The following is a 69,957-nucleotide window of genomic DNA, read 5'->3' on the forward strand; positions in this document are numbered from 1 at the left end:
ATACCACTGAACTGCACACTTGAAAATGTTTACAATGGCAAATATTATGTTATATATATTTTATCACAATAAAAATAATTGAAAAAACCCCGATAGGTGCTTAATCTGATTTTGGTGGGAGTGGAGGTGGGGGACAGCCGCATCTGCCTGACCTCTCAGTAGGGTGACCAACTCATCCCTATGTTAGCACTGAAAGTCCCACATCCCAGGAATACCTCTCGTCCCAGGCAAACCGGGATGGTTAGCCACCCTATCTCCCAGTCCCAGACAAACCACTGTGGTGTCCCTGTGCAGGGACCCTGCAGCACAAACTCAAGGGTGATGAGATACCATTGTATTCTATGGGATACGTCACCCTTGCCCCCAGCTCCCCCAGCTTGACCCAGGAGGAACTCATCCCTCAGCCTCAGTCCTGGAGGCAGCCCTGGCCGAGCAGAGAGCCCTGTACACCTTTCTTGGTTGCTAAGAATCCACTCAAGCTCCCTGTACTGGACAGAGGACAGGGCCTCCAACTCACCCTAGGTGAGGGGTTCCAGTCTAATCCTGGTGGTGAGGCCCAGACACCCCAGGATCCCCTCCAAAACCAGCTCCCCACTCCCAGGCCCCATCAGGCTTAAGTCCAGGCCTGGTGCTGGAGCACAGCACAGGACCCCCACATCCTCATCCTGGCGGGTCCTGGAATCCCTGAGCCTGAGACTGTCACCTGGGCCTTTGAACTCATGGTCCACATGGGTTTACCACCAAAGAGGCTTCACCAGGCTCCCTAGGGAGGAGCAGAAAAAGAGGGCAGTTTCTATCCCACAGCCCTTCCCCTCTGCGCTTCCCCTACCACCACCTCAAGATGCAAGCCAAATGTGAATTCTGGAATCATGCTCTGCCTTCTACTTCTCTTTGAATAAATTGACTCAGTTCTTATATTTTAGATATGTCACCAGTCACAATTCCAAAGAAACAAAACCCCATGCAATCTTGGATTTTTCTATCTCGTGACTTCCTCACCAGCAACCTCTTATAAAGGAGGGTCAGAGCCCAGATTTCAGAGCGTCAGAGAACCCAGGAGTCTTCAGCCCCATCCTGCTCCTGCAGCTGGTCAGCCACCAGAAGGATGAAGGTCATCCTGGCTCTCCTGGTCTTCCTCCTCATTCTTGTTGCCCTTCACTCTGAGGCCAATGAAGGTGAGGCCTGTTACTCTTATTCCTCTGAATAGTGATAGTACAGTGGCTGGAGGCAGGGGGCTGTGGGGAAATGGGGGTGGCCCAGAATAGGCTGTCTCCAGGTCCCTGCAAAACAGACAGCATATTTCCCAAGGGTCTCTCCCCATTCCTGGTTGGGACCCATTTCTGCCTCCTTTGGGGAGAGGAAATCCTGCCTCTGACCAGCCTCCCTGACCCTGGGGTACACAGCAGAGAGCAGCTCATCCAGCACCCTCCAGGCTATCTGCTTAGTGCCCTTTTGCAGATACACAGCCATGCATAAGCATAGGCTGGGACAGAGGAACCTGCAAAGGATCAAACTGTCTTCATGGATTAGATGGGGTTTTACATGTTGATTGGTGGCCAATATTTAAAAATGGGAAACATTTAAAAATCTGTATTTCTTATTTCTTTTGCAACTATGGAAGACCAAGCAGATAGGAGCCCAAGTTCCCACAAGCTTTCACTGGGACTGAGGTGGTGGGTGCTATCCCTTTAGACAGGGGGGTGTGCTCCCAGGTCTTAGGGCCCCCACCACCAGGGCCATGTGCACCTGCTGTCTGCCCAGCCTGTGGGGGTATTGAGCCTGAGACCCCCATATCAGCCTTCCCCCTCTCCCTTTAAGATTTGTCTGGTGTGTCTATGGCATAGGTCTCCTCTTGGCATGTAGTAAGCTCTTAGTAAATATCTGTGGGATACTCTGAGGAGCAGCAGGTGACTGAAAAAGGCAGGGCTCGACCCCAGGAGTCCTGACCCCAGCTCACTGCCCTTTCCACCCTAAATAGGCCTGGTTGCCTCTCTGCAGGGGGCTGGAGCCAGGGGAGAAGATGGCACAGTCAGGGCGGGGGGAGATTTCCCAGGAAACTGTTCTCCAGAGCTGAATTTCAACCAGGACTCTGATTTGGCATCCCTGCTAGTCCAAGGAATGGTGGCCGGTTTTCCAGGAACTGTGACTGCAACTAGCTATATGGTTCCATAATGCTCTCCCGTACCCCCGTTATCATCGTGGGGCTTCTCATCTGCAGATAGGATAAGGGACACTTTCTCCAAAGGTTGTTGTGAGGAATGGCGATAAGACACGCCAGAAACTAAGCCATACACCAGGCCTATGGTAGAGATTCAGTCCACGGAGCCTTCTTTTTTTCTTCTTCAGAGAACAGCAACCCAGAATGAGTTCATTTATTCATTCAACAAGTATATATTAAAACCCTACTCCTGCCATCCTTTCAGTAAACACGCTGGGCTGCAGTGGGGGATGCAGGCAGACACCGTCTCTGCTCCCAGGGAGCCTCAGTCTAGAAGCTCTGCACTAGTCGGCTTGTGGACCTTCCTTGTCTCTCTCAGGCCTCCCGAGCCTCAGTTTCTACATCTGTTACCCAAGGGTAATGAGGCTCTCATTTGAATAGTCATCAGTATATAAATCAATACACAGTACTTGCCCCATCAATATTTTCTGTTTTAAGGAGACAGGATCAGAAAGGGTGGGTGTCCTGTCTGGAGTCACATAGCCTTCAGGAACAGAGACAAGGACGAGTGTAGCTTTCCTGCTTTGTAGCCAAGTTTCTGCTCCTTATAACATCCAAACCTCCCCCGTCTACCATCCTCCCAAGACCTGTGAAGGAGAACCCTCTCATATGGAGGAGACCAGTCCTGCCCTGCTGTCGCCCACCCTGGGCATCTCCTAGCAATTCCATATGGCAAATCCTTCTCAGCTGTCTCAGAAAATTATGTTTTTCCCAAATCCCAAGTCCTAAGAAAATTCAGTTGAGAACCTGGGAAAATGTAGAAAAGTAGAACTCTCTTGCAAGAATTAAAGCTTAACAATCAATAGGGAGGTGTTGCTGATTTAAAGGAATCCACTGACATGTGGAGCAAAAGCAGGAACCATAGGACATGTGGAATTTAATGTTAAGATCAGCATTTCAGGAAACTGGGGCAGGAGCATGCACGGGAGAAGTGACCAGGACCTGACAGGTTGGAGCTAGAGCCATGTCACATGTGTGTGTCCATGTCCTGTCTGCTGCTGAGCGAACGCTAATGTGTTTACCTAACACATTAAGTACAAATCATATAGTGGTGTTTCGAGAAACAAGTTTTAAAAGCAAAATACGTCCTTCCTGGGCCATTTCAACTGTGATTCCTGCTAGGAGATGTGAATATTCTGTTATTTGAACAATAATGTCCATTGACATTGTCCAGTGTTTGAATAATTGCTACAGGTTCTGGTTCTTTCTAGATGCTTTCGCGGAAGAAATGCAAAGGGAAAATGTGTAAATGTCATAGACTAGTGGGACGTGACACCAGAAACGTTTGCTAATTCGTACATAAAATCTAAATTAGCAAAAGCAATATCGACTTGAACCCCAAAGTCAGTACAAGCAGACAAGATATTGCCCATTGTTAAAAAAGGAAATGAGCTTGTATGAAAGATTATAGACTCTAACATCCAACTTGAAGATGCACTTGGACACATTTTGAACAATTTGGCCAACAGCAACGAAAAACAGAAAAAATGGTTCTACGTTTGCAATATTTGTTACAACACAAAGATAAAAAACTACAAATAGGGCAATTAATGCTTTCTGTGTTTTAAAAATTCATTTTTGAATGATAACTTTTAAATGTTTTAGATATTAAACACCTGTAGTATTTTTTCCACTTTTTAAATAATTTTTCTTGGCCATTTATCTTGTGTCAATGTTCTCTTTTTTCCATATTTTCTGTTATCGACTGTATCTGCCAGGAAACATGCCACATGTTATTGAGTATATAACCTTGTCATAACACTTAGAGATACCATTTATTACCTTACTTTTTTTTTTACAGAAAACCTCTGAAACTTTCAATACAATCCTATCACAGAAAAGTGATTCATTGTTTAGTACATGATCATGCATTATTATTTAGAAACATGAAAATAAAGTGTTATAGAAAATATACAGTACACCTAAAATGAATACGATGTTATATTGTCAATTATATCTCAATTTTTAAAATAAAACAGAATAATTTAGGAGTTAAGAATTCTCAGGAATTCTGATTTCTTATTCCTAAATCCTGAAGACTGTCAGAAATTTGAAACACTTCAACCAGAGTCACATCCCAGCCCAAGGGAAGGGTCAGAGAGAAGTCAAGAGAGGCCGGCAGTGGGGAGGGAAGAGAGGTTTTAGAGAAGCATAATTTTTTCTAAGTGATCTCTACACCCAATGTGGGACTCAAACTCATGACCCTGAGATCAAGAGTCACATGCCCTACTGACCAAGGAAGCCAGGGGCCCCTAGACAAGATTAATTTAAGAGGGGGAAGAGGAAGAGTTGCCAAGGAGAGGATAGGTCTTCCTCCCTCCCCGGTGCTCTGGTCTGCTTTTCTACTCTGATACTCTGGGTGATAGAGATACTAGTCTACACGTCCTTGTGGAGAAGCTTTCAGCATCACATGGCCCTCTACCTTGCAGAATCAGTTAAATTAAACCCCGTTGTGTGCTGTTTTGCCTACACCACACGGAAAGTCCCACTCCGGTTTGTGAAAGGTTATGATAGAACCAGTGACCAGTGCTCCACCCCAGGGGTCATGTAAGTTCGGCCACACTGGGGGTGGAAGAGGGTGCAAATGTGAGAATGGGTAGGGCCTGGGAGAGGGAAGCAGAGGGGTGGGACTAGCTAGGAAGTGGGGGGAGCCTGGGGACTTCCTGAGCTTGGCCTCCAGGGAGGTAATGGGAGCTGGTGGTGGGGTCTTCGTGGACTCCTTGGGGAGCAACAGAGAGTGGGGGTGTCCTTCCCTGTGTGAGGGGCCCACATCCAGCAGAGAGAGAGGTGGGGAAGCTCAAGCTGGGTAGAGAAGGAGCTGGGCTCCTCTCCGCCTGCTGACTCAATTTCTCTTCTTTCTCCTTCTTGTTCCACAGCTTCCTTACCCGACATAACCGACAGATCTGTGCCAACCCCGATGTTCCCTGGGTGCAGGAGTACATCAGACACTTAGACAACATGTCTAACTGATCTGGGAGCACTGGGGTCCGCATGGCCGAGGGAGCTTGAGGAGAGGCCACAGAGCCCACTCCCTCCCCAACTCTCTCAGCCCCAGAAGGTCCCTGGGAGTTGTCCTGCCCCAAATTGAAGTTCTTTCTGGCTTTTCTGTGCTCCCATTCTCTGATGAATCCTGCTCTTTCCTGAAGCTTCGCTTTGACACTGCCCTCTGGGATCTGAGGACACTGTGGGCCCCCAGACATCATCTGTCTCCCCTTTGCAGGCAGCCAGTTGTTGAAATAAAGCCGTGCCACAGAAAGGAAACTGGGTGATTTGAACAGCTTCTCTCACAGACAGCTGCTTCTTTCTTTTATAGAAATTTCTATGGTATTGACTATGTATCAGGTTCTGTTCTAGACTCTTCCGTATGAACTAATTTAAATAGTGGGATGATGGGGGCAGAGTTAGAATCAGGAGTACTGAACACAAGCAACCCCTAGCTTGGGGCCTTATATTCATGGGAACAGCATGATAATCCAGACAAACGGTTCGTTTGCATGGAAAATAGCTAGTTGAGAGGCACACCTAACACATCTCATCACTCCCATCATCCCTCCTGGGGGCTGCAACTCACCCTTCCTTGGAAGCTCTTCCCCACACATCTGCCATTTAAACATTTACTTCTCTGACCACTCCTCAAGACTTACTGTAAGTAACACCTCATTCTCTGTGCCCAAAGCCCCGTACCCCAAACCCTGAGATCCTGCGGTCTCTTCAGTTGCTCCCTTGGCCCTCATCCCTGATACCTGGTGTGGAAGTGACTTTGGACATTTGACCATACCCCCACCACCACCCCAGTTAAAGACACAGCCAGGTACAAGGCAGTCCTCCGTGGGGTACAAGGAGGAAAAGGGAGGTAGGTGGGAGGTACTCAGCTCTCCTCTGGGGGATGCTGAGGCTGATGCCAGCCTGGCCATGCTTCACCAGACACAGACCAGAGAAGGGGCTCAGGGACGCTGGTGTCGTTCAACCCATGCCCCCAAACTCAGGTCTTGGGGAAGACATACTACAGCTTTCTGCCTCAGTCCTAAACTCCTGTGGAAGAAGGCTACTGTTTGACACCACAGGTCAGAGATCTCTGTATATCCGTGAGTTTAGTGGTGGGGAGTAGGGGGCCATCTACTGTTAGGGGCAAAGTTAAGAAATTAACAGTCTATCTTAGGTGTCCTCGCATTCCCCCATCAAGGCCCATTTCCTCACTTTCCTGCTCCTCACTCTTCCAAATTCCAACCTTTAGAGCCTTAAGGCACCTGGGCTTACTCTCACTCAAATCTCAACTGAAAACCAGTTCTCCACACCTCCACTCATACTAAAATGTGGTTGAAGCTTTGAGGGAGCTCAAATCCCAAAGCCAAAGGGACAAGAATCAGTGAGGAGGTGGGGAGGGCCCGGGGTCTCTGGGAAGGATGGGAAGGAGTGCAGGGGTAAATACAATTTCCACTCTCCAAGCTACTCATAGTCTTACAGGTAAGCACCGCCATCTGGCCCCCAGGAGAGTGAAACTGTCTGCCTACAGGAAGGAAGGAATGAGCTCAGGGAAGCACCTACCACGTGTCAAGAATTGTGCAAAGTGCTCTACGTCCACAACATCATTTAACCACCCTAACTTCCCTGTGGTGTCAAGCTCATTACTGTTTACTCATTACTGTTTTACTATGTAGTCCATTTAGGGCACAGTCCTCCTAACCCTTCTTGATCCATCCCTCTCTCTAGGTGATCTCAGCCAGACTCATAGCTTCCATATTCCCCTATATGTTGACAAATTCCAAATTTATCCTTCTCCAGCCCAGGCATCTCCACTTACGTGTCTAATATCTTCTCAAAATTAGCTGGTCCAAAATGAACTTCTGAACGACCCCAAACCTGCTCCTCTTTTGTCTTTCCACCTCAGTAAACGGTAGCAACACCCTTCCAAAGGTTCTGAACAAAATTCTGTAGTCATCCATGATTCTGTTCCTTCTTCCCCCCGCCATGTGTCTTGTACTTCCTACATCCAAAACCTGAGCACGCCCTGCTGTTACTCCACCACCCACCGTCTTTCCCCAAGATGACCAAAGTAGCCCCTTAAGAGTCTCCATGCTTGTAATCTCAACAGAACAGCCAATGATCGTTTCAAACATAAGTCAGATCATTCCATCCTCCTCCTCAAACCACTCCCCTCAACAATGATTTCCTATCTCAGAGTCAAATTCCTTACAATACCTACAAGATCCTGCATGATTTGCCCACCAGCCCCACACCACCTGACCTCATCTCCTACTTTCTTCCTAGCTTCCTCCACTTCACTTCAACACCTTCTGTGTGGTTCCCCAAACACAACAGGCAGGATCTAGGCCCAGGGTTTTGTGCCTGTTCCTCTGCTGGAATCTTCCTCCTCCCATCTGGTCAGCTTCTTTCAGGCCATGCTTAAATGCCACCTTATCGGGAAAGCCTTCCTTGAACATCCTATAATATGTAGTATTTCTACACACACACACACACACACACACACACACACACACACACATACACACACACACAAATTCCTTAACCTCCTTCCCCACTTGTTGCCATTACCTCCATAGTATTTGCCAGCTTGTATTATACTATATATTTACTTAATTATGTTTATCTGTCTCCTTGTAATTAGAATGTAAACTTCATGACGGCAGAGATTTTTTTCATATTTATTCACTGCTCTACCCTCAGTGCCTAGAGAGGACCTGGTACAGAGTAGGCACTGTTGGGTGGGTGGATGGATGGATGGATGGAGTCACTTAGGCTCAGAAACAAGCCTACAGAGCAGAGGGCTTCCAGGGGAGAATTTTTGGAACAACTCCATCTTGAAGAGCACTTCTTCCCACCTGGGGGATAACCACTAATGACCTTCAGAGAAGCGGTTCTAGAAAGTAGAGCACAATGGCACTTCATTCTTGCTGCCATTCGCGTGCCATTCTCCTTAGTTATCTGGGATGCTTGGCCCTGTGGGGAGCTGAGATGGATACTGAGTGTCCTGTGAATGTGGAACTGTAATTGCCATGAGCTGTGCTCCTTCCTCAAGTTTCCCTCCTCAGGACATAGAATCTCCACTCTCCAAGCTACTCAAGTTGAAAACAGGAAGTCAGCCTTAAAACCCCTCACCCTCATCACACACACACACACACACACACACACACACACACACACACACACATCCAATCCATCAACAAATCCCTTCACTATGCCAAAATCACTCTCAAATCCACCTACATTGGCTGCTCCACCACCACCCCAACCCAAGCCCTCATCCACATGACGTCATAATGTGTCTCAGAAGCAGATGAGGGTTTGGCAGGTATACAGAATCCAATATCAGGCATCTGAGAATGGTGCCCAGTCAGGAAGATCATGAAAATTCAGAATTCAATTATACAGAAAGAAGTGGCTGACGAAAGTCAGCCATAACCTCAGCAGGGGGTACAAAATTCCATCCACACAGATCAGACAAAAGAATTACAGAAAGATCTAAAGAATTGATGGACAGGCATTGAAGCATCTTCAGTGCCAGAGAGGATGGTAATAGATGTTCTAAAGAACAAAAGAAATGACAAAATCCAGCCTAGCCATGAGGAACGTTTACTATACCCTCAGTAAAGGTGCTGGCTTCTGTCTACACAAGTAACACAGAAGAATCATTTGAGGGTATAATCAGAACCTAGAAGCCACTACTCCATTTTGAAGGAAGTGAACTCCAAGCCTCCTGCTGTCATCTCGACTGTGAAAATAGAGCTCCACGTACCCAGTCATGGCAGAGTGGACTCACCCCTGAGATGTGCAGGCCCAGGTCTCAAGTGCCTTTTGGCCAATAAGCAACCCCTTACTGCTGGGATGGTGACTGGGTAAAGACCATAAATAACTGGCCTAGTAATCTCAATGTGTTTAAGATAATAACACTGTACCCTAGTGGGTACACCACAGAATGGTTATAATTAAACATAGATAGGAAGCTGTAGATCAAGCATGGAATATTAATCCTCAATACTGCAAAGATTAGGAATATGTTTGTAACCACTGGAATCATCCATATTATTTGGAAGTTCAAGTGTTTATATTTTTAATAGGGCTTATTAGAGCCTACAACAGACTACCCTTATGGCTGCAATATAAAGCGTGTAATTAAATAATTTATTTCATACTTGTGATTTTGAGTTGAGAGATGAAAGAGAATTTGGCTAAGTTAGCAGAGAATATTGGGATGTTTAACACATCTTGATTTTCCTGTATTTGTTAGCTTAATTTGTTATACTTACAGCTGTGAAGTACTTTGGAAGGTTCTGAGTGTTAGACTAGGCATGTAGAGCACTTCTAAAAATTCGATATATGAAATTAATAAAAGCAACTTAAATTGTCTACAAAAATTTAATCAACAAAGTTGGGAAATGCGACTGATTATTTAAGGGCAGTCTATTCCACCTCATTAAGCATTAAGCAAGGACCTCTTAAATTTTGCTAACTTAGAAGTAGGATGAGTGAAGCAAAAGGCTGATAGGAAACCAATTTTTTAATTTGTTGCTCTACTGAACTAACATTCTTTAAAAATCAAAGGAGGGGCTCCTGGGTGGCTCAGTCGGTTAGCCCAACTGGCTCAGTCGGTTAGTCCAACTCTTGATTTCGGCTCAGGTCATGATCTCAGGATCGTGGGTTCAAATCCCGTGTTGGGCTCTGTGCTCAGCATGGAGTCTGCTGGAGATTCTCTCCTTCTCCCTCTCCCCTTGCCCCTCCCCCCACTCACGCATGTGTGTACTCTCTAAAATAAATAATCTTAAAAATAAATTAATTAATAAAAATCAAAGGAACTTCAAATGGCTTCCTACACAGAACTTCTGCTGCAGATGTGAACAAACTCACACCAACAGAAGTCATCCTCATCTCTCACCCTGATGACCACAATATGCTCCCCTTGGGCTCTCCACTTCCATTCTTTCCCCATCCTCTCCATTCTTCCACTGCAGCCACCTGAAAACTTTCCAAGAGCTTCCCATGATAACTGGAATAAAATCCAAAATCCTTACATGTCCTGACAGATGTCCCCGTGATGGGGCCCCTGCCTTTCTCCTGAGGTCCATCCTGCGCCACTTGTGACCTTGTCTCTGTGCTCCAGCCACACTGACTCTCTTTTGTTACCTCAAATGTTCTATCCTCATTTTTGCCTCAGGGCTTTTGCATATGATATTACCTCTCCTAGGGTTTCCATTCCACCCACCCTTAACTGGCCAACTCCCACCCATCCTTTAGGTCTCAGTTAACCTGTCCTTCCTTAGGGTAGACTTGCATTAACCCAGAGTGTAAGTTTGGTCTCCAGTCATACTGTTTCATAAAATCCTATAATTAATCCTTCATAGCTCTTATCATACTTTTTAATTACATACTTATTATACACGATTATTTAATGCTTTTCTCTCACACAAGATGGTATGTTCCATGAGGCCAAGTAGTACTGGATGGGTGAATTAGCAGTGGCAAACCCTTTGCTGATGGCCTAGGAAGCATCTCTCCACCCCCTCCCACCTTTACTCTAAAACATGAGCTGGATTCTACCAGGATTCCAGGTTAAGGGTCAGGGGTCAAATCCAGCCTGCTGCCTGTTTTTGCAAATAAAGTTTTACTGCAACACAGCCATGCCCATATATTTTCATATGCTCATGGCTACTTTTGCTGTACCAGTACAGCTGGACAAATGAGATGGAGGTTTGTGTGGCCCACAATACTTAAAATATTTACTTTTGAGGATAAGATGTTACCTATGTCAGTATGCAAATGTCCCTGGAGAACTGGCATATAAGCTCCAGATGTTTTTCTCCCCAGCAAGACCAGTCCAGACAGCTCCCATTATGCAGGCCCAATTGGTTCTCCCTGCCCCCTCCTCACTTCCCTATAAATTGGTGAAGCAACTCAGCAGAATATTTCTGAACAGAGAATATTCTCTTCCAGAAGACATTGGTGAAGCACCCCCCACGGTGCACCCAGGGGTGACTGGTCCAATAATGCTTCTCCATGGGACAAGGACGGTTGGGGGGGGTGAGCTGCTATAAGTTTTTCCTCCATAAGCCTATTGCTATCCAATATGTCTTCCCACCCTCTTAACTCGACGACTACTAAGGAAGGAAGAAATGAGTAAGTGGGGAAATGACCTGCAGGTGGCTCTGGTACTTCACCAGTGACTCATCAAATGAGGCCCTACTGGGATCGCATTGAGGGTTTGGACTACTTTTTGCTTTATGGAAGATAATACATTGGCATTTTTTGAGAAAAGCAGTGCAAACTGAATTTCCCATTGTTATTTTCTTTTGCTATGAGTTTATTTCATTACTTGTAGAGGTAGGTGTTTGCTTTCTCTGATATTTTTGATAGGCTCTTATTCACTGGGCAGGCATTTGGGCTCAAAGATCTCTTTACAAAGAGAAAGAACACTTGGAGCCAAGTTGGAAATTAATGGCATGTTCAGCTTAAGGTGGCAGACAGAACCCCTAACTTTAGAACTCCTCCTGTCCAAACCTCACTGAAATAATAATTTTGAAGAAACCAAAGAGAAGGAGTTCATGGCAGGAAGATCGACAGCCTAGAGTTTTCATTGAATTTCTGGAAGATGGAAAATGAACAGAGTGCTGTGAACAAATCAAACATGGCAGAGGTGGCCAGGACCCAGGACGCCCCACGGAGGAAGCAGCAGAGGAGGCTCTGGGCTCTGGGTGGCAGGTGGGGAGAGCAGGAGTGAGATATGGGTGGGAATTCTGAAGATGCGTCAGCAAGCAGCTGTAGGCAGACGTCTTTGTCTTACCCGTTCCCAGCAGTGTGAAGGTAAAAACTTGCCCCAGACAAAGCAGAACAAGCAAGCCAGACTTTACTTAAGACTGTTGCAATAGGGAAGAGAGAATGAGCTCAACCCCCTTGAAACAAAAGGCAGGAGGATTCTTAAGTGCTGGGGTGAGCTGAGGAAAGGACCGAAGGACCTTAGGGGAGGTGGTCTATAAGATGTGTCCAGCACATCAAGAGATTCCTGAGTTTGTAAACGTGCTTTTCTGTGATTAGACCATCTGTGTTTGTTAATCGGCACCTATTAAAGCTAGGTCCCCACTGTCCCACAGAGACTGGGATATAAGGGTTCTGTTTTCCTTGATGATCACATTTCAAATGAGTGGCTTCAAGGTCCTTGAGACTTGGGCCTACCAGGTCCTTCCTGGGTAGTAAAACTGGCAAGAGTCTACGAGATTTTTATATATTTCAAAGGGGCAGAGAAAGACTTTACAATTTCAAGTTTTCTAAAGTAAATGCTCGAAGAAGGGGAGGCCAGGGATTACAGGCAGAAAGAAACCCAAGATTTGGTAAAGTTAAGGGAAACATTTAAGGTCATCTCAGTCACAGACCAGAGTTTATTCCTAAGAATTATACTAAATTGTATTGAAGGGAGACTAAGGGCTTCCGATGGGGTTGATAACCTAGTAAAGCCCCATGCACTGCAGTTTGGGAAGGGTTCTCATTCTGCTCCCACCTGCCAGCTAACGTGACCCACCTGGGTACACTCAGCACTCAGTTGGCCCTCCCATTTGGAGGAGAACCCTACAAGGACAGTAGACCTAATTATATCTGAGCAGATGCAAGCCCATGCAAGATTACTCAACTTACCCTTCCAAATATGAACAAAAGAAGGAGGATTCGCAGACATGGAGGGAGGGACATCTTTACATGGCCCCCAAGAGCCTGAGCATTTTGGCACCTGCCTTCCATACCACCCTTTCTGATGCCTCTCTGCTCCTTGCTCTCTGTGATCTGACCACAGGACCCTTCTCTGAGCTCCTCAAACACATCAAGTTCTTTCTGGACTGAGGGTCTTCACAAACGTTATTTGTCCACTAAATCTCCCTTCCCTCCGGTCTGCACCTAGCTGAGAGGTCTCATGAGGGCACCCTCACTGACACCCCCAACCAATCAAAATCTCCTTTCGTACCCTCTCACAGCCAGGACCAGCTCCATACTTTGCAGGGACCAGCAGAAAATGAAAACACAGGACTTCTTGTCCAACAGTGATTAAGAAGACAACAGCGAAGCATTTAACCCAGCATAGAGCCCTTCTGAACACAGGGCTCCATGTAACTACACAGATTTCATGCCGACGAAGCCAGCCCTGCTTGCGGCATGACCTGATTTTCCTTTATGGCATATATAATAATTGGCAATGAAAGATTGTGTGGTTGTATGTATAATGTCTGCTTCCCCCTGCTTTTATAATCCACCAGTGTAGATAGCATTATGTACCACCGCCAGCACCCTCCCCCCAGCCCATCTTGCCGGGTGCTATATCAGCAGCATTGCAGGTTCACAGTCTATACCTGCTGAATGTCTGAATGACTGGGAATACACGAGTCAGTGATTCCATAAATCAGTCCGGGGATGATGAACGCACTGCCTCTTCATCCTCAATGCAACACCACCAGAGACAGTCTTCTGAACAAATGGGGTGTCTGTTTGGACCTTACACTACTTTGTTGGCCTCTGGGAATGGATCAACCCAAATTACATGGATAAAGCAATGCTTGGTGTATATTTTCCTTGACTTTGTTGATATAATCTTTTCTTAATACTAAGTAGGAAAGGGGAGTTGATTTCTCCTGTATTTTTATTGAAATTTTATTAGTCTATAGAGAAATTCTGGAACAAAATATCAAAGTGAACAAAAAAAAAAACTTTGGAAAGTATATTGGCACTTAATGGATTCAGATGGCCCGGAAGAGTATTTCTGCAACTAACCCCCTGAGAAACTTCCAAAGGTCCCAGAGCACACTTGCACGAGCAGAGTCATCAAACGGGGTTTGAGATGGTAGGAAATCAGAAACACCCCAGGAGAACAGAAAGTATATGCATCCAGTGGAAAGTGGGCGGCAGTCCAAATCAATGCCCTGGATTTCTATCTAGCCGCTGCTGAGTTGTTTAAAAGGGACAGAGGCAGGACGCCCAGGTGGCTCAGCTGGTGAAGTGCCTGCCTTCGGCTCAAGTCATGATCCTAGGGTCCTGGGATCAAGTCCCGCATAAGACTCCTAGCTCTGCAGGGAGCCTGCTTCTCCCTCTGCCTGCCACTCCCTCTGCTTGTGCTCTCTGTCTCTCTGACAAATAAATAAATAAATAAAATCTTTAAAAAATAAAAATAAAAGGAGACAGAAGGATTACAATTTATCACACTTCACCATCTCTGTACATTAAAAGCACACACACAAAGCATTAGTGAGTGTTCGAGAATCCATGTCTAAACAAAGGTACACATTGAACACAACAGAATGAGAGCCCACGGGGAAGGAGAATGGGCACAGACTTGTGGGATAAAGGAGGAAAACAACAAAATTCTATAGTGACCTGGACTCAGCTGACGCCGCCGAGGGGTCGTGAATCGAGGGGCAGGATGAACTCAGGGTTAGCTTCGGATGTTTAAGGAGGCAAGCAAGGAAAAGAAGAAGGGAGAGAGGGAAGGAGGAAGAAAGGGACGAAATTCAGTATCTATTTTTCTTGTGAGTGGTCTGACCTAAGCTGCTTTGACATCTCCAAGGCAGAGCCAGGAAGGGTTGGTGCTGTCACACGATGCTGGACAAGATGTAGGGAATAAAGGATGGTGCCCTGAGTCTATGTCAAGGAAAAAAGGAATGAACACAAGAAGGACTGGGGGAAAAGCAAGAGATGAGGCCATGACATTGGGCTGCTCTTTATCTGCTGGAAGCCACGTAGTGGGTCCCATAGGAGAAGGCACCAGGTGACGGTATTAAGAGAGCCTCCAGTGAGCAAGCACCATATTGAGGCACTGTGCAAGCTATTTTACTTTGATCACCTCAACAATTTGCCAAAACAGGAACTACTATCCCAGGTATAAGCATGGAAACTGAGATTCAGAGAGGTTAAGTGTCTTGCCCCATGACACCCAGCTAGTAATGTCAATGGAGAAATTCACATAACGACCTGAGGAGCCAGGCACCTGGCTTGTCGTTTTAACTTTGCCACTTACTTTTTTTTTTTTTTTTCCTTTTTGGGTCAGGAGCAAAGTTGCGTTCTTTTTCCCTATAAAACGTGACGGTACCCACGTTATAACGCAAAGGGTTATAACGATGTCATCTGTCCCTCACTGCCGATATGGCAGAGACTCAAGGACATGTTGTAAATTCCAGCCCCAACTAAAGTTAAACCAGGCACAGGGGCTCCTCTCTGTGTGTCCATACTCTTCCCAGCTCCCAGGGAGGGGAGGGGGGGTGGGGGGATTGGTGGCTGTTCTATAACAGGGTCCTCCTCCCTCTGAATCCTGCCTGGCTGCCAAGGGAAAGGGCCCAGATCATAAAATCCAACTTTATCCCTCCTCTCTAGACCCTGGGATTTGGCTTTTACTCTACGGCGTTGCAAAAAGCAGAAGCAATAGTCCAACTATGTGTCTTGAGGTTTGTTACTTTTAACTGGAAGGGCGTGTTATCGAAAGTTCAGAGAAAACCAGTTTTCCCGGGCAGGGATGGAACTGGGTGAGTCAGGGACGCTGCTCTGTTCCTCTTTGAGGCTCCAGAGGTCCAAAGACAGAAAGTGCTGTGGCAGATACTGGGGGAAGGGAGGGGGCAGGAAGAAAAAGTTGGTGGGAAGCAAACAGGTCTGCTTGAGGCTCTTTAGGTGGTGCTGAGGCCTGAGTTGAGCCCCAAAGAAGGGTCTCAGGGACCTTGAAGGGGCTTCTGCGTCCAGCGCATGCCCAGAAGCAGCCCTTGAGGAAGCACCTGCTGACCACTCCCAGGAAGAGACAGATGTCCCGTGGTCTACATAGATCAGAGTCCCTGTGTGTCATGGATACCTCGAATGGGGACAACTTTGGGGAACAAATTACATAGCAGTCTCGTGCTCGGTCTTGAATTCTGGGGGCTAGTTTGTCCTCTGCTCCTGGATAAAACTCACAGCAGTCCCCACGATTTCCCTGGTTGCTCTCAAATAATGCCAACCATTCTGCAGTCACTTAAGTCACAAATCACAGTATCAGTATAAATAAATGAATAAAATTACAATTCCGTGTGTAAGTTTTATTTCGATCTTGCCTCAGTGACACCTTGGGCCCCTTGCAGGTGGAAAGCCTGCAGTCAGGGGTGGAGGGCTTTCCCCACCTGTTCTTGGGCTTCCCCTGCCCTTGCATTTCTGACCCTTTCGGAGTTGGGGTGCTGGAAGATAGAAAAGGTCAGGCCTCATATGGTCCCATTTATATCAGATGCCCAGAAGAGGCAAATCCATAGAGACAGAAAGTAGATTGGTTGCCAAGAGCTGTGGGGAGGGGAAATGAAGGTGAGTGCTAACGGGCACAGGGTTTCTTTTGGGGGAGAAAGGACCTGTCAGTAATGGTATAAAGATTACTTCAGGGGCACCTGGGGGGCTCAGTCAGTTGGGCGTCTGACTTGATTTCGGCTCAGGTCATGATCCCGGGGTCGTGATACTGCCCCCCCGCCCCAGCTCCGCTCAGCACAGAGTCTACTTAGGATTCTCTTTCTTCCTCTGCCCCTCCCCCAACTTACACTCTTAATTAATTAATTAATATCTTTTTTAAAAGGATTACTTCGAAGGGAAAACATCTGAGCTACAACAGAGGCAGAAAGAAAGCTTATCTGAGCGTCCCTTACGGACTAAAGCAGAGCTCTATCGGAGTCAGCTGCCCCAAAGCCCACCTCCAGGGGCACTTCAAACAAACAAACCTGTGTAAATGATCCTCATTAGAACTCTCCATCCCCTGAAGCTCTAGCCTCCCCCTACCACTTAAGCTGGTATATAAACTATTATCCTACCTGGGTGGGGAGTTCTCTCTCTATATGGAATACTCCCACAGGCAAAATAAATTTTTCCCCTCTCAACAGGGGTGATTAAAATGTCCAGGAACTAGATAGTGGTGATGGTTGCACAACCTTGTGAATACATACAAAACGACTGGATTTAAAAGAGTAAATTTTAGGATATGTGAATTTTATCTCCATAGAAATAAAAGGTGAGGGGAACTAGGAGGTTCCTACATGCCTGGTCTATCCTGGACATCTAGCCCTGATGCTCTGGGCTTGGCAGGAATTTGAAGCTGACCCTTTCTCTTAATATGCCCACCACCCACCCACCTCCCCCTGGGACCAGTCACCTGCAGCTCCCTTAGTTTGGGCTGGATGCTTTTTCCTTCTCAGCCCTGAAAAATACCGTGTCGATTCCTTCTCTTTGCAGGGGGCTGTTCTTCCTTCCAGGTGGTCCTCTTGGACAGGACCTGAGAAGACCCCAGACTGGCACTTCCTCTGGCTCAAGTCTTACTTCTGGCCCATGGGAAACACACGCTCTCTGCCCCAAACGAGCCATCCAATGCAACAACTCTCCCTTTGTGCCACCCTCAAAGCAGCTGGCTAGACCATCCCTCTCCCTTTAGATTTTCTAGACCGAGTCACACAGCTGCCCACTGTGTCCCCCAAATTGCGGAGTCATCTGGTTGAAGCCCCCTTTCCAACATTAGGTGTAAAGAAAAAACATCTCCAGCCTTCCCTATGAGAAGTAGAATTTTCGGCATTACCACAGCCTCTCTGAAACCTTCTTCCCTAATCTTCTACTCCCTCCCACCTTTAATGCTTTCAGTGTGAGTTCAAGGGTTAAAAATTACAACGAACCTTCTTTGTGAATCTGCATCAAGGTGGCATCATGCCCAGAAGAGTGGCATTTACCATCTTTTTTCACATCTTTTGGAAAGAGGAGGGCAGTTGCCAATCCAGTAAAGGGGAAAGTCAGGAAATCAGTAGAATCAGTCTCTGTGTCCCTCAGCTTCCCCATTTAGGCCCCTTTAGAGCAACCCCACAGCCCTAAAGTCCTTAGTTGCTCAGTATCTTCAATTGTATTCTCCTCAGGTGCCATCCTAAAATTAACTCTCTGAGTCTCTTTTCATACTAAAGTGTGAATGACTAACCAAGGCCTTCACAGGTTTTGAAAGGCCAAAACCAGAAATTGGGAATCAGACATGAGGTGGGGAACAGCTAGTGACTTCTGGGATCTGGGGTCACCCAAGCCTTCCAAGAAGGATGGAACAGGGACACGATCTTTTGCTTCTCCCTGGTATTCTTGGTACCAAGCAGAAGGCTGGACACAGAGTTGGCACTTAGTTAATACATATATAAAGATGAAGAGAGGGATGAATGGATGAATAGGTGGATGAACACTCTAACAGGAAGATCCCACCAATTTTTCTCTTTGCCCCAGGCTCCAGTACGGTGTAGCACAACACTGTTACTAATCCTGTCTTGATTTAAGATTTTGATTTTTTTTATTCACTGTGGAATTTTTTGGCATTAATTTTTATTTTTTTAAGATTTATTTATCTGAGCGAGAGAGAGGGAGATCACAAAGGGGGAGGGACAAAGGGAGAAGGAAAGAGTCTCAAGCAGACTCTGCACTGAGCACGGAGCCCGACGCGGGGCTTGATCTCACAACCCCCAGATCACAATCTGAGCCGAAACCAAGAGTTGGACGCCCAAGCGACTGAGCCACCCAGGCGCCCCAGCATTAATTTTGATGTTTAAAATATTTTATTAAAATACTGTTTGGGGTGCCTGGGTGGCTCAGTCGTTAAGCGTCTGCCTTCGGCTCAGGGCTGTGATCCCAGAGTCCTGGGATTGAGCCCCACATCAGGCTCCTCCGCTGGGAGCCTGCTTCTTCCTCTCCCATTCGCCCTGCCTGTGTTCCCTCTCTCACTGGCTGTCTCTGTCAAATAAATAAATAAAACCTTTAAAAATAAAATAAAATAAAATAAAATAAAATAAAATAAAATAAAATAAAATAAAATAAAATAAAATAAAATAAAATAAAATAAAATAAAATATTGTTTGTCTCAACTTATCAAGGTTTTTGGTGCCCTGTGAAGTTTTGTACCCAAAACCAGTGCCTCACTCACCACACCCTATTCCAGCCCTGCCCAGAGTAAGGAATTAATAAATGGTAACTATTGTTAAAATTATTATTACTGTATAGATAAGACATAATAGGACAATTATAGGCTTTAGAGTCAGACGGATTTAGGTTCCAACCTGGCTCATTCATTGATCAATCATTTGTTTATACAGGTAGTCAATGATTTTTTTTGAGAGCCTCTTCTGTGCCACCCATTTTCGGAACATGCTGGCACACAGCAGTGGGCAGAACACCCTGTCTCTGCTTTCAGGGATCATCTACTCTAGACACCCCGGCACAGACCAGCTTGTGACCTTCCGTGAGTCACTTAGGCTTCCCAAACCTCATCTGTAACAGGGCAATATTGATCATATCCGCCCGATTGCACAAAGGTCGGGAATTATAGCAATTAGTTATGTCAATAGACACAAACCCACACCCCAATACCCAACACAATGCCCCATCTGGTGTGATTCGCAGTTTCAAGGACAGAGGCTGAGAAAGGGTAAGTATCCCGTGTAGGGTCACACAGCCGTCAGAAGCAGAAACAAAGACAAATCTAGTCTTTCTGTTTCATACTCAAGGCTCTGCTCTGCTGGGTGGATAGACAAACCTCCCCTTCCCAGCCCAGCATCTTCCTGAGACCTTGGGGGAAATGGTGAGGACAGTCCTGCCCTGTTGTGGCCTGCCCTGGGCACCCACAGAGGCATAGTCCTGGCTTGGGGAGGATCTGAGGGAAGGAGTGGACAGGAGGGCTTAGTAAAGGAGGAAGAGAAGTATCAGAAAAAGATAAATTTAAAAATAGAAGGAGAAAGAGGCATCCAAAAGGGGGCCAGGCCATGTCCTCTCTGTGGTCTTGCTGCCTCCACCTTCTGCCATCCAGATACTCTTGGGGACAGAGAAGCAGGTCCAAGTCTCCTAGTGGACACAGCCCAGCTTCATACCACCCTTCTCCTGGCAGAAGCAAAGGTTGTGCATACGGTCTCTCTTCTGTCTCTTAGAAAATCCCACAGGGTTTGTGACAAGTTCTTTTAAGACCATCCTTGCTGGGGCGCCTGGGTGGCACAGCGGTTAAGCGCCTGCCTTCGGCTCAGGGCGTGATCCCGGCGTTACGGGATCGAGCCCCACATCAGGCTCCTCTGCTATGAGCCTGCTTCTTCCTCTCCCACTCCCCCTGCTTGTGTTCCCTCTCTCGCTGGCTGTCTCTATCTCTGTCAAATAAATAAAATCTTTAAAAAAAAAAAAAAAAAAAAAAAAAAGACCATCCTTGCTGTCCTGAAGCAGTTGACCTCCAGTGGTGGTAAGAAGCCAAGAAGTCAGCAAGGCCTGGTGAGAGAGAGTGGGTACTTTCCAGGGGAGGTGTAGACTTCTGAACACCTGTCAGTTGCACAGACACAGGGAGAGGCTGGGCCTTCTGGCCTGGGCTGGACCTGCAGGGACATGGGGGCGGGGATGTCTATCCCAGTGGGTAGAGAGGGCCTGAGTCCGGGAGGGAGAAGATGGAAGATGGGAGTTGGCTGAGGGGTGCATGAATCATGGAGGAAGACACTGTCTGGGGTTCTGGGGACGAGGACAATCCTTTGGAAAGGAGACTGGCCCCAATCTAGAAATTTCCAGGATTCCATAAGGAGGGTAGCTGAAGGGAAGTTTCATTCCTAATCCTCTGCCTCTTACTCCTCAGCTTCATCACCCAAAAGAGCAACGCATCTGGGCCTACCCCTGCGGTGCCTGGATCCATGCCTACACAATGACTGGGAACAGGTTAAAAACCGTTAAGCAGGGTACTTGGCTGGCTCGGTGGTAGGTAGAGCATGTGACTCTTAATCTCAGGGTCCTGAGTTCAAGCCCCACATTGGGTGTGGAGCCTACTTAAAATTTAAAAAATTGTTTTAATTTAAAAAATAATGATATTTAAAAAGAAAAAACCATTAAGAACTTCCATTCAATTACAGAGAATATAAAAGCAAGCGCAGGGCCCCCTGAGCATGGGGCTCTGCAACCATACAGCTCACACACCCATAAAGCAGGCCTCAACCTAGGGCTCAAAGCGAAATAACCACGATGCAGTGGGGCATTTCAGCTCAGGATGCAAGAAGAGCAGAGGCCACAGCCACCTCCTCCCCATTCCCCTCCCCTCCACCAGCCCCTAGGAATTGTCCTGCCTGAATTTAACCCCAATGTCCATTTCTTTCCACTCTCATTCTTTGCACAGAATTCCGTTTGAGCAGAAAACAAGAAAGAGTCCAGGACTGGGGAACAGAAGCTCCTTTACTTTTAGTTCCATATGACAGAGAGCCCACTTAAAATGTGCTATGGGAATACTAAAATAGTTTATTGGTTTACATACTTAAAAAGAGCAAATGCCAGGGGTGTGGCTCAGGGAAAACTGGCCCCAGGGGCAAAGGACTCCCCAGCTCTTCTGCAGGTGTGCCAGGACGGGGCTGCCTCTCCCCTTCCTTACAAGCAGAGAACTACTGGGGAAGGACCCAGCCTGCTGGGCTTGCGAGGATGGGTCCACACCTGTGACAAAGGGTTGACTGAGCCCAGAGACCCTCATAGCTGCATAGGCAGAGAAGTTCCCTCAGAGAAGGGGGGCATAGTTTCCAGAAGAAAGAAGGGTGTTGGAAGAAATAAATATATATAAAGCCCCCTACTTTGCTTTTTTTTTTTAAGATTTTATTTATGTATTTATTTGAGAAAGAGTGAGAGAGCACAAACAGGGGGAGTGGCAGAGGAGAGGGAAAAGCAGGCTCCCCGCTGAGCAGGGAGCACAATGTGGGGCTCCATCCAAGGACCCTGGGATCCTGACCTGAGCTGAAGGCAGAGCCACCCAGATACCCCCCTACTTTGCTTTTTATTTAAAAAAAAAAAAAAGCCTCTTGGGCTTAAAGTATTGATATACTTTAAGGAATGTGCTTAAAGTATTGGTTACCATGTTAAATGTCTGTATTCACTCATACATTACATGTGTGGTATGGACACGCCCCACACATGCCCCAAATGTTATCATCTCCATGCCTTTGTCTTAAAGGGTGAGCTCTAGTACCAGAAGCCCTGGATTTGTATTCCAGCTTTGCCTCTTTCTAGCAGTGTGCACAAATTACTTCACTGCTCTGTGCCTCTCTACCCTGGTCTGTAAGAGAGTGTGGCAACTATCCCTATTTCACAGTGTAGTGAGGATAGAATGATAAAATATTTGCAAAACATTTAAAACAGCTCATGTCTTGCAACTACTGGTTATTAACACTATTTGCAGATACTTCTAACTAGAATGTTCTTCCTCCTTTCTCTGCATTTTAAAATGGTACAGAGTCTCGGTCCAATTTTTGAGACCCCCTTCAAAGGCTATCTCTTCTGTGATTTTTTTTCATCATCCTAATTCAAAAGGATCTCTCTCTTCTTCCTCTGAAGTCCACATGGGGCACCAGGGCCCCACAGTTCTGGACGGCAGGGACCTTCCAGTCCTCTCCAGCTCTGCCCCAACTAGAATATAATCATCCTTACTAAGACTTACAGTAGTCCTTCTTAACAAGTACTAGTAGAATTAAAAGCAACAAACCTAAAGCTCCCAACAGAGAAAGCAAAGCTCTATGCCAGATAGCTTCACTGATGAAACGTACCAAATATTTAAAGAAGGATGAACATACCAACCTCTTCCAAAACATGAAAGAGAAAGCAGTACTACCTAACTCATCTGATGAAGCCAGCATCACCCTGATATAAGAACATATGTGCACACAAAAACTTGTACATGAATGCTCATAGCAGCATATTCGTAATATCCACAAACTGGAAACAACCCAAATGCCCATCACCTGAAGAGTGGATAAACACCATTTGGTATAGCCATACAACGGGCTATCATTCAGCCGTGAAAAGGAATGAAGTATTGAAGGCTGTTACAACATGGATGAACCTTGAAAATGTTGTGTTCAGTGAAAGGAGCCAAACACCAAAGGCAACATATGCAGTATGATTCCATTTATATGGGGCATCCACAGGAGCCAAATCCCCAGACAGAACGCAGACGAGTGGTTGCCAGGGGTCAGCGGAGGGAAGAATCAAGGTGACTACTTCGTGGGTACAGGGGCTCCTTCTGGGTGATGAAAATGTGCTGGTACTAGATAGAGGCTAGAGCTACATATATTGCGAATGTACTAGATGCCACTAAATTAATTGCACACTGTAAGATGATTAATGGTTACTATTATGTCACGTGATTTTAACCTCAATAACAACAGCAAGCCTCCCTTTGAATGAGGGACTGTTACTTTTGCTTTCAGCAACTATATGAAGAAGGTGAGGCAGTCTTTACGGCCCTAAGGAGAAATCATCAATTAGCTTTTGCTCCATCACAAATCACCCTAAAATTCAGTAGATTAAATCAAGTGTTAACGAGACACCACCACACACCTATGAGACTGGCCAAAATCCAACATCGAATGCAGCAAGGGTGTGGAGCACCGGAAACTCTCATATGTTGCCACCGAGAATGCAAAATGGTTCGGCCACTTCAGAAGACAGCTTGGTGGTGTCTTACAGAACTACACACCCTTACCATGTGATCCAGCAACTGCTCTCCTTGGTATTTACCCAAGGAGTTGAAAACTTTGGTTCACCCGAAAACTTGCACACAAATGTTTACGGCAGCTTTATTCATAATTGCGAAAACTTGGAAGCAACCAAGATGTCCTTCAGTAGATAAACAGATAAATAAGCTGTGGTAGATCGAGACAGTGAAATATTCAGTACTAAAAAAAAAAAAAAATCAGCTATCAAGCCATGAAAAAGAAATGGAGGAAATTCAAATGCATATTGCTAAGTGAAAGAAGCCAATCTGAAAAGGCCACATACCGCATGATTCCAACTGTATGACATTCTGGAAAAGGCAATACTAGAGAGACCGTAAAATGATTAGTAGTTGCCAGAGGTTGGGGGGAGAGGTGGTGAATAGGCAGAGCAGAGGGGATTTTTAGGGCAGTGAAAATACTCTGTATGATACCATAATGATGGATACATACGATTATGCATTTGTCCAAACCCATAGAATGTACTATACCAAGAGTGAACCATGGGTATATGATTATACATTTGTCCAAACCCACCAAGAGTGAACCATAATGTAAACTATGGTCTGTGGGTGATGACGATGTGTCAGTGAAGGTTCATCAACTATAACAAATATCTCACTCTGGTGGCGGGTGTTGATCATGGAGGAGGCTATGTGTGTGTGGGGGTAGAGGGTATTTGGGAAATCTCTATATGCCCCTCAGTTTTGCTATGAATCTAAATCTACTTTTAAAAAGTAAAGTCATAATAAAAAATGAAAAAATTTTAAGAAGCAAGCATTTTTTAATATCTCACAATTCTATGGGTTAGATGGATAATTCTCCTGGCCTGAGCAAGCTTAACTGGGGTTCAATGGTCTAGGATAACCTCTTAGCTGGGACAGCTGGGATAACTGGGGGATCTTTCTTTCCATGTGATCTTTCAACCTTCGAAAGGCTAGCATGGGCTGGTACATGCAACAGTATAAAGACTCAACAGAAAAATGGCACACAAGTCTCAATGTGCCAGCACTTTCCAAGTCCCTGAATCACATTTTCTATTATTCCACTCACCAAAGTGAGTCACAGAGCCAAGACCAGAGTCAGTATGGAACGGACTTTCCAAGTGCATGCATATTGGATGGGAGGAATTATTACAGCCATTCTTGTAAATAATCTACTAAAGGAAGGAATAAATCAAATATTTAAACCAAGACCTAACCTCTGAGCTAGAATTTGTAGACGGGCTTGGTCCCCAGTTGAAATCCCTTTACTTGACTTGATATCACCAAGGCATACAGGAAATGGTCAGAATCATTTTACCTTGAGGCATGAAGAGTGAGTGTGAGTGAGTGTGTGTGTGTGTGTGTCACCAGAACAGATGTGGAGAGTTGCCGGTCATGTTGGGCCAGCCCTGAGCACCATCTCCCAAGACACAGAGGTATCTTTGTGTCCTCTGACAAATTTGATTTGTGTGTGTCTGTGAATGAGGAGTCCTCAAAAGCATGGGGTCCAGGGCCCAGTCCCGTCCTGCCTGGGTCTTAAAAAGTAGTACCAGTCTTGGAGCTTTGAAAATTGGGATGTGATTCCTGGCTTCTTCCACCAGGAGCAGCAGTTCCAGGAAGTCAGCCTCCTGCATGGTTTGTAGGTGTCAGTGCTGCCATGAAAAACACCATTTACGCAGCACTTTACGCATATGCAGAAGAGACAGAGCAAGAAGATCTTCAACAGTGAGTGTCAGTCCCCCATGACCAGCAGCTACCACCCTTCTGACATCTAGATATCAAGTATCAATATGGCGCCTACCCTCAAGGAGAAAATACAGCCATATGGTAACATGTTGGTTGAATATCTTGGACCCCTGCCATCCTGCAAGACAGAACAATCTGACCTTAGCAGAACGGTCACCCACTCCAGATACAGATTTTCCTTCTGTACCAGTAGTGCCTTTGCCAACACAATTGAGACAGGGAAACAAGAGACCTCATAAAGGACTGCTTTTTTGGTTCCTCTTCCTGCTTCTATTTTTGCTAGGACCTACACCCCTGCCTTTGACACATACCTTATAGTTCAGATAATATATGTCCTCCTTATAAAGGTCAAGGAGTTAATGATTTCTTTGGAGTCTTCCAGCACGATAGATAACATCTAAGGAGTTACTTGGAGAGATCACCATGTGTGTTTTCCAAGACTCCAAACACCTTGACACCAAGACCCCAGGCTCCAGGGCACAAGGAGCTAAGGACTTATGGAGGATGCCTGAGCACTCCTCCTTGTTTTGACCAGTTGCCGAATGCCTGAAAGGACACATACACCAGACCACTAACCTCCATAAAAACACCAGACACCAAGATGAATGAGATTCATTCATCTTTCTAAGTCTCCCAGACACTCTGTATCTGCTCTCTGTCTTCAATAAACTCTGCTCTCACTTGCTCTCGGCTTGCATTATATTTCTCTGTGTGCAAAGCCAAGGAATCTCTTGCTGGTCCTGCACGACCCTCCCTGGGTCCTCAGACCCAATCAGCCTGCATCACAAACATCCAAAGATTTACAGAATGCCTGATGAGATAGTATGTATACAACATGGCCTCAGGCCAAGGGATCTGTTTTGTAGACAGTAATGTGAGTCAGTGGGCATAGGAGATCCACTGGCATATACATAATTCTGCAGAAGCAGCCAGACCAGGAGAATGGTGGGGTGTTAATAATTTTGCTAAGGGGGGGCGCCTGGGTGGCACAGCGGTTAAGCGTTTGCCTTCGGCTCAGGGCGTGATCCCAGCGTTACGGGATCGAGCCCCACATCAGGCTCCTCCGCTATGAGCCTGCTTCTTCCTCTCCGACTCCCCCTGCTTGTGTTCCCTCTCTCACTGGCTGTCTCTACCTCTGTCAAATAAATAAATAAAATCTTTAAAAAAAAAAAAATAATAATTTTGCTAAGGGGACAACAGACTCAGGGTTGAGACTCTCCAGAATCCAGGATATCCACTGAACCAAATGCCGATAGATGATGCTATGTCCCCAGCATCTAGAATACATAGGAACCTCCCTTCCGGAACCTGAAGGAGGCTTTGTGAAGGATCCAACATAATAAAGCCACAAACATATTGAAGGGAAGCATGGGGTGGACTGTACCCTGTACTACTTCACGTCCTTTTGTCCCGCTGCTTACCTCACCCACTGCTCAGCCCTCACTTTTCTTAGATTTACACAATCTTCATGCAGGTGTCATGCCTCAGCCTGCCTTTGAGAACACTAGCTTCCTGATCTAGCTTCTTTGATCCTGAGGTGTGGAGCCCCTGCAAGAACATAACACACATGCAAGAGCAAACAATTTCTGTGATCTACCATTGGCCAATGAAGGGTTGTCCCCATCATCTATTGCTGTGTCACAAACCACCCAAGGTTTAATGGTATAAAATGACAACTATTTTGTTCTACTCACAAATTCTACAGGTCAGAAATTCAGACAGGGAAGAGCAGGGATGGATTGTCTCTGCTCTGTGATGCCTGAGATCTCAGCTGGGAAGACACAACTAGCAAGGAGGGACTGAAATCTAGAACAGTGTTGTCCAATAGAAATATCATGCAAGTCATACACAAAATTTTCAATTTTTTAGTTGCCACATTAAAAAAGCAAAAAGCAACAGATGAAATGAATTGTAATAATATATTTTCTTTAACACAATATATCCAAAACACGTAACCAATGTAAAAAATTATCCAGATATTTTACATGGGAGGGGGTAATTAAATCCTTGAAACCTGGTGTGAAGTTTATACTTTCAGAACATTCCAGTGTGGACTTGCCCCATTTAAAGTGTTCAGTAGCCACATGTGGTTACTCGTTCCTAGATTGACCAGTACAGATCTAGAGGCTTCCTCACACCCACATCTGGCACCGAGGCTGGGATGACCTGAGGGCTATGCTCATTTGGGACTATTGACCAGAACTTTGCCTATGGTTTGGGCTTCCTCACAGCACAGCAGCCTCAAGCTAGTCAGTCTTCTTATCTGGTGGGTCAGGGCTCCAAGAGTGTTCCAGTGACTAAGGTTAAGTCCATGACTTTTCATAACACAGCCTCAGAGGTCACATGGGATAAGCGATTGATTGAACAAGCCACAAGCCCCTCTCCATTTCTAGGGCAGAGAACATAGACACCACCACTGGGTGAGAGGAGTGTCAAAAAATTTGCAGCCATATTTTAAAAGTGCTGCAGGGATAAAAGCCAGAGATAAATGCTTCCCCTCTCTTCCGCCTGGTGAAATATTCCGAGATAACTTCATAAGGCTCTTCAAAAAAACTCTCAGCAGAGAGGTGCTGAGGAATAATGAGATTGATACATTTTTGCAAGTAGAGCCAACAGTATTTATTAATGGGTGAACGCGGGGTGTGAAACAAAGCGAGGAGTCAAGGATCAGGAGTCTGTGTGAGGAATCACACCACTGGTTTACAGGCTATTCCTGCACTGGAAGTGCTTTACTCCTGGGGCAAACACTCTGACTTAGAGGATGAAATTAACCTCCTGGAGGAAGGGTCCTTCATGAAATACTCTCTCTGTGTGCCTGTATCCCTTGGGCAGTTGGGAAAGCATGAAGTCTCCTTTACTATCTACTTCCTGTTGCATTCCCAGCCTTGTTCCCTTTTTCAGAAATAGCATGTTGCCTATTGTATAGCCAAAGGACGGCACTCTGAACCTCTGCCCTGTGACTTCCTGGTCTTCCTCTCTTATAAATACAAGGGCAGAGCTGGGATCCCGGAGAGTCAGAGAACAAGAGAGCCAGGAGTCCTCAGACCAGCTCTGCCTGCTATCGGGAAGATGAAGATCTTCACGGCTGCCCTCCCCTTCCTCATTCTTGCTACTGCCCTTGGATCCCAGGTCGAGGTCGTTCATGGTGAGTTCAGTGAAACTTCCCACTGGTGACGCGGTGCACGGTAACTCGTGAGCTGGGGAGGAGACGCAGAAGGGCACCTTTGTCCTCTGACATCGTCCCCTGCCCCAGGCGGGGATGTGAATTTGGCACTTGTTTAAAAAGCAGCACCAACAGGCTATAGACCTCTCTCTCTGGGAAAACTGTGTACAAATGACTGGTCCCCCTTGAGGAAATAACTCTCTCCCTTTTCATGACCAGAATTATTCGATGCCTTCTCTTAGCTGACATAGAACTGTTAAGTGCTAAATCAAAAGAACTATAGTAAAATTGTAAATTTGCAGAAAGCAGCATAGAATTCTACAATGTTAGTGTAATATTATCATTTTAGAGAGGAAATGAGACAAGCCCTGAAAGTGCCTCACCCAAGTCCACCTAACCATTCTATTTATTTAACAAACAAATAGCTAGTTCTTCCTATGTGCAGGCAGGCACTGTTCTAAGTGTCTTATGGACTTCATACATTAGATCCTCCTAACAACCCTGGGGGGCAGACTATCCGCAACTTGTATAGTTCTGCCTATTATATTATTGTTCTCATTTTCCAAATGAGAAAACCTTAGACAACTTGATCAAGATCATATAGCTATTAAATGGTGGAATGAGGGTAGGAGCCGGTTAGGAAGCTGCTATGGAAAGGCAAGGTCACTTAAGATTTTATTTTGCAAGCCCCACACACATCATAGCAAGCATATCAGGTCTACACACATGCCTCCTTAAATAGAATTCATGTGTAACTATTTAAGAAATGATCTAAAAGTTTAGTTGCCTTTGCCTCATTAGCCTAATGCAGGTCCACAATCCCTTCTCCAAAACTCTGGGGTAGGATGTGTTTTGGAATGCAGAAGTATTTAGTTTTTAAAAACATAATACAATATGATCCAGCAGTTCCACTCTGGATATATACCCAAAAGAAATGAAAGCAGGTACGTGAAGAGAGATGCATACACCCATGCTCAGCACAGCATTATTGATAATAGCCAGAAGGGGAGAGCAACCCGAGAGTCCATCAACAAATGAATAGATTTTTTTAATGGGGTATCCACATACAATATATTATTCAGCCTTAAAAAGGAAGGAAATTCTGACACGTGCTACAAAAGGGACAACCTTGAAGACATTATGCTAAGTGAGATAAACCTGTAACAAAAGAACAAACACTGCTTGGCGTGGCCTGGGGCTTGGGGGCGGGGAAAATGGGAGTGATTGCTTCACGGGCACAGAGTTCCAGTTTTGCAAGATGGAAAACGTTCTGTGGATGGGTTGTGGTGATGGTTGCGCAATACGTGAATGTGTTTCGTTCTACGGATCCGTATGCTTTTGCACATGCTCACAATTGTGTCGATTATGTCTATTTCACATTTTCAATAACATAAATGACATTTTTTAAAAGATAACACATACCTGGACATTACTTAAGGTCGCTGGCAGAGTCTGAGACGTGTACTTCAATCAAACGTGGTAGTATTTCTGCGGCAAACACAAATAGTCATACTACTAGGATAAATAAAGATCGTGAATAGCCTCACTTCACTTTGGGTGACATTGTGCCACTGAATCAGTTAACAAAAAATTCTGCTGTTTCCTGAGCCCTTGTGGATTCCAGAAATGTATAGAAAGTATTGTGGCATGTTTCACATTATGTACCCATTCAACCGATTTATTCATATCGGATCTACAGTTTGCTTTTGGTATTTCAAAGTCAGTCGGATGGATTCACGTCTCTGACAGTCTCAAGAATTTCCTGAAACACCCCAGGGCCCTGAGAGAGAAAAGGGGCCTGGAGGCAGACCTCGAACCCAGACTGGGGTCCAGTGGTGCAACATCATCACCTCCCTACCAGGGGATGGGGCTGAGACATGAGACCAGAGGAGACATGGAGACAAGGCTGCCTCAGTGATTTCTCTCCCCTCCTTGTTTGTTTCTCCCAAATAGAACCCATGGTGGTGAAAATTCAGCATGAACCATTCATACATATGGAAGGTAAAGGTATATAATATAACATTATATTATAGCATATGTTTAAAAGCAGCAGCTGCACAGATCTGCTCAATGGCTTCAGAACACCTCATTTACAGGGTGGGGGTAGGGGGAAGGTGGGGAGGGTCCTGAAGTTGGTGAATGTCCCAAGAAAGATCAGGATGGACTGTTAGAGGTGACCTCTAGTCCACCCAGTTGTCTCTAGAGTTGGCTCACCTGGGGGCAGAGGTGCTCACTGATGCCTTCCACAGAAATGAAATACTCCCTCTTCTATTGGAAATGGCCGTGGCACTGTTACGGCCTTGCCTGTGTGCCCTCACATAGCTCAGCCCCAAGGAGAGTGAAGCAGGTGCAGGCCGAGAGGGAGAACATCCTCCTGGAGTCCTGTGCCTTCTCACCCTCCCCAGGACTTTGGAGGAAAGAGGGAAAGGACCTAGTCTTCCTTGAAAAGAGACCCAGTCCTTAAATGGCTCTTTCCCCTTGCAGCAGGCTTTCACCGTCCCTCTGACTGCTGCCCCGACTTAAAACAACGAAAAATTCGATGTGCAAACATGAAAGATTTTTTTGTAACCAGCAGTGCATGCTCCCGGCCAGCTGTCATGTAAGTGCCAAGCTCACTAGCCATGTCTTGGGAGGGGAGGACGTGATGGACAGGTGTGTAGAAAAGTCCCACCCTCTGGATCCTGCCAGGTCCCAGGAGGCTTGTGTCCTCATTAGGATCCTGCAGGGCATCAGGTAAGAGACGCTCGCAGTGAAGAGGCAGACTGGGGACAGATGGAGAGAGCAGAAGACAGGCTGCCCGAGGAAATACCCATGAGTCACTAAGGCAGCCTCAGAGGCTGAGGCAGGGTCTCAGAGAGGAGGTGCCCTGAGCCCCTGTAGCAGAGAAGGAAAAGAACATGCTGGTACGAGTGGGAGATCCCAGAGCCGGGGAGGAAGGGGCTCCCCATCCCCATTTACTGAATGCTCCTTAGTTTGTAATCGTTCTCCGTCTTGCTCCCCAGCTTCCTCACCAAAAAGGAGCGGCGTGTCTGTGCTGACCCTTTTGATTTGGAAGTTCAGAATTGCATGAGGTCCCTAAAGATGAATCACGTGGATGTGAGAAAGAGGAGGCTTGCTTGAGAAGGGATGCTAGGTGCCAGCCACCCCACCTCCACTTGTCTTGTCCCAACTCCCTCCTGGGATTTTCTTGGCCTGAATTATTTTTCAAAAAGCAACAACTACTGTTCTTTTTGTTCTGGTTATAAAAGCAATGTATTAATAAAGAGTATCCAATGTAAATTTCCTTGAAATTTAAGAGGAAAAAGAAACTATAGGAATTGCTGAAATTTGGATTCTGTGTTTTTTTTCCAAATGATATAACATAATAGAATGTTTTAAAAGCTCAAAACATTCAAACTCATTCAAACATAGATTGAACATGTGTCAAAAATGTGCTTAACCCATTTAATGAGGGAACCATAAAACTGAGTCAAAGATCATCTGAGGAACAGAGATTTATATAGTTAATTGGGGATGGCATTCTGATGTTAAGTCAGAGAAAAACAGATTAATATCCTATAGGAAAATAAAACTGTAACTCTGGGGATTATCTTTTCTTTTCTTTTTTTTTTTTTTCATGGGGGGAGGGTAGGGGCAGAGGGAGAGGGAGAGAACCTAAAGCAGACTTCACGCCCAGTGTAGAGCCCAACACAGGGCTCAATCTCATGATCCTGAGGTCATGATTCAAGCCGAAATCCAAGAGTCAGATGACGCTTAACCAACTGAGCCACCCAGGCATCCCTGGGGATTATCTTTTCTACTGGACAAAAATCATTTACATCTGTGCTAGATAAAAATTTGCAAGTTAACCTAATTTCACAAAGTCAGGGGCCCCATCAGGACTAAGTAGAACACCACTGGAGAGGACATTCCCCCTACAGGAGCCCTGGGGTGGGCTTGTTGGACAATCTTCCAAATGACATTGGAGGGCCTGCCTGCAGTCATCCTTCTGCCTTATTTCTACATTTTGGATATTTTCTCTCAACAGATATAACTTCCTCTTTAAAGTTAAAGGACGTTAAGAAAACCATATAAAGTTGGACTGAACATGGGTAGTGAGATCAAGCCCAGCATTGGGCTCCATGCTCAGCGGGGAGTCTGTTTGAGGTTCTCCTTCTCCCTTTCCCCTCCCCCACTGAGTGCTTTCTTGCTTTCTCTAAATCAATCAATCAATCTTTAAAAAATAAAGTTGGAGTGAATATCAATTTTACATTCATATCTATTCATGTATATACATTTATATTTATAATTAGTAAGTCTTAGTCAACTGTCTCAAAATTCAGAAGAAAGCACTGAAATTCTAAACAAAAGTTTTTTAATTAAAAAAAATGTAAAATGTATCTTGCTTTTTGGGTGATTTGCCATAAAGAGTTATAGGGAAAAAACTCACTGATGACCAAATATCTGTCATAATAATAAACACTATTAGAAGAAGAAACCTGAGACAGTGATTAAAGCTGGGAATTATTATAACTCTAAAGGGATTAAATACACATTCACACTATGTCTCCTCTTATTCTATGAAAAATAGTTAATCTTTGGAGGTTTGACTATGGTGTAGAAAACCTTCTTCTGTTCCATCATTTAGGAGTAGGGGATGGACAGAAGATGACTGGGGAGTAAGAGGTAGAGCACAGATGTACACAGTTTAGCCAAGCATTCCAGGTAATTCTTAGGCAGGTGGTCTTAGGAAGGACCTCACTTAGACCATTTTAGGAGGTGCAGGTAAAAAAGGTAGGCAGGCTAGCTGGTGGACCTGTGCCTTAGTAAATTTCACTCCTTCAGGGATTCTCTCTTTTTTTCTCAGCGGAAGTAGAAATCTCTAGTTCCCCGGTCGTGAATGCAGTTTCTGAGGATGGGGGCACTGGCTCTGGTGGGCAAGGAGGAAGGAGGGGTAGGACTGGTCCAACCTTCACTGAGGTTGTCGGAAAGTTTCATTTCTAGGGAGTAGAGGTGGTGGGACTCCTTTCTTGTCTTTGACCAAAAGTTGTCCTGGGCACTGCCCAGCTCTCTCTCTCTCGTGTCCATCGCCCCTGTGGAAGGCTCCCACATAGATAGCCTTCTTTACTTAGAGAACTGTGCTTGAACCCATTTATGACCTCTCCTGTTGCTCTCATCCACTTCACTGTATTCTGTTGAATTCAGCAGCTTTGAGTTAACACCAGCCCACTGAGAACTGAGTGATGGAAACCGCAATTTTTGGCTTCTCTGCAGAGATTTTGTTTCAGAGCCTCGGTGAAAATCTCAAAAAGTTGTTAGATTGAAACGGCGCTAGACGCAAGGGGAAAGTGTGTGAATTCATTGGTTTCTCTGGCTGGCCAAGTTGTTAGCTCAATAGAATGAAATGGAGAGCACGGACCACTGGAACCATCTGGACAGTAGAGGACCAGGTGTCTCATCAAGGCTTTGGGTCATGACAATGGCAGCTGAACAGAAAGGGGGAATGGACACTGAGACCTTCCTTTCTGACCAAGCATCTGGTCACTCATAGAAGGTCTTTGAGATCTTGGAGCAGACAATGGTTTGTTATGTCTACGTCAATTACATAATACATACCCTATTTTCACAGTTCCTCAAAAACTGCATGTTCTTTTTTGCTTCCTTGCTGTCTGTGGTGCCTCTGCCACAAATACTCCTCCTCTCAACTCTCCCCAGCAAAACTCAGCCCAGCCTACAAGGTTCAACCTAGATGTCCCTGTAAAACCTTCCCTTGCTATCTCACCTCCCTTTCTCTGGAATTTCTTCACGTTTTTCTGGTGGACAAGTTCTCCCCCAGGCCATGCCTAGTAAGTAAGAACAAAATATGACCTCTGTGTGCAAGAATCATATATATAGCTCCTCTCTAAATCTCCAAGTGGTCATGCAACAGTGGATTAAAATGATGAGGTGGTCTTATGAGGGGCAACCAGCCTGGGCCTAACACCTTCCCAGGCCCCATGCGGGCTACCCAAAGGTTGACGCTGACCCTTTGAACAGTCCAGGGTTTGGGGCGCTGACCTCCATGCAGTTGAAAATCCAAGTGTAGCTCTCTAAAAACTTAACTACCAACAGCCTACTGTTGCCAAAGCCTCCCTGATAACGTAACAGTCGACTCACACATATTTTGTATATGTATTACATACTATATTCTTATAATAAAGTGAGCTAGAGAAAAGAAAACAAAACATTATTAAGAAAATTATCAGGCAGGGGCACCTAGGTGCCTCAGTCGATTAAGCATCTGCCTTCGGCTTAGGTCATGATCCCAGGGTCCTGGGATCAAGTCCTACATTGGGCTCCCCTTCTGCCTGCCATTCCCCCTGCTTGTGCTCTCTCTCTCTTTCTCTGGCAAATAAATAAATAAATAAAATCTTTAAAAAAAAAAAAAAGAAAATCATCAGGCACAGAAAATACATATACAGTATTTACTGTATTTATAAAAAAAAAAAAATCCACATGCAAGTAGACCTGCACAGTTCAAGCCTGTGTTGTCCAAGGGTCAACTGTATATTGAAGCACAACAGGCAGGAAGCTGTACTATAGATCTGAAACTTTAGCATGCATAGAGGCTCCTAGAGTGTGCTCTTCCAGACCCGGTCTGGGGTAGGCATGGCCTGGGGGAGAACTTGTCCACCAGAAAAACGTGAAGAAATCCCAGGAAATTAGCAAGGGAAAAAGAAAAGAGGATAGCTTGACCACCTCTCAGAGAAAGCAGAGGGACTCTGAGATAAAGCAACAAAAGCAGAATCCAGCTAATGAGAAGTCTATGCAGACAAGAGAAAAATGATGACTACTTGGAAAAACCTGGGTGCTATCGCTAGCTAGGTGTAGCGTAAGCTCTATGGTCAAAATTTTGTGGAGCTAACTGTCATGTGTTATATCCTTATAAAATGATATTAAACTTTACCTTTCAGCCTGACTTAGCGTAATGTTTCAGAACCATTCTTCAAAGAATAAAACATTAACCATGCATGTGGGAAAAAAAAAAAAAAAGAATCACCTGGAGGGCTTGTTAAAAACACAGATTACTGGATCCTAGCCCCAGAAATTCTCATTCAGTAGGACTGAGTGGAGCCCAAAAAAACCCAGCATGTCTAACAAGTTCCCAGGTCCTGTTGATGTTACAGTGTGGAATGGAAATGTGAAGAACTCTCACTTCGGACTTTGTAATTTCAGCATTGTTTGTGACTTTTATAAAAAGCACATGTTTCTTTAGTAACCAAAAAATAATTTCAAAGAATTGAAAAAAATAAATCTTTATGGTCTTAAGAACAAAGAACAAAATGAGCCAGTTCTTGACTTGTGTTGACACATTTTTTTCAATGATGAAGTTTATCAGAGCTATTTAATTATAAAAGAAATATGCAATTGGGAAAAGTTTAAACACAGCTAAGTAAGTCTGACAAACAATTTTCAATTTTTAAAAGCAAAAATCTTAGGGGGAACCTGCCTGGCTCAGTTGATAGAGCAAGCAACTCTTGATCTTGGGGTTGTGAGTTCAAGCCTCATGTCGGATATAGGGATTATTTTTAAAAACTTTTTAATCTTTTTTTAAAAAGTTTTTTAAGGTAAAAATTTTGGGAGTTATGCAAAATAGCTAGAAAAAATGTGCTTAAAAGTTCTAAAAAAAAAAAAAAAACAGGGGCATCTGTGTGGCTCAGTTGGCTAAACTGCCAACTTTTGATTTCCACTCGGGTCATGATCTCAGGGTCCTGGGATCAAGACTGCCTCGGAGTCTGCTTGAGATTCTCTCTCTCCTTCTCCCTCTGCCCCTCCCCACCACGTTCCCACTTGTGCACTCTCTCTCAAATAAATAAATAAATCTTTAAAAAGTAAAATAGAAAGCTGCACAGAAATCATCAAGGCATAAAACAACAAATGGAAACATCCACATTTTTACACAGTGAAGGTTTTAAATATATAGCTCATTCCCTTCTCTCCTTCCCCCCCCCCTTCATGTATTCATGCCCTTGGTGTGAACCGGGGGCTCACCTGAGGACCCAGCTAGAACTGGGTCAGAGGGCATGATCCACATGGTTGAGGCCAGTGTCACTGGGACTGAAGATACAGCCAGTATGGCCAGAAGATTTGGTATACACAGGGAACAGTGCAAAGAGGTAAACATATTGAGGTTAAGGGGAGCCAGATTTCTCACCACTGAAGTAGAGAGGGAAACACATAGAAAGGGAAGATTAAAATAAACCCTGTCATATTGACTTGGAATTGAATGTTTGGTACAAACTTCTGGTTTTTCATTTAGCTAGACTGATGATATAGAAATTGCTATAAATGCTTAGATTGATATAATAGAAATAGATATAAATTTATATACACATTTATGCATATATGCTCAATATATTTTCTAGTTCTGTCCACTAAGAGCTCAGACCTAAGAGCTCTGCCCCTCCCGTAGCAATGAGCACCCTGAGCACCCAGATCTCTCAAAACCATCATTTACTAACAGGAACCAGGACTCGTTGGAGAAATGGCTGATTCCCAGAGCTGGGGCAAAGTATAAGATGAGCCTCACATCATCATTTTCTGCCAAAAAGGAAATAAGCAAGGATAAATCAGAAATCTTCAAATCTTTTAGAGAATGGGGCAGTAGTGCTGGGAGCCTCGCAGGCAGGGGCCATGACTCACAGTGCTGAGCACACACGGCACGCTAGCAGCAGCAGCGTCAGGGGCTCCCCCACCATCACAGCCCCTGCACTGGGGCAGCCACACCCTGCTCCCTCTGCTCCTCCTCCCTTCACTTGCACCATGGCTGATCACTGAGTTCAAGGAAGCTTTCTCCCTATTTGACAAAGAGAGCGCTGGCACCATCACAACAAAAGAACTTGGAACTGTCATGAGGTCACTGGGTCAGAACCCAACAGAAGTCCAACTGCAGGATATGATCAACGAGGTGGCTGCTGACAGTAACGGCACCATTGACTAACCAGAGTTTTTGACTATGATGGCTAGAAAAATGAAAGATACAGACAGTGAAGAAGAAATTCGTGAGGCATTCCCAGTCCTTGACAGGGATGGCACTGGTTACATCAGTGTGGCAGAACGACCTCATGGCATGACAAACTTGGGAGAAAAAGAACAGATGAAGAAGTCAATGAAATGAGCAGAGAACCATATTGACGGAGATGGACAGGTCAACTATGAAGAATTCATACAGATGATGGCTGAAAATGAAGACCTACTTTCAATTCCTTTTCCCCCTCCAGAACAAACTGAATCTTTTACTTACCTCTTAAAAAAAAAAAAAGTTAATTTACACATTCTGTTTCTCTACAGCAAAACTGAGTGTCAAAATACCTTAGGTCCACACACACAAAATCTGCCTGTATTGGTTGGTGGTCCTGTGTCCTTTAAAGATCAAGCTCCCACCAGTTTTACAATATAAATACTTATACCCCCTTAATGATAAAGCAGCACTTAGTGGACTCCTTGCAGTTCTGTTTGCTCATGATTAATACACGGTTTGGCCAGTTTTTCATGCATGCTGCTTGACAACTGAGCATCGTCAGACATTGGCGTTAAAAATGATAAGTGAAAAAAACAAATTTAAAGCCTATTCAAATGTGTTCTAGTCCAATTTGTTAGTATAAATTGTCACGGCTGGTTTACTTAAACATTTAAAATTTGTTTACCTCAAGATGTTTTGCAGAAACATGGATGAAGGGTAAACTGTCTAGACATAGCACCACTCAGCAGGATGGCCCTCTTATACTTCTGTGTGCCCCGACCCAAAGTGACAATGACACCTACCCTGGTGGCCTGCTGCATATGTTGGGTTAGCGTTGTCCTCATTGTACTAGAGTAAAATGGGTGTCAGGCTATCACCATGCACACAAAGTTTTAAAAAGGAAGGGACCATCTTTGGACTCTGTTTTTTAAAACCTTCTGAACCATGACTTGAAGCCAGCAGAGCAGGCTGGGGCTGTGGACTCTGCACAACCATCACCATTGCTGTTCAAGAAATTATAACTTATGTCCATTCCAAGTTGTAAATGTTAGTCTTTTTTTCCAATAAAAAGACCATTAACTTAAAAAAAAATCGAGAGAGAGGAAAAACCAGGAAAAAAACACAAATATAAGTTCCCCCCTTGCACAAAAATTCTCATACTCTCAAGGCAGAATTCTATACCCAGCAAAAATATCAATCAAGCATGAGAGAGGAGTAATGACTTCTTCAGACAAGCAGGAACTCAGAAAATGTATGTCCACACACTCCTTCTGTATTATTTGATTTTTTAAAATCAATGTGTATGTGTTGCTTTGGAAAACATTTTTAATATTTTTTAAATAGGTACTGCATACTTACCAGCTGGCAACAGAACACTTAAGGTCTTCTTGTTGTGACCGAATTCCATTCATCCCACTGTATTATAATTTTCACTTACTTTTTGATTCCCTCTTTGAGCTAGGAGTCCTCTGAGGTCAAGGTCGTCTTCATTCCCATCCTCCATGCATAGCCCAGTACCTGGCATTGATATTGTGGCAAAGAAGTGATGTAGTCATTAAACCCATTCCATTTTCCTCCTGGGCACACAGATGATCTATATTTTTCATATTTTCATCATTAAGTTGGAGCCAGGTGCTTTCATTCTGGCCGTGGAGTGGAAGTGAAGTCATTTATATCATTTCCGGTACACGAAAATCTCCCGGCTCTCTTCTGCCTCTTCCCTTTGTAGCAAACTTGGAGGCCTTGTGTTGAAACTGGGGGAATCACAGACAGAAGAAGCCTTAGTCCATGAATAGGTGCGTGAACAGCTCTCCCCAACACACACACCCTCATCCCACTGCTCGCACACATTGAACTATGACTTGAGCAAGAAATAAGCCTTCATTTAATTAACCCCCTGAGATTTAGGGGTGGTTTATTATAGCAATTAGCATATACAGACTAATGTAGATAGGAACTTAATAATTTCTTGGAAAATAAAGGGATTTCCTGTAAGGCTCTTAGCAACAACTTGGCAGGTAGGCTAAGTCTCCAGGAAAACAAAGTAAACACTGTTTCCTTCCAACTCATATTCTCCCCAAAAACAACTTATTTCCTCAGATGGTTCCTAATGGCAATCATTATTTGATTTGAAGAGTTTAAGTAGTATTGTTATCGATAACAAATATAAAACATGTCTAATAAATGGCTATCTTGGCAGCCCAGCATGTTTCCTGTGAGACGTACATACTTCAACCCGCTCAGTTAATTTATTCATGCTTCTTCTGAAACAGGCGTTTATACCTCACCTGCTCGCTGCCAGGCTCTGTGTGAATGGGCAAAGGTAAAGAACAGATGCCCCCTGCCCTGACGAATCCAGTCAAGGAAAGAAGATGCGAACAGCTTTCCAACCACAACAGCAAGCAAAATGGGCCCAGGGTGCCCAAGAAGAGTGTGGTAAAGGCCACCAGACGGAGTCCGCAGAGGCCAATCTGTTCAGCATCCCAGTCATCCTGTAAATATGAGCAAGTCCCTGGCCCTTCTGGAGCCCCAATTCTTTCTCCGTAAATGGCCACTTTAGACTCATCTAAGGATGGCAACACATGGCCTGTGAGCTGCACCCCAACAGGAACCATATGTTAGTCACAGCACTCCCTCTGAGGGGTGTGACGTGGCCTCAGAACGGTGTCCAACAAAGAACTCTGGTCCACCCCTAATCAGGGAAGCCTACTAGCCATCCCTGAACAAGGTGTTTTCTAGGTGCCCATCAAGCTTCTCTGTTAACAAAAGTCAGAAACCAGGAGAAGATCCCAAAGGGATCCACCTGAGCTCAGACTAAAGGCTTTGCAGAAAAGCCACACTAGCCAGGACACATTCCAAGACAGGTTAGTCGGGGCGGCGGGGGTCCCATGTTTCTCCATGGCATAGAGGTTAAGAACACAGACTTGAGAACTAGACTGCCCAGGTTTGAACCCTGATTTCACTTATCAACTGTCAAAACTAGGGCAAGTTATTTATGCTCTCTGTGCCTCAGTTTCCTCAACTGCTGATTGAAAGATTAAATGGGCTAATATTCATAAAACATTTGGGACAGTGGCTAATGCATATAGCCGTTATGTAATGTTTGTTAAATAAATTATCTACTGAGCATCGTGGCGCTCATACCCTCGGGTATGGTGAGAGGGCGGTGATAAGGCTGGGAGCTGCAGGTTCTGCGTAAGTGTTTAAGTGAAGAGCGCCTAGCCTAGATTAGTAAGACCGGACTTGGGGGGCTCCAGGCCTCATCCTGGTACCCCAAATCCCCTCTGATCTCGAAACAGATCCTGAACCTCCCCACATGGCCTTGTTCCAGGCCCAGAACTTGAATTGGGCAGAGGCCACATCCCAGCCTTGAGTTCTCACACTAAGTGTGCAACAGTACCCCCAGGCCCTGTGCTGTGGCCTACACCAAAGGAAGGGCTTATATCAAAGGAGTTAAATTTATTTGCACTAGGGATAGAAGGCAATTTCCTCCCTGAAATCTTGGCTCTCCAGGCTTCCCTGGCTCCACCCTCAAAAAACATGCAGGATATGAAATTGCTGAGGCATTGCTACTCCCTACTTCCCTTTGTCATCTTAGTTCCCTCAGTTAAAAAAATATTTTGCCTTGATGATCATTTCTCAACACCTCTTCAGCCCAGGAGCCTCCGAAGTCCCTACCAGGTCAGCTCTCCCCCTGCGGCATCTCCCCACCAGGAGGATGAAGGTCTCCCCCGCCAGGAGGATGAAAGTCTCCATGGCAGCCATCTCCCTCCTCCTCATCCTCATCACCTGTGCCCTGGGGCGCAAGGCTGAATTCTCCTCACGTGAGTGCAACACCTTGTCTTCCTTCCAACCTGGCCCCTGTGGGGAAAGAAGCAGGAGTAAGCTTGCTGGGGATATAAGGAAGAGGGGCTCTAAAAGGAGGTCTGGGGTCTTCTTCAACTGGTTTCGTCCTTGCCCTCCAGGACCAGGCCCCGCCATGGAGTGAGGCCTGTCTCTCCACTCCCTCAGTTCCTCTCTCTCTGCCGTTAAGTAAGAGGGGCCTACCCCATCTGGGGGACATTATCCCCAGGGAGATAGAGGAACAATTTGGGAGGGGACCCTCAAAGCCATTTGTCTGCTTGCCTCCTGAGACTGGGGCCACCTGTTTCCAGAGTCAGCCCCACCCCGTAAGAGCAGCCTTGCTTAGGTGTGGGCTGAGGGGAACCACAACAGTGCGGGTCCCACCTCGACCACCCTTTCCCAGCTTATTTCTTAGGATGAGCTGCCTTCACACACAACCAAAACCATGCCTCACCCTTCAATTTTACCTCCTTTCCTTTTCTGAACCTGGGGGGAGACAGAGACGATTGTTGAAATAAAGCTGGTCTAACATGAACGGGAATCTGGGCAGTTTGACTTGCCTCTCTGAGGAGGCGTTTGGAGCTCAGAGGGATAGAGTAGGAGTAGTCTCGGGGACCAGCAGACCCCTTATCCCATTCTTCGGGAAAGAAGGATGTCAATTGGGTAAAAGAGCAGGCCTTTCCCTCCCCACCTACGTATGCGGCCGCCCCTGGCGACCACAGAGGCCACTGCCCGGACACTCCCAGTTCTGTCCAGGTTAGCCGCATAACGTGCAAACCCCCATCACTCCACTCCATGACCACGCTGCTTCCTTTTCTCCAGGGCCCTTGGTCAGAAATGCCCTTCCTGCTACCTCCATAAATCAAGCTTGACTGAACGTGTGATTTCCACTGTCCCCCTCCCGCACCTCCTGTAAGAGCCATGAAATTTCAGAATCAGAAAATCGCTGGCAAGTTCACCTAATCCAGTGATGTTTAACATTTTTTTAGATCGTGGGAACTTTCTTCAAGCAAAATCTTACTCAGAAACCTAATAAGTAAAAGAGCAAAAAGGGCCAAAAAGGGTACTATCCCCAAAACTCTACTCCTAAATGCATCAGTATCTTTGAAATAGACCCCAAAGCCCCCAGATCCCAGGAAGCTCAGTGTAAAAACCACCAATCTAGTCCAACAGCCACATTGACAGATGAGGAAACTAACAGGGGAATAAAGTTGCCATGGGCACAAAGCCAGCAAAGGCGAGGGGTGGTTGGGATCTGGGTGTCCTGACTCCCTGTCCTTGGACTTTGGTGTCAGCTTCCTTCCCTCTTTGCAGGACAGGGGTTCAATGGGGACACAGGCAGAAAGGGCAGATTGGGAGTGGCTGGGTCTGCACTCCCAACTGGCACGTGTCCCTGTCCCCCATGGGCATTTCTTCCAAATACTCCTCTTATGTGGAACATTTGTGCGAGCCTGCCCCACAGGAGTGGTGTGTGGTCACTGAGAAGATTTGGGTTTTGCTAATCTTCAATCCAGAGTTGAAGGTCATCAGCCAGTCTTTCTAGGAGAGATTGAAGAACGGGAAGGCAGGTGATTGCTGATGTGGGAGGAGGGAAAGAAGAGCCAGAGGACTGGGAATCCACACAATCCTATCTCCGAATTCCGAGGGACCCCCTCCTCCTTCCTTCCCTCTTCCAGCCTCTGTCGTGCAGAAACAGCTGGCAGGTCTGGCCTTTAACAAAGAGCCCCGGCTCAGCTTCCCTCCTGCTTTCTCCTCAGGTGGACCTTACCACCCGGCCGAGTGCTGCGTCAGCTACATTGCCCAGGCAATCCCACGTCCCCGGATCACAGATTATTATGAGACCAGCAGCCAGTGCTCCAGGCCTGGGATTGTGTAAGTGGCCCCACACACTCTACTGGGGGACAGGGAGCCTGCAAGCCTGAGGCGGGCCGGGGAGGCCCAGGAATGGAGACTCCCCAGAGCACCTCTCAGGTGCAGCAACGGGCAGCAGAGAGGCAAGCTGGGGGCTTTCTGGACTGGCTGAGCCTGCAGGGAGCCAGAGCAAGCCCAGAGGCATCAGCGGAGGCGAAGGGAAGGCAGGAGGGCACTTCCAGGGGCAGGAGGAGCACGGAGACTAGATGGGTCCGGGGGTCCTGAGGGGCTGGAGAACATGTCTCAGAGAGGAGCCTGGCCTTGAGCTGCCTCTAGCAAAGGAAGGAGAAACAGCCTAGGTGGGTGAGGAGTTTGCTCGCGAGGGCTGACCGGCTCTCACTTCCCGGCGGCTGGATGCCTCGGGTGGTGACCCTTCTCCCTTTTGCTCCACAGCTTCATGACCAAAAAGGGCCATTCCGTATGTGCCAACCCCAGTGATGACTGGGTCCAGGACTACATCAAGGACCTGGAGGGAAATGAGTGACCCAGAAGTAGCGGAGAAGGGCATAGCTGGCCATCTTAAAGAGAAGAGGCCACGGCCCCCCTCTCAGCCCCAGCCACCTCTCAGGAGCCACCTTGCCTTGAATTAAAGACCTTGAATTCATGCCCTCCATGCCCTCACTCAGTTCTACCGAATCTACTCACTGGAGCCCAGCCGGGCTGGCACCCTCAGCATCGGCCTTTGCTCTGCAGAAGTGTGGTCAGCTCTGGGTGCAAAAAACAGGTCAGGCCTCTGATGGGGGTGGAGGGAAGCTGAAGCCATCTTTACACAATTATTGTCAGGATGGTAACAGATACCATTGTCTTAGCGCTGTCTACCTTCCAAGCAGTAAGTAGCCTATGTGAATTATCTTACATGACATACACAAGTGTAAAGCTAAGAGTTGTCACCTGATTTTGCAGGTGAATCTTCATGAAGCCTTCTTTATAGCAGACAAACTTCAAAGCCCTTTGTTCTGTGCTGCTCCCAAGGCCTTCATTCCCAGCCGTCTGGGATAAGAATGATTCGTGAACTTATTCCATCCAACCCTTCCTCTCCACTTACATACATCAGGTTGTACTGTATCGTTAGAGTCATTTTTGTGTCCTCCACAAGGCCTAACAAAGCCTGGCCTATACCAGGTGCTCACGAAATGGATGGATGGATGGATGGATGGATGGATGGAAGGAAGGAAGGAAGGAAGGAAGGAAGGAAGGAAGGAAGGAAGGAAAGAAGGAAGGAAGGAAGGAATGAGGCAGGAACCAAGGGGAGGCTGTGCCCCATGAATTACACCCAGCTGCCTCCAAAGGCTCTCAGACCCATCTTCAGGGGACAAGGGGAAGTCCTATGTACTCAGAGTAAGAGCATGCCCAGTGTAGGCACTGTGGCCATCCTTCCCTGGCCACTGGCCTTCCAAGACCAGGGCCAAGAGGAGGCTTGTCTGCTAAAGGTACAACCAGGCTTCTCTAGACCTCCTTTCCTCCATAAACAGCAGCCAAGGGGGGACCCCACAGACATACCCTCCCTACCCTCATAAAAAGCCACAGCTTCACCACCACTAACTGTTTTGAACCCAGCAGGACTAAGTGCATTATACAACTTTTCCCTATTTATGAGCAGTCATGCCAAACAGCAAGGCCCATAAGGTCTCACTCTGCCCCTGCCTTCCTCTACTCTCATTTACTGAAACACTCCCCACTGTGTCTCTAAAGTTCGCAGTCCACTGACAGCAAAATCCCCTGTATCTTCCATCTCTTCTCTGAACTCTGCCTTCAACCCCAGGAATGGGGTCCTGACGCAGTGTGAAGAGAGAAGATGCTGAGGGACAGGTCAGCCCTGGTCAAGGCCAGGGGCATGGAAGCTGGAACTCTGGGACGCAGAAGTTAGTTGTCAGGTGCGTGAGGTTGGAGCGCCCCCTGCTGGCCATGGTATACAGGAGGGCTGGCCAACTAGACCTAAACTGTGTCTGAGTTCAAGGTCCAAAGATTAAAAAAAAAAAAAAAAAAAATCAACAAACAAGCTAAACAGCTCAGCAATAACTGAGGACCCAAGGATCAGCACATTGTTTTTCTCGATGTATTAGTAACATAATCTGTACAGGAAATAGTGTGAGTTCAGTCATGTGTCAGACTGAGGATGGGGGATGCTGTTTTCAGAAGCCTAAACCCTACCCCTTGCCCCAGTCTGTGCACTCTCTAATCCTGTTTTATGTTCACCTTCCCAACGATGGATCACCTGGCGGAACTGGGGTGGTTCCACCCTCCCTCCCCCTCCCCCAAAATACAGATGGATGGCAGGTAAGGTGGTGAAATCACACAGATCCAATTTTCAGAACTGCCTGCCTCCTACCTGTGTGACCTGGGAGAATTTCTTTAACCTCTCCAAGCCTCGGTGGCCTCATTTATGAAACAGAGTAATAATCTCTGCTTCACTACTGTGGGGATTAAATAAAACAGGGCATACAAGATGGCCACACCCAGCACACACAACCACACGTTCCCTCTCTCCACTCCTCTCCTTTTCCTGAACTTAAATCTTATTAATTCAACTGCATCAGGCCCCACCCCCCCCTTTCAGCAAACACTGAGGGAGGCACCGCCTCTCTCCCCCACCGGCTCTGAAGTGGTCAGAGTCCAGAGAGCCGTGAAGTCAGAGTGGACGACCAGCCTTTCCCCTGAAGCTGAAGGGCCCCCTTGACAGGATGAAGGTCTCCGGGGCTGCCCTCTTTCTCCTCATCCTCATCCTCACCACTCCTGCTTCGCACGGCCAGTCAAGTGAGTCCACCTGTCTCTGTAGGGCAGGAATGAGAAAGGGGAACAGGGCAGCTGGCAGCGAGGTGACACCAAGAGCCCTATCAGGTCTCTGCCACCAGCCGCAGGGCCTCTCCCCTCCTGCAGGCACACCTGCTGTCTGCAAACTCTCCCCTTTGCAAGTAGAGCTGGGCTGGGGTCCAGATCCCTTCTGGGGTCATCGGGCAGTTTCAGGAAGCTGGGTCAAGGTCACGTCAGGAGTCCCGAGGATGGAGAACAGGAATGATCATTGGGGGGAGCCAAGGAAGTAACAGAAGAGATGATAATAAACATGAGCAATGAAAGGAGAGCAATACGGGTGGAGGAGAAAAGCTGCAGGTGCTCTGGGAGAGCAGGATGAAAGGTGTCAGGGAGGCGGCTTAGCCCAGGAGTGGGGACTCTGAACCTAGACACCCATTCCTGGTAGTGTCTGGCACAGATTGCTGGGACTACCATGGCAGCCAAAAGAAGGGCCAGTGGCATGCCCAGGTGTGCAGTGTGAGGATGTCATGGCCTCCTCAATCCCCATTCCCCAGCCCAGGCCTAAATAAAGTCCATAGAAAAGAGGAAAACAGGAAAGGGGTTGAAAGGTGTGGGAGCCACAGGATGTTTGGGACCTATGGAGAACAAGGTTTGTTTAGCCCACTTTCTACCCCTGACTCAACCACCATTTATGAAAGAGACCACATACCCACCTCCAGGTGCCCCAGCCCTTCTTTTCTCTCTAAGGCTACCCCGGGCACATGGTCTGGCCAGACTCTGCCTGTATAAACTCTCAGGGGAGCAAGGATCACACACACCATGTAATCTGCTCACACACTCTCAAAATGCCCCTGAACTGTGTGAACTTTGCTTTGAGTACCAGGGTCATGGACGTCACTATGAGCAGAGCCACATCTGGTGGGTGGCAGGAGGCAACAATGCCCTTAGCAAAGGTCAAACAGACCGCTGCAAAGGGTTCAGTCTTCCAAAAACAGAAAATGGCCCACCCAAAGCATGCATCGGCCAAATAGTACTCTCGAGATATTCCAGTCTTGGCCACCAGGCTGGAAGCAAGGGGTCAGGCTGCAAAGGAATTTGGGGGCTGGGGGAGGTCTCTGCCTACCCTCCTGTGTGGTATCCCCAACTGATGAGTAGTCAGGGGAGCTCAAGGGAAACACAGTGCTAACAACCAATGAGGCCAGCATCCTGTCGGCATCAAAGAGGGGTGGGAAAGTGGCAATTCCAGGCAGGGAGAATGGGCATTCCTACCATCTGCTCTCAATTATAACAAGCACTGACAGAGCCTTTCTATGTGCCAGGCTCTGCATTAAGGGCTTTACCAGCATTTTCTCAACTAACCCTCACCATGATCCTAGGACACGAGCATCTTTTTACCCTCATTTCATAGATGAGGAGACCTAGAGAGATGAGGAGACCATGATTCAAATCATTTAGTCCAGCTTCCTACTCAGGATGTCTGACCCGAAGCCTAAATTAGAAGACTTTCGTTCCCACGGGGCGCCTGGGTGGCTCAGTCGTTAAGCATCTGCCTTCGGCTCAGGGCGTGATCCCAGAGTTCTGGGATCGAGCCCCACGTCAGGCTCTTCCACTGGGAGCCTGCTTCTTCCTTTCCCACTCCCCCTGCTTGTGTTCCCTCTCTTGCTGGCTGTCTCTATCTCTGTCAAATAAATAAATAAAATCTTAAAAAAAAAAAAAAAAGACGACTTTCATTCCCACTCCAACTTCTCTGGCTCATTGCTTACCTCACCCTCCTCCCTGACCCCAGCCCCTCTAGGGCCTCTAGGATAGAGTCCACACTTCCCTCCCACAGCTCAGAAGGTGTGCTGGTCCCCCCCCCCCTCCAATTTCATCTCTCTCTTTTTTTTTTAAGATTGTTATTTATTTGCTAGAGAGAGAGCATGAGTGGGGTGAGGGAAGAAGGGGCAGAGGGAGAAGCAGGTCCCCCACCGAGCAGGGAGACTGATGCAAGGCTCGATGCCAGGACCCTGGGATCATAACTTGAGCTAAAGGCAGATGCTTAACTGACTGAGCCACCCAGGCGCCCACGTTGCATTCCAGCCATGTGCAACTGCTCGGAGCTCCCCACACACAGCTTCCCCCACCTTCAGGCCTTCATACCTTTCTTTCTTCCAGACCCTACAACCCCTTTGTCTGTCTCAGTCCCACTTGGCCATCAAGAATTAAGCCATGCACTGTGTGCTAAGCCATGCACTTCTTCCCCAGACACCCAGGCTGGGTTAGGTGTCCCTCATTCTGTTTCCAAAGCACCTTGTGCCAAATTCTATTCTATCCCAGACCACATTCCACTGTAGTATTTACCTTTTCACCCTGACTAGACTGGGAGATACTCAAGAGGAGTGACTGTGTCTTCCTCATGCTTTTGCCCCCTTAGAGCTTGGCATGTAATAGGAGCCCATACGTGTTTGCCAAACCCAAGCCCCGGTTCACCAGCAAATGTGAATAACCGAGGCATCTACACCTAACGAAACTCAGTTCAGAGGCTGGAGTTTCTACGTGTGCGTCCTCCCCCACTTTTTTCGCTTTCTCTGTGACACATCAAGCTCTTATCAGCCCCTGCTAACAGATGGCTTTGCTATCAGAGGCATGGAATGCAAAGGATGGGAGATGAAGGTAGGCAACCATGGGCTCCCTCTACACCTACTTGGCTCTGCTTTCCATGTGATTCCCTCAGAAAGTCCTGAGTCGTTGAACAGTTCTCAGACCTGCTGCCTGAAGCATCATGAGAAAGTAATGCCAAGGAAACTGGTGGTGGGATACAGAAAGGCCCTCAACTGTTACCTGCCGGCAATCATGTAAGCATTCCCTGCAGATACTTCTGTGGAGGGGGAAGGGGAACCCCGGTGCCGGAATGAGATGCACAGAACCAAGAAGTCTCCATGCAAGGAGGGGAGTCGTGATTAAGGACTCGGGCTTTGAATCTCACAGGGCAGGCCTGGGTTTAATTCTTGATTTTGCCACTTAGAGCTGCGTGGCCCAATAAATGGCAGCCATCATGAAACCCAAGCCTGAGCGTCTTGGCTGAGCGGGAAACAGGCTGAAACAGGGATGATGAGGTCTAGAACCTAGACAGGGAGGCCTTCTGAGGGAACTCAGATAAGGGAGGCCCGGGGAGGCAGTGAAGAGTATGAGGGGAGCCCCCATGCAAGCTAGACATGGGGGGAGTGTGGACTAAACCCCCCACCCCACTCCATGACCACTGACTGTCTAACTCTGCTTCCACAGCTTTGTCACCAAAAAGAACCGAGAGGTCTGCGCCAACCCCCAAAACAAATGGGTCCAAGAGTACATCAAGGATCCCAATATACCTTTGCTGCCTCCCAGGAACTTGGCCCGGGTTAAAAGCGTTAGGCCATAGAAAGGTCACACCACAGCTCACCGTGACCATCAGGCCTTGGTGGGAGTCCAGGTTCCGGAACGAAAGGTGCAGCCCTGTGAATATGCGGGGGGGGGGGGGGGGGGGGGGGCGCGTGTGGTCTGAATGCCAGTCGCAATCAGAGAAGCTAATTAAAAGTATTTCAAACCTGTTCTCAATCTCTGGAGGAAATGCCAAGGTTAAGGGAGGCGGAGATAAATGCATTCTTAATACACAGAAATACATATTTCATATCCTTTTCGCTCTTTCCGCGCCTCACCTCACACCCACACAGCAGCCGTCCTAGATGATTATGCTCGGCTTGCAATGGCCCGAGCATCTCTGGCCTCTGACTCATTAAAAGCCCCACAGAATTCTTCACTTTTCCTGTCTATCCTTATCCCTTTACTAGATCTCTTCTTCTTCTTTTCTTTTAAAACATAGCTTTTTTTTTTCCCCCAACAGGCCAGCGTGGGAAAATTCACAGGCTAATAGTTTTTGTCCCTGTCGCAGAGGTTTTGCTAGATCCGTCTTCCCTGGGCGGGGCCGGAACGGAGAGAGAAGTAGGGATCTCAGCTCCCACACTGAGCCACTGGCATGTGTCACACAGCGTCATGTCTCCAGGGCTTACCCAGGTTGCAGCACTTGTCAGGGGCTTCATTCCTTCTTAAGGCCGAATAACGTTTCATCGTGTGTATGTGCCACATTTTGTTTACCCATTCATCCATCGGCGGATGTCTCGGTATCCATACCCCTTTCCTTTACACTAGCCAGAGTTAGTGGATCTTGGTTGCCGTTACTTGTGCCCAAATCCCAAGTTAACACCTTAACTTGTATGGTGACTCATTCATCGCCACCCAGGGGCTCAGAGGCAGGTAAGGGTCCAAGGCTCTGACCCACATGCTTCCCGCCCTCGTCCGTCCACAGGGAGCCAGTGCTGCCTGCGTTAGAACCTCCTGGACTGGGAGTTCCTGCTCCTTGATCCAGGGATTTCTCTCCTCCCTCCTTGCTGTCAGAGCTGAGGGGTTATAGTGGAATATGATCGAATGTCTCCCTCTAGTAGCTCACAGCCCAGGAATGCCAGAATCACTAACAGATACGATGCAGTCAGGCCCAGACCTTTGTTGGCAGAGGCCAGAGTGCACATGGGGGGTGGCAGGAGATTGACACAGGAGCTAGAACAAGTTCAGCATGTACACCCACGGCAGCAGGAAGCTTCAAAGTCCTGAGCCAGCACCAGGGTCAATGTCAGGGAACCAGAGTTCAAAAGCCTAAAGGACAGGATGGGGATGGGGCTGAAAACAGGAAGCACAGGCTGGGGCCAGGATCCTGACAACCTGGAAAGGAAACGCTGTTTGTTATTTCTCTCTCTCTCTCTCTCTCTCTCTCTCTCTCTCTCTCTGGGTCCATCAGAGTTCAGAGGCGAGATGTCAGTCTGAAAACCTAACTGGGCGTCTATATAACAAAGTCAAAGTCCCATCCTAGCACATCATATAAAGCTTGCCAGAAACTCCTAACGGTTCACATGCTAATGGAAGTACTTTCCTCTGGTGCATTCAGTTGTTTTTAAAGAGGGCTCTTCCTAGTCTTTTCAAGATAGACAGATGCCCAGATTTAAACTCACACACACACACCCAAAGGACCCCCTCACTGGGACACACAGCGATCTACCAGCTCTGATCACCCCAAAGCAAAGACCTCACCCACATAAACCAAAGAGCTCACGTGACTGTCAGCCTTGTGGGACAGAGGTGGTGGACTGGGAGGCTGGGGGTGGAAAATAAGGCCTAGAATAGTGGGTCACTTTCACTGCTATGTCAGAGAAAGGCCTTTGCCTCAGGACAGGTGAAGACCACACACAGCAACGTGGGGGAACCAGTGGGTAGGACAGGAAGGCAAGAACATGAGGAAGCTACTCTGGGTAGTACAAAGAGAATTTTACGTGCAGGTAGGAGGTCTGGCCACACGTCCCCTCTCCGTGCAGTCATTTACTACACCATGAGGATCTGGACCAGATGACCGGATGTCCTGAGGCTAGCTTTGGCGGGCTGGTAAGAAATGGTATTTGGCCCCCCGAGTGGCCTTCGAAGATAGGCCAGATGAACATGCCTTTCCCCATAAAAGAGGACATGTGTCCGTGCGCATGTGTGAGTGATCGGTGGAGAGTTGTCAGCAGCCGACACTAGTATCAGGGGGACAGGGTTGATACAATGGTTTAAATGCTCCAAATTCAGAAAGGCAAAATCTAGGTTCATATCCCAACTATGCCATTTACTGTGAGACCTTGGGAGACTACTAAATTCTTCTAAGCCTCAGTTTCGACGTTTATAAAATAGGTCAAATAACAGGACCTACCTCCGGATGTGGAGAGGATCAGGAGAACACTTAGCACAGAGCAAGTGCTCAGGAGATGAGCCTTATTAGGCCAGCATCTGACTTTTCTTTAAGACCATAGAACATAGGACAGAAAGGAGCTTTCTCTCATTGTGAGGTAAGGGAACCACAGTTCAGAGAACGAACAATGACTTGCCCAAGGCTGTACTAGGAATCATCGGCAGATCTGGCATTAGGACCAGGGGCCATATTTTAAACAGAAGAAGCTTCTGGTCTCCATGAGGCTGGGGAAAACTGGATCCACCCCACAAAGAGAGCAATAGCTCAAGGTCTGAGAGCCTCCTTTCCCATCATCTGGGCTCCTGAGACCTCCATGCAGCTATCCTGTGATTGCTGGCAAGAAGATTTTGAGGAAGCAATGGGCAGACACAGGGAGGGACAATGCATCTCTCCAGAGCCTGGTGTTTACCAGCAATGGCCGTTACCTATTTGAACCAAGTTTCCTCGCCTGCAAAATGGAGCTGATCCCTTACAGGGCTGTTTTGACTATCCCCAACCACAGGGTCTGGAACAAGCACCATAATAAAATGGAAAATGTTGTTATTCTCTTAGCAGCTAGAGCAAGAATCTCTTTCATGGAGGAAACACCTCTGTTAAGAAAATGTGTCCGTAACCCCAGTTAAGGGAGGAAAGTCCCCCAGGACAGGACTACAGACTGGCGCCCAGACCAGGGGAAGGGGTGAACCAAGAGGAGGGACTATGTTGCCTCTGAGAGCCAGAGAGGGGTGGGGAGAGAGGTCGGGGGAGCAGTTGGAGCCAGTGCCGGGAACAGTGGGAACTTCTCCTCCCTGGAGCCCTCAAGAGTCCCATCAGTTATGCAGTTCCCGGAATATTTGATGAGAGTGGTCTGAGGGGAAGTGACAAGGGGGATTACTCCCCGCTGAGGTTCACATGGGTGTGAGACAGGGCCAGCGCCCCAGAATAAGGGATTAAAATTGAGAAATGTGAAGTCAGTCCTTGGAAAGTCACAGAAGCCTTGCAGAAACTTTGGATGGCCCTAGACAGTAGACCTGGGGGGCGGGGGTGGGGTAAAAAGACTTGCAAGCGGTTCTCAAGATCCAGGGACATGCTCAGGGTGGCTACTTCAGACTGGGTGGTGAGGAAAGGCCTCGCCAAGGAGGTGACGTGCAACCCAACAGCTCAATGACAGCCTCATGAGGAATAAAGCTTTCCAGGCAGGAAGCACCACCAGTGCAAAGTGCTGGCAGGAACTAGCTTGGTGCCCGGGAGCAGTGTGGCTGGAGCGTATGGCCAGGAGAGCGGGATGAGGAACCAGGAAGGCAAGAGCAGGACAGGGGTACTTTGTGAGCCAGAGTAAGGGGTGTGTGATTTATGTCAGGGGAGGTGGGAAGCCATCAGGGATGGTGTTAAGCAGCCAAGTAGCATCATCTGACCCACCTGTTTAAAGAAACCTAGCTGCAGTGCAGACACAGATTCCTGGAGGCAAGGGAGACCCGTCCAGACTAAGTAATCCAGGCCACACATGAGGATGGCTGGGGCCAGAAAGGAAGTAGTGGAAGTGGAGGAAAAGGAGATTAGGGAACCGCTTGGGGGGACAGAATTGAAAAGAAATACTGAGAAAGATTTGGGCTTGAGCAACTAGGTGGATGCTGGCACAAGTTCTAGAAATGGGGAAGTGGGGGGGGAAAGCAAGTTACAGAGTGGAATCAGGATAGGGACATAACAATTTTGAAACACGTGTTAGGCATCTATGTAGCTCTCGTGGGCAGGGAGTTGGTTGTGAGTCTGGAATGCCGGAGAAAGGTGCTGGAGATGTAAAGCCATGGGACCAGATGGGGTCAGGTAGGAAGGTGATGAGCAATGGGCTCTGGGGCACGTTAGAGATAGAGCAGGAGCCACACAGAAATGGGAGGCAGGAGTAGCCAGTAAGATAGCAAGAAATCCAAGACAGTGTGGTGACCTGCCAGCCAAGAGAAGAAAACAATTCAAGAAAGAGGGAGGAGTCAAACGTGATGAATACAGCCAAGAGTAAAAGAGGAATAGAGAAATGCCACTGGATTTGACCCATGAATGTCCAGTGACCTGGACAGGCACGGACAGAAGCCCAACCACAGGGGGTAAGAGACTGGGGCTACGGAAGTCGGGATCAGAGCTCTATGTAGGTAACTCTTGTAACAGCTATTTTGTGAAGGGAGACAGAATTTAGGGTTGGAGCCAGAAGCAGGAATGGGTCACTGGAAGATTTTTTTTTTTTTTTTTTTTTAGTGTGGGAATTTATAGTGTGTCTGTGTGTGAATGTGCAAAGTAGTCAACCTCTCTGAGCTTCAGTTTCCTGTGCTGTAAATCAGAGACCAAAACAAACACCTACAATTGCAGGTTATTTGGAGAATCACACCAGTTAATGTACACAAAGTATCCAGCCCCATGCCTGGTTCATAGCAGAGGTTCCCATGTCAGAAAAAGAGTGCTTGCCCCCAGCAGGTTCTCACTGGTAATGGAAAGAGGACGGTTCTCAGCTTGCACACTGCCCCTTATAGCAGACGACTAGCTGGGGGAAAAGGAACCATGTGGTGAATGGCAAGATCAAGAAGTCGTTTGCGAGCATGGTTGCTTTCACCCTAAGCACACACCCAGAACTTCCCTCTCTCTTCCCCAAAACGAGCCTTCCCCTCCAGACTCTGTAACATAGGACTGTTCATCTGAACCACAGAACACAGGTGATTTGAGGGACTATCTTCCCTGTTCTCCCAAGGATGTTGCACAGTGAGCACCATCCTAGATGCAAAGGAGAGAAGTTAATCCGTTATATCCAATGCATGCCTTTGAACTCAGCTAAAAAAGGCTGCCTTGGAGGCAGGGACCACCACTTTGAATTTATTCACCCTTTGCACCTAGTAGGCTTCATTAAATGCCTGTGCATGAAATTCCCACAAAGGCCTTGGGCTGGCTAGGCAGAAGGTGTGTTCAGACGTCAATGTGCTGAGCCCTTTAGGCTGTGAGTCAGGGGGTCAGATCAGAAAGTGCCACCATGGAAATAGCATGTTAAGTTGGGTCCTGGAAAGTGAGGGTTTGCACCCACGGCAAAGCTGGTCTAGTCTGACTTTTCTTAGGAAAATTAGTGGGCAGTGCCACCCAGTGGTTCAGAACCACAATGACTAGACTCTACAATTCCTTAAAGGGCTCACACAAGTGATTGTGTCCAAGGAGCAAAATCAGCTTGTGCATGATGCATAAACCCAGCTGCGGACATGGCGCCTCCTGGTGCCTGTGTCCTCCCACCTCCCTGATTGCTCCCCTTTGGCTGGAAGCTGAGGCTCTCGGTCCGCACGAATGCAGAACAGAAAAATATCCTGCTGTCAAAGAACTTACATGTGAGTGGGGAGAGAGACCATACACAAATATACACAACATCAGGCAGTGAGAAATTCTACAGAGAACAAAGCAGAGTAAAGGTAATGGTGAGGAGTGCAAATGGCAACTTTGTACTATTTGCTAGAACCCACCAAGAACAATTTAACTTAGTAAACTTGTCACCTTAGGTTCTGCTTCTAGCCAAGAGAACTGCACACCAAACACATCTAATAAACTGATCGTTCTACAAATAAAAGCTATAAGCTCCAGACAAAATGTTTAAAATTCAGTTGAGAGCACAAGAGACTGTACAGAAGCAGGCAGGTTTTGGAGGTTAAAAACTGGGAATTGGCAACAGGCGCGGAGTGAGTTCCTAATTTTTGTGGTTTGGGTTTGAGGTCGAGTGCAGGGCTCACCCTGAAAACCTTTTCAGGAAAACCAAAGACCAAGCCATTGACCCCTTCAGGCCAGGCTCAAATATCAAAGATTATACAATTTGTCAGGAAGACTTATTTACGGAATTCGGAAGCAACCCATGGTTACCTTCACCTCATTTTAATACTAAAATCTCTGCGCAAGGAGGAGCACAAGCCTCATTTACAAAACATGCGATGTATGTTATAGGCATGTTTCCTTAAGATGCATGTGTGACCTCGTGCCCGACTCTACATACAATGTCAAGGCTCCTCTATCTAATTGTTCATCCTAACCCTAAATAACAGGAACCCGTTCACCTTTGCCTGGGGAGTCACAGCTTTGGAAGTTATTCCTTGGATCTCCTTATTTGCTAGAAATAAAGTTTACTTTGTGCAACAACTCCATCTGGTGTAGTTTCTATCTGTGACTCACCAAGGAGCAAACTCATGTTAGTTTGGTTACAAAAGTGTTATGGGAAATAAAGGGTCAGGGTAGTAGAGGGAAGTGTGCCCCACCCCATATTTACACCTCACAGTAAATGTGGACGGTTTTGTCTGCCCAGCACAGGGTGCTAATGGGATTGCCTGTCTTCAGGACACCTCTCACACCCAACCATAGAGGTTTGTCCAAGAGGTGGGCACACAACCCATACAGGGCCAGGCCAAGTCCTTACCTGAGACTGGTAATAAACACTGGAAGAAAGAAATACACTCTTCACTGGGGTTGGCTGAGCTAGAATGACGAAAAGGTTGAACAACCTAGGTTTTGTCCCTCTCTCCCACCTCTTCATAAAGGAAGCCCATCTTCAGGGGAAGAAAATTGGGGGACATACAAAAGGAGCAGAGATGAAAAGTGGAATGCAAGAAACCCTCGATGACATTGTTTGAGCCTCTGGATCAAGCCAGACCCTTCCTGCACTTTCCAGTTATATTAGTCATTAAGTCTCCTTTTTGATTAAGTTCATATGGATTGGATGTCTGCCTCTTTCAACCAAAAATTAATAAGCCCTTCCCCTGATGCCCAAGTGGAGGCAACAGGATCCTCAAGAGAGAGAAGGAGGCCAAGAATCAGAGCCCTGACTAGCAACAAAGTGATTAATGAACCTTAACATTGCTAAAAGGACAGAGAAGCAGCCACTCTTGGAGCTGACACAAGAGCAGGTATGGAATAAACCCCTTTTCCCAAATATATACAGGAAGATTAGCTGAGAGAAAAGGCTGAGTTGAGACTGACAAGGCTGAGTCATTTGCTCAGGCAAATAGTGAGCTAGGTTACAGTGTAATCATGTAATGTGCCCTACAGGACGATTGCCTGGAAGAATGGGGGATGACATCAAGGAACCTGTGGTCATGATAAGAAGCCCTTCCACCCATCCCTCACCAGGGTCATATCAATTTGTCATGTGCCAGTCATCCATCTCTTGGCGCTTCAATCTGGGGCCCAAGCCTTCTGTTTTGAAATGCAAACAAGTTTAGGAAGCTAATGCATTTACCCTGTTATTCATTCACACCATTCTGAGAAAAGGAAAGTTTTGAAAAATAGATGAGAGTAATTATGGATTGTGGGCGGATTGCCTGGAGAGGTCAGGCTTGAATTGGGCACTTGAACGAGGAGGCTTGGAAGCAGAAAATTTTGGAGAGGAGAGCTACCCATACCTGCCACAATGCAGTTCTTATCCGAGCCTCTGCAGACAAACTCCTCCCTCCCCAGTATCACCTGGGTGGTATCAGTAGGGTGTGTCCCACTAGTAAGTGGGGTCCAGAAATAGTGGTCTGCTGTTCTAGGATCCTCAGAAGCTCCCTGATGCTCCCAGAAGGCCATCGAGCCTGTCAGGTACCCTCTGGCTAGGGATTTCTAGGGACAGGGACCTCCAAGTAAAGTCCTATTCTCCAGTCCAGCAGCCAGGGTCTGCTTCCCCCACTAGTCCAGCCAGCCCTTTCCAAATCCTTTCTAAGTGAATCCTGCTTGCCCTGCTTTAAACTGAGCTAAGAATCAAAATGACTCCTGTCTTTGGGCATCCTTGTGCATAATCAAGAGTCCAGCTCTAGGTCCACAGACCCTGGGAAATCTGATTAAACTTGATACAATCTCAATACCACAGCATTGTGAATGTCCAGACCCCCTCCCAAGATTTCTTCCTGTTCCTTTGGTAAGTTTTCTCTCTCTCCAGCCTCCCTGACCAATCAGGAGTCCCACACAAATTCAGCAGCAGGGCTCACTTTGCTGGAGCCCCAGTAGCCTGCCCCTTGTTAGATGGCCCCAGGAAAGAAGACAGGGCCAGCGCCTCCTTAGGAGGAGGAAGATATAATGGAGAGTCAGGTAGAGAAATGAAACCCTGCCCCTTCTGCCCCCAGAGGAGTAGGCAGAGGAGCAGAGGGCAGAGCTCAGGCCAAACATACAGACAGCAATGTGTCATGAAGTTTTCTCTTCAGCAAAGAGATTGGAGGGAAATTTGAAATCAGAGAAGCTTGCATTCAGTTTTAGTAATTGTGGTGTATCCCATACAGTAGAATATTACACAGCAATGAAAAAGAGCAAACCACCAGTAAACACAATATAAGTGAATTTCATAGTCATGATTTGGAGCAAAAGAGTCAGACCCAAAAGAGTACATACCATATGTGAAATTCAGGGAAGTCAGAACAGTCGGACGTCAAACAGTGGTTACCTTTGCGGGATGGATATTCACTACAAGAGAACATGAAGGAAACTTCTGAGGAGCTGAACATGTTCTTTATCTGCATCTGAGTGATGGCTACATGAGTATATACATGTTTGTTAAAAACTCATCAAGCTAGGGCCGCCTGGGTGGCTCAGTCAGTTGAGGGTACAACTCCTGGCTTCAGCTCAGGTCGTGGTCTCACGGTCATGAGATCAAGCCTTGCATCGGGCTCTGTGCTCAATGCGGAATCTGCTTGGGATTCTCTCTCCCTCTGCCCCTCCTGCTCATGTTCTTTCTAAAATAAATGAATAAACCTTTAAAAAAAAAACTCATCAAGCTATAAGATGTGTACATTTTACTCTACATAAGTTATACCTCAATCGTTTTTTATTTAAGTAGACTCCATACCCAGTGTAGAGCCCAATGCAGAACTTGAATTCATGACCCTGAAATTAAGACCTGAGCTGAGATCAAGAATTGGGTGCTTAACTGACTGAGCTATTCAAGCACCCCAGTTTTTGGTTTTTTGTTTTTGTTTTTAAATAAGGACTTTGAGTTTTGGAGGACTGAGGGAGTGGCAAAGCTCGGAGGCAGCAATTTTATGCTGCTCCTTGGGAACCACATGTCTATCAGGAAAAAGCCAGGGTTGTGTAGAAAAGGCTGATGCAACCAGACCTGACTCTCGGGCTATCCTCTACTGCTCCCTAGTATGGCATTTTTAAAATGGTCAAATGGGTACTGGGGAGGAGGTAGAGAAAAACCCTTGGGTGTAGAGGGCATTACACTCTTAGAGACTAACTCCGAGTACTAAATATGTATGCATGGAAATGAGGGACAAACGGCTCACAGACATTTCTGCCTGGAGTCCTGCTGGAAGACAGGCTTCCAAGTTTTCCTCTCTGGACATCTTTGAGGTATTTTCCTATTTTTATCTCCTCTTCCCTTTCCTCATTCAGGCAGCTCATCCACACCACGTAGCTCATCCGCCCATCTCAGGGGAGACATGACACAGGGCAGTGACTAAAACTGTGAGTCTCTTTTGTTCTAAAAGCCTAAGCCCTTTGCAAAAAGGATAAAAGAGGATTCAAAGTAATCTTTTTTAATGTCTTCACCAGAGTTATTAAGGACTGTGGATTTCTTCCCAGCCAAAGAAAGTCCTGGTTTGGTCTGGAGGGAGGCAGGTGCCACATGGGCATCCCCGCAGCACGGCCAGGAAGCAGGGAGACCCCAAGAGAAAGAGCTGTGGACAGTGTCCAGGCAGGTGGACCACAGCAGCCCTAAGGAAGTTTTCTGTGTCCTCAAATGTGACCCCAAACCTTCAACATGTCATCAGACCCACAGACCATACTAACCACAGGTAGGAAGACTCAGCAGTAACTTGTGGGCTCTCCAAACACCCAGGTGTACCCCAGAAAGGCTGAGGCTAAAGTTTCTCACCAGACCAGCAAAAGGACAGGATACAAAGATACATCAAATTAAGTTATAGGAGTAAAGTTTTCTTTCCTATAAACCTGAGTTTGTAGACTTCATTTCCAGCTACAACTCTGGGTACTTCTGAATTGAATCTGTTATAATGATATGAATCTTTTCAATGTTAGTGTTTTACTTGCGTAATCCTCATTAAGTGTTCGTTTACCCTGTGTCCCCGGAGTGGAAACTTAGGAGGCAGGCAGTACTCAGCTGAGGGTGTTCCCACTGTGGCTTCCCTGTGACTCTGGTCTGACCGCAGACATCCCACACCCCATCCTGAGGCTGAACCACAGTGGGACCTCTAGCTGCCCCCCCTCCTGGGCTCAGCAGGCAGCCTGTGGCTGCTGGCTGCAGGACTGGCAGGATGCCTACTCACCTCCTTTCTTGCCCTCCTGCAGAACAGAATCCCTGCCAGCCTCTGGGGGAAGGGGGGATATTTCCTCTCCAGAAATCCCCCACCAAGTGCAAGCTCTGAGCTTGTTGGCATATGTCTCACAATGGCAGGGAACTGTCCTCCCAATTCTGCCTTGGAATCCCACAGTGGACCTTCTAAGTCATAGAAGGGCTTCACTTCCCTTTTTCTAGCTAGAGTTCTCCCTGTCACTTCCTGAGGAACATTTATTCTCAAACTCATTTCTGACCCTGTAACCCTGTCACTGTCCAGCTTCAAAGAGCAAGAGTTGGGGCGGTTGGAAATGAAAAAGAAGACACTCACTGGCCATCCTTTACGTGTCAGGTGGGCTACATGTGTCACCTTAATCCTAATTTCCACCTTGCAGGCCGGGGATTATAGCCATAAGAGACATAGGAGAAAACCATGGGGAGCTCAGGGAGTTTAAGTAACTTGTTTCAGCTCACACCATTGGCAAGTGAAAACAAGCCAGAATTCAAGTCTGGGTCGGACTCCAAAACCCCAAATGGGACCTGTCAGTGCCTGATCCAGCCTTCCCCGCGGGCCCTATGGGCTATGTTTCTAGAATCTACACCCCCAGCTCAGCTCCCAGGGAACATGCCCCCCCTGCCCAGTCTCTCCGCTGATTTCCAAGGCCCCAGCAGAGGAATCTAACTGGCCCAGCTCATCGTTTTCATCTAAGCCACATAGCTCCTGGCCAAGCCCTCTATTGCAAGCACGGGCAACTCTGCCTCAGGGTCCTTCCTTGGCTGCAGCTTTTCCTACTGGAACCTCCTGGGATCACCTTCCAATAAACTACTTGCCCTCATGGCCACTTCTGGGGAATCCAGACCTAAGAAAGGTGTGAGAAGGGGCAAAGTCGAGACTGACTCCTGGGTTGCGGGCCTGACCAGTCAAGCTACATTATTTTAGCGGAAGCAGCTACATGTATTGTGTGCTTGCCGTGGGCCAAGCATTCCGCAAAGCCCGTTACACAGAGTATGCCCATTAATCCTCCCTACCGCATTATGTCCTACCGCCGTACCATCCCCATATTATTAATAAGGAAACACGCTCGGAAGAATGATGCCATTGCCCCGGGGACAGAGAGTTGGTAAGTGGCGGAGCTGGTTTTCAAGGGGCAAGAGGTGGGGGAGGTAGAAAGGCCATGGTGCTCTGACATTCAGCGGCCCAAAATGTGTTACTCGTGAGGATCCCTCCAAGTGCCAGCCCCTCATTGTCCATGGGAAAGTTCCCATTTCCTCACAGTAGAGATCCTTAATGGCCCTATTATTCACCTTCCCACTGATGGAGAAAGTGGGGGTAAGAGGGGGAAAAGTACAGAGGGCAAGAGAGAATAATCAAAATAATAAGAGCAATTTTGTACTGAGTGCTGACAATGTGCTGGGCACTGTTACATTCTTTACATCATCCCACTTACACTTCCCAGCGAGCCTTGGGGGAAGACCTGTCTGAAGTACGCCCATTTAACAGAAGTGGGGAAGGACAAGTTCTACAGAACAACGATTAGCCAATCCAGCCATTCGGACCCCCATGGACCAGGCTCCAGCCCCTTCTCACTGTGACTCAGCCTCAGCCTCTGTGTTTTCCACTTCTTCTCTTTTTATTTTTCCAAGAAAACAACTCCACATCCTACTTTCTGAGCGTTTCCTGCCTGGTCCCTGGGGAGAAATCAAGCCTCCTCAGGAGGTTCGAAGCAATCAAAGGACAGCTGCAGGACACCAAAGGGAGAGTCACGACTGTCAGAGGCTCCCCTTTGTTTTCGGAAGCGTGTCCAGGGTTTGAAGAGAGATCCCGGGGGTCTGAGGGTCTGCAGGGCTGAGGCTAGAAAGCAGCCAGAGTCTGCGAGATGAGAGGGTGGTTTCTCAGCGGGAGGGTGGTGTGTGTTTATGTGGCGGTGGTGGTGCTTCTTCAGTATCGATCATGTGACGGTGTCAAAAATGGACATGTTACAACTTATATACACTAAGAAAAAAAAATTGTTCTCATTATTTTCAGTAACTGACCACACTGGAATGGTGGAAGAAACACTTAAACCATGACAATTAAAGAAAACCATCTCCCCTGGAATAGAGCAGTGGTGCTTCAGAGAAATGTGCAAGGCCACTGTGAAATTCCTTGTCAGGGCTGTTTCGTACCTCCCAAGAAGGCTTCAGGATGCAGGGGGCACTGAAGCTGCCCTGTGCCCCTGGTTGGGGGTGAGGGACAAGGTTCTCGTCTTGCCAGCTTCAGTTGATGCTGCGATGGGGTGTGGCTCATCCCGCCTTACCTCTGAACCCTCCTGATGGCCACAGCGCCACAGCTAAGGGAACTGGGGGTCTGTTCTCTGGGGGGGGCCGGGCCCTCACCGGAATATCAAAAGCACTTGCTCCATTCTCCCTCTCAGATAGTGCAAACAGTTATGAGTTAGACCCCATCCACATCCCCAAGGAGAACTGAAGGCTTGTGTTCTATCCTGGTATCCCTTCCTCCAATGTCCACCGCCACTGATCATCCATTTCTTCACATGCTGCCTCACCCCACATGGGTCAGGGCCCTGGTTCCTTCATTCCCCCAAAAGAACACTGATGTAAGTATATTGGGTGCCAACAGATGTTCACTCGAAATCTTGGCATAGGATGGGTTCTGAAGAAGATGTAACATGAATGTAGCACAGAATAATTTAGGTGAGAACTTCATCTAGGATAATAGCCATAAAAAAATCTCTGCTTAAAAAATCCACTGGCCATTCCCTGCCAGAAGGAATTCATCTTCTCCAGCCTGATTTTATTCCCAAGACTGGGGCCCTGCACATCTCTCCTCTTCTCCCTCACAACCCCACACTGGCTCTCACCTCGACCAGGAACAACTCCCAGTCCTGTTTCTTTCTTGTGCAGGACAATTTAGCCCTCTATAGGCAAGGCAGGGGAAGGGGGGGGTCTCCCCTTTTATAATGAAACATGCCCATGACGCATGTTTCCCCCTTAAGCCAAAGAGTAATTCCCTCCCAAGATGTTTGCCCTAATTTTAAACCAGCCAGCTCAACTTTAGCCAGCTCTACTAAAACAGCATTGTTGTGATGCCTCACACATTTCTTTGAATCCTTACAGGTATTTCTTTGAACCCTCACAGTGAACAGTAGCTAATATTATTACCCCCACTTCACAAACAGGAAACCAAAACAGCAAAGTTGAATAACAGTCACTGAGCGAATCAACAACCAGGCAAGAATTTAGCCCCAGGTCTGCCTTACTCTAAAGGCCCATGCTCCCACCACTGCTCCTCCTGGGAGAAAGAGCTATATTTCTACAGGTAGGAGGTGAACCCATCTTCAGAACAATTCCTAAGTGGCAGGAACGAACAATTCCCATTCTGCGAGGTCATCTGTGGAGCCAGGAGGTGTGAACCCTTGACAGCGGGGGAGGCTGCTCTCAGGGTCCCTACTGGTCCGAGTGAGGCCCCATCCTCCAGGACCTCTGCTCCTTCCCAAGTCAGCCTCTTCCCTGACAAAGAGAGCCCCCACTGCAAACCCCAGTGCCAAGTCCATCCAGCAAACAGTCATCTTGGGGCAGACCTCACTGTTTCCAGACCTCAGACCTACAGACAGGCTCTCTCTCTCCCAAGTTTCAAACTTAAGACTCCCCCAGACCATCTGTCTGATCAACATACACCCCCAGCAGACAGGCACTGTACCTTTTCCACCTTTACTGGGCAAGGGGCCAAGCCCAGAGGGGCCATCAGTGTTTGCTGAACTAGGCCTGGTTCCAACCATTACTGTTTCTTCCCTCTTCCATGGTAAGGGGTCCAGCTGGTTGAAATGACCTCACTGTCACTGAGGTCACTTCACGGTGACCATTTCCTGAGCATCCACTGCGTGCCAGGCATTCTACACAGCAAGTTCATCTCCTCTCCCCTGTCACCTCAGTTCAGTAGCGGTCAGCCCATTTCACAGTGGAGGGAACCATATAGCAAGATCAAGACAGCTCCTTGAGCTTTCACAGTGCAAGAAGCAGAAGCTGGAATTTGAACCAAACTTGAGCAACAACAAGGCTCCTGCTGTTTCCACTATGGACACCCTCAGTCAGAGGAGATAATGATCTACTCTCCTCTTCCAGGGATCAAATGTCACCCCCTTCGGGGAAAGGCACGTAAGGCTGTATTTTCAGTGTCAATATGTGATTCTAAAACCCACTTCCCTGATGGCGTGACGAGTGTCGTGGGGGGTGGGGTGAGGCCGGTACAGAAAGGAGCCGCTGGGTGAGTCAACCCACCTCAGAGAACCCCGCAGAGAGGACTGGTACTACTCTGACTGGACTGAGGGATAAAAGAGGCTCTGAGGATGTGGAGAAAGGGGATCCCTCTTACACTGTTGGTGGGACTGCAAGTTGGTACAGCCATTTTGGAAAACAGTGTGGAGGTCCCTTAAAAAGTTAAAAATAGAGCTAACCTATAACCCAGCAATTGCACTACTGGGTATTTACCCCAAAGGTATAGACGTAGTAAAGAGAAGGGCCATATGCACCCCAATGTTCATAGCAGCATTGTCCACAATAGCTAAATCGTGGAAGGAGCCGAGATTCCCTTCAACAGACGAATGGATTAAGAAGATGTGGTCCATATATACAATGGAATATTACTCAGCCATCAGAAAGAACGATTACCCAACATTTGCAGCAACATGGACGGGACTGGAGGAGATTATGCTAAGTGAAATAAGTCAAGCAGAGAAAGACAATTATCATATGGTTTCACTCATTTATGGAACATAAGAAATAGCAGGGAGGTCGGTAGGAGAAGGAAGGGAAGAATGAAGGGGGGGTAAACAGAAGGGGGAATGAACCACAAGAGACTGTGGACTCTGGGTAACAAACTGAGGGCTTCAGAGGGGAGGGGGGTGGGGGATTGGGATAAGCCAATGATGGGTATTAAGGAGGGCACATATTGCGTGAAGCACTGGGTGTTATATGCAAATAATGAATCATGGAACACTACATCAAAAACTAAGGATGTACTGTTTGGTGACTAACATAACATAATAAAAAATTATTTTAAAAAAATAAATTAAAAAAAAAGAGGCTCTGAGACTGGGACTGGAAACTCCATGGGAATTTTCCCCAGACATCTGGGCACCACCTGCCAGATGACTCTCTATAAATAGACCAAAAATGCACATGATATAAAATTCTAAAGATACAAAAAAATATACAATGAAAAAGAAGTCGCCTCCTACCCCTGTCCCCGGTCTCCCTCCCATGATCCTTCCTAACCAGAAAGGAAAGTAACTCTTAGCAGTTTCTTATCAACCTCCAAAAGAGCATCTAGGCATTTCTAAGCATAGCTGAGTCTATTTCTTTCTTTCTTTTTTTTTTTTTACATATGGGCAGCATACTACATAAGCCATTCTGTCCCTTGCTTCTTTTACTTAATCTTAGAGATCATTCCACTCCTGCATGTAGAGATCTGCTTCACTCTTTTTAGCAGCTGCCTCACATTCCATCATATGGAAGTGCCAGAACTAATCTATCAGTCCCTTACTGATGGCCAATGAGATTGTCTCCAATCTTCGTTAGTATCGAACTGTGAATATCTTGTACTTATCATGTGGTACATGCGAGGATACGTGTAAGATAAATTCCTAGATGTAGGATTGCTAGATAGAGCTTATTAAATACAATATGTGCTTTTACGTGTTTAATAGATTTCGCCAAACTGCCCTCCCTCCATAAAGGTCGTAGCAATGTGTCAACCACTGCCAATAAGGGGCAGCACAGGGAGTGCTTTTACATGAGGAAAAGACTTCTGGCCGGGAGAGATGAGCTGAGGCGCAGACAGGCAAGCCCACGCCTGGCCCAGACATTTATCCTAGGACAGCAAGTGACAAAGGTGAGCCAGCACCACCAACAGGCTGCTCCCTGCAGGCAAGCCACCCATTTCACAGATGAGAAAACATGCTCAGAGAGTTGACACGCCTCACCCAGGGTCACGGCCTGGAACCCCGTCAGTTCAGGGCCCACTCCCCCAGACCACACGTGCTTCCCCCTCTGGTCGCAGCTGTGGTCTCCTGTGCTGACTTGGCCAGAACTTGGAGAACCCCACTCCCTCCTATTGTGAGCTGAAAATAACTGGGCCACCCACATGGTGCGGGCTTCCACTTGTCATTTCATTCCCACCCACAGGGAACCAGGACCTGTTCCCACACATACACACTCACCCAGCTGCTGTTTCCAGCCTACTTGGGGCCCACGGAGCCTTGATCTTCCACTTCTCCGGGGTGGATACTCATCCACCAGCCTAAGGAACTGAAAAACTCAACGAACCCTCTCCATGGTTACTGCTCGGTGGTGGACAGTGAGGGCGTGAAAGAAGTGAGAGTCACACGTGTGTCGCGGGTGGTATCATCAGTCACTCTGAAAATAGAAGCAAGCATGGTGAAAACAGCGCTCTGTCTCTGTACTTAGAAAGTGCCTTCACATCCATTAACCCATTTTACCTCCACAGCAGTTTTCTGGGTTGGGCGAGGCAGGGATTCTTACATTCATTCCTCCCATTTCATAGACAAGGAAAAGGAGGTATGATTCGTCACTGCTCCAGAGGAGCAGAGACTAGAGGCGGACCCAGGGTTTCTGGTGTCTAACCTGGCCACAGACTGTTCTGCCCCCATGATAAGCAATCTCCTGGTGCATGAGGCACCCACGAAAACCATCCCTTATCTGCCCACATCCAGAATGAGTCACTGTGTCCTCTAGCAATGTTTTTTGGGACCCTGCAACACATGGATATACATAAATTCCTTTCCCCGAATCCTCATCTTTGTTTCAGCTCCATAGACACATCCTTTTAAGGACACTCTTGGGGTGTTTCTGATGGGTGGCTTTGCACTATATCTAAGTGCCTTGCACAGCTGGGGAATAGGACGGGTGCTCAACAAAGGTGCATTGCTCAGTTGGCTGAAAGAACAGATGGGTGGTTGGATGCGTGAATGGGTGGGGGGAGTATTGGTTAAATTTGTTTCTTAGACTTATGTTTTATGGGGTTTTTTTGTTTTATTATTTTTTTTCCTACACAGCATCCATTACCCTTTCCAAATATCACCTTGACATCCTTTCATGGAATTACTTCTCTCCCAGGATATACAGTCTCAGTGATACTGCAAATCAGTGCTCTATCTTCTCCCAGCCAAGATGCAAGCAAATGACACAAGCTTGGCTGGTCATCTTCTCTCCCCTAGGACTGTGAATCCTTAGTAGACAGGGATGTGGGTAGGAAGCACGGCCGGAGTACATTTATTTCCAAAGTGGTACCCTGATGAGACTGTCAGGTAGTACCTGCTGTTCAAACACCCAGAGCTTTCCTAGTTTCTTACTACTCATTTTCCAAGTCAGGTTCTCCAATGCTTTATCCATTCTACAGGCTACTCGACCTTACCCCCAGTATATTACCTTCCCGCTTACATGAGCCAAAGTGCTTTTCTGCACTTACAATGACTTTTAAATGGCACAGATGCAGAGATGAATGAATGGATGAATAGATGGATGGGTGGAGGAATGGAAGGAGATGAGAATGTGGAGGAGTAAAGGGGTAGAGGGGTGAGCATGTGGATAAATGCAGCACTGCCTGGGGAAGGACTTGATGAACTAAGTGTTGAGTCCCAGGCCTTGGAAGGATGGGTGGGAGAGGAGGCATGATGACCCTTCAACCTCGCCTGCAGGGGAAGTGATGTGAACCGGTTGTAGGGGCAACAGGATGCCTACCCCCAAATGTCCTCCTTTAGTCTTGTACCTTTTGACTGAGAAAGCCTTCAGAAATAATACTGTCAAACTTCCATTTCCTAGATAAGGAAACTGAGGCCCACAAAGGGAAAGCGATTCCCTAAAATCTCACAACGAGGTTTTAGGCTGGGCTGGGACTAAAACTCAGGTCCTAATTCCCAGTCCCTTGCTGTTTTCACTGCTTCATGAAAGCTGTCTCTATGAGGAATGACTAAAGTGCAGAATTTCCAGATTCCATTTTGAGGAAAAAATTCCCCAAGGGGACTTCCTCACACAGGTTGGAGGTCCTCAAAAATGTCAATGCGTCAAGGAAGTTCTTAGGCCCCTATTGTAACCTGAATGTTCTGCAGGCCTCTGTGCTAAGGGGGCTGGTGGAGAGGTTTGGGGAAGCAGCATAGAGGAGAAGCAAGAGACTGGGGACCCCCATCCCTGAGAATGGATGCAGGGCAAGAAGGGGCTTCCCAAGGCCCACTCAAAAAAGGGGCAGAATCCAGACCACAACCACAAGAGTCCTGTAAGATTCTAAAACTTGTGTCACTTCCTTTGAAAGCATGTCTGTGAAACTCTTTGAAAAAGGGTCTGTATGCTGGCTGCGGGCACAGCCAGGAAGGAAAAAGGGGGGACCATAGGTCACTCCACAGCCAAGCTTGGAGCGAGAGAGAAATCCAGGGAAGGACAGAGCATAGAGGCCAAGTCTCTGAAGTCCGAGGCATGGAGGGTGGGAAAGCTTACGACAAGCTGAGTCATCACCGTTTTCTACATGTTTTCTTCCTAATAAGTGAAATAATGCCTAAGTGTCCAGCACAGTGCCTAAGAGCTAATGGAAAACACCGTCAACTCCCCCTCGCCTACCCCCATGTCCGTTAACACTGAGCTGAGTTGAACACTCGGGGGGTGGGGGGCAGACATGGAGTGGAGAAGCCCTGGAGTCTGGACATTTGGAGGAAGAAAGGGAATCTTTCTTGTGCTGGGAATAGTGCTGGGCAGTTGACTGCCTTTTAATCCTCTGAGGCATCCTCGGTGCTGGGTATTCTTTGCCCCATTTTCAGAGAGGAAACCAAGGTTGTAGAATAGCTAATAACTTGTCCAAAGACATACAGAGAGGAAGTGATCTGTCTGATTGCCACCCCAAGTCTGTTCTTCTTCACCAGGCTTTCCCCCGGGGTCGGGGGACAGTGGAAAAGAGGGGTCGGTTATGTCCTGGGAGTAGGCGCAAAGCAAGGGGCTGCTTCTGACAAACATGCTGGGGAAACGAAAACAAAAAACGACTCCAAAGCTTCAGAAGGAGGAGCAGCCGAGACCGGCTGTCACTCAGCAAACCTGTAAGAACGGAGGCTTCTCCCTGGGCCCCGCTCCCAGGGCTGCCCCATCCCCGAGGCATCCTGTGGTGATGCTTCCAGTAACCTGAGGCAGTGAGCATATCAGCAAACACACCACAGGCTGCAGAAAACAAGCGGCTGTACGCAGCCACTGTCCCGTGTGGTGAAGGCGAGAAGCGTGGGGGGAGGCCAAGCTGCAGCCCTCCAGCCTGAATGTGGTTGAAACTATAAAACAGTTGTCACAGTTAGTACCCCTGACCTGGTGATGCATAGGAGGTGCATGGGGCGGGGGGGAAGTGTAGGATAGAATGAAACCAGACCAAAAGGCAAGGCAAGGTGCAGCAGAAAGAGTCCTGGATAGGGGTTCGAATCCTGCCTCCAGCTGGGCAATCCTCCCCCCACCCCCGCCGGTTGCCGCCCCTACAGACCCTCCAACGGCACTGCCAGAGCACCTACCCCAGGCAGGGCCCTGTGCACACAGGAGCGTGAGACCAGCTAGCTGGCTCCTGGGGGAAATACTCATATTTGTAAACAAGGACAGTGGAGGGACACAGCCAGGGAGCAGCTCTCCAATTTGCAGATGGAGAAAATCAAGGCTCCTCAGGAGGAAACGACTTTGCCTCAGGGTTCTCTTGGGGCCCAGACTGGGATTCCTAGAGAATGGAGGGACTTTCCCTGCTTTGGACACTTTTTTAAAAGCAGCCAGAAAAAACAGAGCTGCTCCCCACACGATCGTGAGGGGAACTCCGGGTCT

At 47.1% G+C, this 69,957-nt stretch overlaps 4 protein-coding genes and 2 pseudogenes across 7 annotated transcripts; all 6 read left to right on the plus strand.

Moving 5' to 3' along the window:
* Positions 1 to 885: 885 nt before the first annotated feature.
* Positions 886 to 5,479, plus strand: LOC123776927 (regakine-1-like). Its single transcript, XM_045773295.2, has 3 exons — positions 886 to 1,175; positions 4,648 to 4,765; positions 5,095 to 5,479. Exons 1-3 carry the CDS (start codon positions 1,106 to 1,108, stop codon positions 5,186 to 5,188), a joined length of 282 nt encoding a protein of 93 aa, XP_045629251.1. The 5' UTR covers positions 886 to 1,105; the 3' UTR covers positions 5,189 to 5,479.
* A 22,867-nt stretch (positions 5,480 to 28,346) lies between these two features.
* Positions 28,347 to 31,916, plus strand: LOC123776924 (C-C motif chemokine 15-like). Of its 4 annotated transcripts, none has more exons than XM_045773290.2 (4): positions 28,347 to 28,572; positions 30,544 to 30,597; positions 31,075 to 31,189; positions 31,593 to 31,916. In XM_045773290.2, the coding sequence occupies exons 1-4, from the start codon at positions 28,497 to 28,499 to the stop codon at positions 31,708 to 31,710; spliced, it is 363 nt and encodes a 120-aa protein (XP_045629246.1). In that variant the 5' UTR covers positions 28,347 to 28,496; the 3' UTR covers positions 31,711 to 31,916. The 4 variants fall into 4 exon arrangements, with proteins under 4 accessions (XP_045629246.1, XP_045629247.1, XP_045629249.1 ...); XM_045773291.2 differs by having other exon boundaries at positions 31,078 to 31,189; XM_045773293.2 differs by having other exon boundaries at positions 30,544 to 30,591; positions 31,078 to 31,189.
* Positions 31,917 to 33,484: 1,568 nt separating this feature from the next.
* Positions 33,485 to 35,823, plus strand: LOC148107984 (small EDRK-rich factor 1 pseudogene; annotated as a pseudogene).
* A 1,630-nt stretch (positions 35,824 to 37,453) lies between these two features.
* On the plus strand, positions 37,454 to 39,080 carry LOC123777135 (calmodulin pseudogene; annotated as a pseudogene).
* Positions 39,081 to 41,177: 2,097 nt separating this feature from the next.
* LOC123776923 (C-C motif chemokine 14-like) lies at positions 41,178 to 43,928 on the plus strand. The gene is made up of 3 exons (XM_045773289.2): positions 41,178 to 41,394; positions 43,171 to 43,285; positions 43,718 to 43,928. The coding sequence occupies exons 1-3, from the start codon at positions 41,199 to 41,201 to the stop codon at positions 43,806 to 43,808; spliced, it is 402 nt and encodes a 133-aa protein (XP_045629245.2). The 5' UTR covers positions 41,178 to 41,198; the 3' UTR covers positions 43,809 to 43,928.
* Positions 43,929 to 45,613: 1,685 nt separating this feature from the next.
* On the plus strand, positions 45,614 to 49,643 carry CCL16 (C-C motif chemokine ligand 16). The gene is made up of 3 exons (XM_045773294.2): positions 45,614 to 46,078; positions 48,789 to 48,909; positions 49,340 to 49,643. Exons 1-3 carry the CDS (start codon positions 46,006 to 46,008, stop codon positions 49,470 to 49,472), a joined length of 327 nt encoding a protein of 108 aa, XP_045629250.2. The 5' UTR covers positions 45,614 to 46,005; the 3' UTR covers positions 49,473 to 49,643.
* The last annotated feature ends 20,314 nt before the right edge of the window (positions 49,644 to 69,957 follow it).

This window comes from Ursus americanus, chromosome 23 (genome assembly GCF_024610735.1).
Source record: "Ursus americanus isolate L20-20 chromosome 23, mUrsAme1.1.p, whole genome shotgun sequence".
Lineage (NCBI taxonomy): Eukaryota > Metazoa > Chordata > Mammalia > Carnivora > Ursidae > Ursus > Ursus americanus.

Excerpts from the sequence above, each read along its gene's own strand:
- LOC123776927 (XM_045773295.2), top strand. The coding sequence starts at position 1,106 with ATGAAGGTCATCCTGGCTCTCCTGGTCTTCCTCCTCATTCTTGTTGCC. Across the intron at positions 1,176-4,647 it reads TCACTCTGAGGCCAATGAAG|AATCAGTTAAATTAAACCCC; the intron begins GTGAGGCCTGTT and ends TCTACCTTGCAG. Across the intron at positions 4,766-5,094 it reads TGCTCCACCCCAGGGGTCAT|CTTCCTTACCCGACATAACC; the intron begins GTAAGTTCGGCC and ends CTTGTTCCACAG.
- LOC123776924 (XM_045773290.2), top strand. The coding sequence starts at position 28,497 with ATGAAGATCTTCACGGCTGCCCTCCCCTTCCTCATTCTTGCTACTGCC. Across the intron at positions 28,573-30,543 it reads CCAGGTCGAGGTCGTTCATG|AACCCATGGTGGTGAAAATT; the intron begins GTGAGTTCAGTG and ends TCTCCCAAATAG. Across the intron at positions 31,190-31,592 it reads TGCTCCCGGCCAGCTGTCAT|CTTCCTCACCAAAAAGGAGC; the intron begins GTAAGTGCCAAG and ends CTTGCTCCCCAG.
- LOC123776923 (XM_045773289.2), top strand. The coding sequence starts at position 41,199 with ATGATCATTTCTCAACACCTCTTCAGCCCAGGAGCCTCCGAAGTCCCT. Across the intron at positions 41,395-43,170 it reads CAAGGCTGAATTCTCCTCAC|GTGGACCTTACCACCCGGCC; the intron begins GTGAGTGCAACA and ends CTTTCTCCTCAG. Across the intron at positions 43,286-43,717 it reads TGCTCCAGGCCTGGGATTGT|CTTCATGACCAAAAAGGGCC; the intron begins GTAAGTGGCCCC and ends TTTGCTCCACAG.
- CCL16 (XM_045773294.2), top strand. The coding sequence starts at position 46,006 with ATGAAGGTCTCCGGGGCTGCCCTCTTTCTCCTCATCCTCATCCTCACC. Across the intron at positions 46,079-48,788 it reads TGCTTCGCACGGCCAGTCAA|AAAGTCCTGAGTCGTTGAAC; the intron begins GTGAGTCCACCT and ends TGATTCCCTCAG. Across the intron at positions 48,910-49,339 it reads TGTTACCTGCCGGCAATCAT|CTTTGTCACCAAAAAGAACC; the intron begins GTAAGCATTCCC and ends CTGCTTCCACAG.